The sequence below is a fragment of the Patagioenas fasciata genome, chromosome 6 (genome assembly GCF_037038585.1).
Source record: "Patagioenas fasciata isolate bPatFas1 chromosome 6, bPatFas1.hap1, whole genome shotgun sequence".
In the NCBI taxonomy this organism is placed as follows: domain Eukaryota; kingdom Metazoa; phylum Chordata; class Aves; order Columbiformes; family Columbidae; genus Patagioenas; species Patagioenas fasciata.
The window spans coordinates 7435059-7505707 of NC_092525.1; the positions used below are offsets into that span (position 1 = coordinate 7435059).

At 51.0% G+C, this 70649-nt stretch overlaps 5 long non-coding RNA genes across 8 annotated transcripts; all 5 read right to left on the bottom strand.

The window, feature by feature from the left end:
- Positions 1–5282: 5282 nt before the first annotated feature.
- LOC139828199 (uncharacterized) lies at positions 5283–11176 on the bottom strand. Of its 4 annotated transcripts, XR_011739568.1 has the most exons (5): positions 8999–9098; positions 8420–8531; positions 7318–7402; positions 6977–7075; positions 5283–6429 (listed from the first exon to the last, which is right to left on the bottom strand). It is a non-coding gene; the product is annotated as an uncharacterized lncRNA (long non-coding RNA). The 4 variants fall into 4 exon arrangements; XR_011739567.1 differs by lacking the exons at positions 5283–6429; positions 8999–9098 and adding an exon at positions 10907–11176 and having other exon boundaries at positions 6436–7075; XR_011739566.1 differs by lacking the exons at positions 7318–7402; positions 8420–8531; positions 8999–9098 and having other exon boundaries at positions 5283–6239; positions 6325–6429; positions 6977–7310.
- Positions 11177–13511: 2335 nt separating this feature from the next.
- On the bottom strand, positions 13512–19119 carry LOC139828253 (uncharacterized). Its single transcript, XR_011739648.1, has 2 exons — positions 18978–19119; positions 13512–14868 (listed from the first exon to the last, which is right to left on the bottom strand). It is a non-coding gene; the product is annotated as an uncharacterized lncRNA (long non-coding RNA).
- A 10010-nt stretch (positions 19120–29129) lies between these two features.
- LOC139828200 (uncharacterized) lies at positions 29130–31268 on the bottom strand. The gene is made up of 3 exons (XR_011739569.1): positions 30493–31268; positions 29395–30181; positions 29130–29212 (listed from the first exon to the last, which is right to left on the bottom strand). It is a non-coding gene; the product is annotated as an uncharacterized lncRNA (long non-coding RNA).
- An 8000-nt stretch (positions 31269–39268) lies between these two features.
- On the bottom strand, positions 39269–41139 carry LOC139828201 (uncharacterized). The gene is made up of 3 exons (XR_011739570.1): positions 40628–41139; positions 39530–40316; positions 39269–39347 (listed from the first exon to the last, which is right to left on the bottom strand). It is a non-coding gene; the product is annotated as an uncharacterized lncRNA (long non-coding RNA).
- Positions 41140–60615: 19476 nt separating this feature from the next.
- LOC139828202 (uncharacterized) lies at positions 60616–64820 on the bottom strand. The gene is made up of 3 exons (XR_011739571.1): positions 64590–64820; positions 62645–63070; positions 60616–62097 (listed from the first exon to the last, which is right to left on the bottom strand). It is a non-coding gene; the product is annotated as an uncharacterized lncRNA (long non-coding RNA).
- Positions 64821–70649: the final 5829 nt, after the last annotated feature.

A 70649-nucleotide genomic window follows, 5' to 3' on the forward strand; every position in this document is an offset into this window, starting at 1 on the left:
GTCTCTTAAGGATGTTTTGTTTTGTCCAGATACCTTTAATTTGCTTATATACACAGATTTCATAAGAGGAAGCACTTGATTTCACCGATGACACGATTTCTCCAGTAACGCATCTCACCAAGATTGCCAATTGACAGTCCCCCTTAGGATGAGAGAACGTTCATGTTGAACAAACCATGAACACTTGTAGTGATTGAAACTGGGGGTTTTTCAGACAAGCACCATCTGCCTCCTGCGCCAGAGACTCAACAGAATTATGTCTCAGACATTATGGCAACAACAGCTCATCCCGCAGCAATGGGTCACTCAGAGCGAAAACAATCCCGTATGGACACCGTGTCCAGCAGCAGATGGGGCACTCAGGAGAAGGTGAATCGCGATTTACCTCCCAACACCAGCCGAGGCCCGCAGACAAAGGCCACGGGCTGACAGGGGAGGGGACGGGCCTTTCGTTCTCCTTCTTTGCTTCTCTTTTCCTTTCCTACACCCTTATTTCATCTCCTCTCCCTCTATGAGCAGTATAACCTAAGGCTTAGAGCCACAAAACTCCTTTGTGTAAACCCTTTGGCTGTTAAACTGTTCACCAATTTGGCTTAAGCAGCGTAAATCTTCCTGCTAATTGGGCCAAGCTGCAAAGTAAAAGGTGTTGGGGTTTTTTGTTTATGGTCCTTGAGTACCCCATATACTCTTTTCTAACTAAGGGGACCTGAATCGGAGTCACCTCCCCACACACGGACAGCTGGGGACGTTCTGCAATGAAAACTTGTATGGAGAGGGGAACACACTGAATAGGTCAATCCAGCATTTAATAAAAGCAACGGAGTTAGCTCTTGAATTAACATTGATAACATGCTCTGCTATATTGTGGCCAGTTGCGATTGGAAACAGCGCAGTTACAAGTTCGGTGTGCATGGTCCTCTGTATACACGAAGACATCCAGCCAGCTTTAGTCACACACCTGATCTTTCCTTCGTGTTACAGATCTCTGCAATGAAAGCTGGGAGCAACAAACATTCAGCTTTCTGATGTGTCATTAAAGAGATTTTTCTGCATTTACTACAACCTTGACCGAGCCTGTACCTGATTGCTTTAACTGGCATTAGATAAGTCATTGAGGAAGCAGTCAAGTCAGCCCGCGAGAAGACACGGAGAGGTGACAAAGTTGTAAGTCCCTAGGATGCTGGCACACCAGCACGAACACAGGCAAGCAGAAGCCTCCAACGCATTGGCAGAAATATCCTACTCAGGTACAGCAGACAAATGCAACTTATAATGGAACGGTTACAATATGCTTGGTAGAAAAAAGCTGAGGTTCCGCTGCCTCAGGCGCACAGCGGTTACTGCTGTGTCTGGTCTAACCCAGATCCAGTAGTGAGCTACACGTGTTTATCTTGGTTTGATATTTGTAGTGCACGTGTTAACGTACAGATCAATATACAAGACAAGGTCTGATGAACAAAATCTCTCTCTGAAAGATCCTGAAGTGATCACTGGAGTGATTTTCAAGGCAAAGATTCTGTCTGTCTCCAGCTCCCAGAAGACTTCAGAGGTGAAATTCTCTATAAATCCTGAGGGGGAAAAAGGGGGTTGTAAGGAACATGAACCTGAAGAACATTCAGTAGCTCTCCCGGGCGCTCTGTGACGGAGCCTCCCCTGTTCACCAGCTCCTGAGGCTCCAGGGGCTGCAACACGGGGCACAACGCGCTCACAGACTGAACCTGCGCTGAGCAAGAAAATGCCTTCCTGATGAAGCTTTAACATCAACACACCAACTATTGCTTGTCCTTCAAGGAAACTATCTTGTTATAAGCATTTATAGCTCTATTGTCTATTTATGCTTTTAGCAATAAGCGCTTTTATCCACATTTCATTTTGGTGCACCTGGTAAGACATGTGATTGAAGGTGACAGATAAGAGCAGGGCACTCTTTTAATCCCTAAGACAGGACCCTGGGAAAACTTCACAGGAATCAGTTCTTCACTACATTGCTGCTCCTTGCATTCACAGGCCAGCAGAAAAGCACGGGCCGAGGTGAGAACCGCCCGCAGAAGGGGCTGCCAGACACTGTTCTGGCTGATGCTCTGCCAGGACGTGCTTCGTTTTCTGTCCGGTGCTGTGCGGGGGGAACACGGAACATCTGCACGAAAAACCTGCGCTTGGCTCGTGCAGCGTCTGTGTCACGGGAACCGACAGCCACGTCCCATCGCTGACCTCGCGTGTTCACACAGCTGACTCAGTGATCGATACCGGTTTATCTGCATTACAAGCACAGCCGAGCCAGGTCAAGAGTGCTTCTTAAGAACCATTTTCAAAATGATCTTTCTAGACAATAGAGACTGATTTATCTTAATTTGTCTTACCTAAAAGCTAAGAAAGTATTTAATTTCTAGTAAGAAAGATGCCTAATTTTCTTCTGGCTATTAAAAATTGTATTAACCTCCAAAAATAAGAGAGTAAATGTCTGTTAACACTTTTTCCTTTTATGCTGATGTGAAGAAAATTCCTCTCTCATCCTGGTACTGTCAAACAGGATGAACATTTACAGAGAATGAGAGTGGGGAGTGATGAAAAAGTCAACAGCTTTTGCAGTCAGTTTGTATAAATTAAGATAAACGTGATATTGAAGCAAACCCAAATGTTTCTAACGTTCTCCTATAGAATCTCCTGCTGCTGTACAATAAGATACACTCTCAGACTATGACAACATTAGTCCGTGTCTTTGTAAGGCGCAGTCTTTTTCCTACCATATCATGCATAGGTGCCACACTTCTATATAGCCAGGTAACTGCTCATCTAAGGTGCATTTTGAAACATACCTTATCCTGCTTTGGAACCTGTGCCGAAATGGAAAGCAGTTGCTCTGTATCCAGGAATTTTGAGATAACTGTAAAACAAAAGTAAACAGATCAGAAATTGAATGGAAATCATAACAAAATCTATTTTTTTTTTATGAACACAATTATTTAGTGAAACTTTTGTTAATCTTTTTCTTCCATTCTATCTTCACAAATTATTTACCAGGGAAAAAACAGGTTAAAAATTGCTGCTATCTAAATTATGTTGTCATGACTACACAGACTGTACCGAAGCATGTAGCGATTATTTTACAGGTGGACATATATCAATTTGGTAATATTCTTTTAGTGTGATTGAATCACACGTCTCTTGTGATAAAGATCAAGATGACACGATCCAGCTCTAGGTGCACTGACTCATACTCTGCTGTTGTGTTCTGTTTAGTTTGTCTGGACCACTATGAAGCAACAGGAAAAAACACCCATACACAACAACAGAACATCAGTGATGCCTTTATTTGTTTTTAATGTATACATTATGTACACCCGAATACTTCCAACTAGTCACAGAGGTAGAGACAAACTCACATTCTTTGAAAAAGGTATTGGCTGACTTCTACCCATTTAATCTGAGAAATTCGCTTTTCTTAGCAAAATCCTTGAGAAAAACATCACTATCATAATAAAGATTATTTCCACTACGTGTCACCTGGCCAATAATTACAATTCAAACATATCGAGTCACGTTGCATACTTTCACAGATTAGAAAGAAAGTGTTTTAACATAAATTGAATATGATGCATTAAAACTAAACTACTACTTAGTTGAATACACTCAGAAAACCAAAGACGGTAAATGTCAAATGAGGGTTCCAGGTAAGAGTACCCTACAGATTTGAAGCGCGCTTTGGGGACACCCAGCGCCTCCTGTTCACTGTACATTATGTGAACTGCAGCAGCTGAGACCCTGGGATGTGTGACCTGCAAAAACCATGAACATTAAAGTAACGTTTATAAATCACAAACATGTTATTTGGCTTCCTTATGGACTGAAAGTGACAGGAGTGAAGCATCTAAACGTGATCTGTCCCACATTCATTCTTCACCACTCTGCAGCGGTTCTAGCAGGAGCTTCACACGTTTTCCCCCATTTAAGAGTTTAGATGCCAAAATATCCCAATAAGAACCATAATGCTTGTTTACATCTAGAATTGTCTTAAATATACGTCCTCCTATGCATGTTACAGAACACTGTAACCCTGCTTTGTATATTAACATGTAAAACATGCCACTAAAACCGTATCAATTAACTGACTAGACAAAGTTTTCCTCTGGAATTTAACACGTGCATTAAAACTCCTCCAAACCGAAGCCCAGCTCTACTAGGCCGTCCCACAAGCGCAGGGCTTGAGCTCTGGTTTGAGCCCGATGCCGCACTCCCCGCGCCGGGCTGCAGTACCGCGCTGTGGCCACCGGGCGGCAGCACCAGCGACACCCGGCGGCCGGTGCACCGCGGGAGCACCGGGGCGCCACCGCGCATGCGCGGAACCGGGGCTGAACGTGCGCGTGTGTGCGGGGGTGACCTGCACCGGGGTGACCACCCGGGATCACCCACAGCAAACGAGTCACCCGGGACAACGCGGAACAGAGAATCCGCTCTAGAGAACCACCCCACCCAGAGAACCCTCCTCGGCGGAACCTCCCGGCGGCCCGTTCGAGCTCTCTAGTGCCCTATTTGCGTAGCCACGCCTCTGATTTGCATTTCTCCGCCCCATCCTCACCCCGCCTGTCGTTCCCATGCGCCCCGCCCCTCCTCTTATCTCTCGCAATCTGATTTGCAGGCTTCGAATCTCAATTTGCATTCTCCCCGCCTACTCACCTCCCTGCCCAAGCCCCGAGGAGATTTGCATATCCGGCACGACGCTCTGCTCTGTTCTGTTTCTATTCGACCCCATCTATTTCTATTATTTCTACTTCTATTAATTCTCGTTCTATTTCTTTTCCTGGTTTCTGTTTCTTTCCCTGCGAAGTACAAACCACACCTGATCTCACAGATGTCCAGTGTAACCTGCAGCTGCTTTTGGTAAATATGAGCAGAACCTTACAGCACACGGTTTTCCCAGCAACATGAAGCAGAGAGCGTATTCAAAAAAAAAAAAAAAAACACAACCACAAACACAAAGACGACACACAGCCTTGTAAGTCGGGTGATTAATTCTATTCAGTACGCTTTTACTTCAGTTAGATTACAAGAAAACTAAATTGGGCTCGCCCAGTGCCCTGTGAGTAGTAAAAACCATCACCACACAGTCAGTCACTCAGCAGAGAGCTCGCAGCAGCTCCCCGGCTGCCGCAGTTATGGAACGAAGCGTCTGGCTCGCACACAGAGCCCCCCAGCCCCTGCTCCCACCGCTGACCAGGTGCGGGTGCCGTTCTGCTCCCCGGGGGCAGCTCAGGCCTTTCCCTCAAGTGCACCCGCCAGAGACATTTCCGGGTAAGGATGAGTTTTTTAATCCTTTCTATAAACAGAATTTCTTTGCATTTTAAAAACCTTGTACATCACTGACATTGACACCTATGTCTCTTTTTACACATACGTATGTATTTAGGGAATATATTTGATTCATATATATCATCTATTTCCACTGTAATATATATCTACTTAGACATCTACACACTTGCGTATGCATTTACATGTATATATCTGCTTAAACTTATACAGAATATCTGTTTATGCTTATATATATATCACCACTTATTATCTAGAATATCCATTTATACTTACGCACCTGTTTAGCCTTCTCTTTGGACACAAATATCTTTCTAGACTTGCAGATGTTGGCATATTGTTACAATCATATTATTACATTTCTGTATATTTAGACAGAGCTATCGATTCACACTTGGCGTGTGGCACGATGAGCAGTGACACGTGGCCAGCTGCACGGCTCAAGCACGAGGGACACCCCGACCTGCCAGGGAAAAGCGCCACTGAGAGCCAGACAGAAACAAAGTACGTCAGAGCACGCTGTCAGATATTGGGGAAACACTCATAGCATCCAGTTGCCTCTCTTTTTCAGTTTTTAGAACAAATACCCATCTGCTTAAGTACACCTAATAAATTATATGCTGCACCTACTCAACAATTACTCTTAACTATGGAAGTCAACATGTAAATTAGACCATTTTATTTGCTTTAAGTTTCATTGATAGGAAAATCAGTGAGATAGAAGACATGGGTTTACTTAAAAATAAATAAATATCCCCATTCCTGCAGTGCAGCATAAGGCTACGAAAAAGGAGCGTGAGACTCACGAACACTTTTGGCTGCACTGCAGCACACAGGGGAACACGTTTCTGTGACCGTGACAGCTCGACTGTCGCAACCGGGAACCCAAAGCCCAGCGGTGCCACCAACCTTTGCCAGGCCTGCTGTGCTGGGCTCTGCGGAAGGAAATGGACTTTGGTTGGTTGTTTCAAAGAAAATGAACAGTCCTGTTGTTGATGAGGCCACTGCCCACTACATCACCTGGGAAGATCCACTCGGAGGGCAGGTTCATAAAATGCAGCTTCTTGGAATGAGGAATGCTGCCGTTTTGGAAGATTTCTTACCAACTGAAGTCAGAACTACACACTGTAGGTTAAGAGAAAAAAGTCACTATTGAAACAATAACTCATCCAAACCACACATGGACTCACCGCCACCAGTTACGAGGCTGAAAGTGCTTCTTGGGATCACCTGGCAAACACGCAGAACAAAACCGATTTGCCCAGGTGCCTGTATCTCTGTCAGCTTTTTGAGTACTATTCTAAGATATTTTAAAAACCTATTGAGTGAAAAAGAACAAAGCATTTGTCATTGAATCAGGTTGTTTCTTCTGGACATCTGAACTCTTACAAACACCTCCTTTCCTCTTTTAGTACAAAATCATTTCCATAGTATCATTCAATAGTAAGCCCACAGAAACAGAAGATTACGCTTTCAGGAAGAGAAAATAACCAGAGGGAGGTGAGCTCTGCACAGGTGTACCGTGCTCCAGAACAGACCTTATTTTTAGTACTCCTGGTAAAATATTTCGTATTAAAAATATAGAAGGAGAGTCGGTGCATTCTTAATGTTAACTTTAAAGTCCACTCTACAAGTACCTCAGGAAAAGTGCAGACACGCGTCCCAGCCGTACCTTGTACGGGCAGACCGCTCGGGATTCCTTCTGTCTGTCTGGTACTTCTGTAGCAGAAGACGGGGCAACCGCGGTGAAACGGTGGCAGCAGACATCCAGCTGAAAGAGGAAAAGCCCTTCAGAACAAAGCTGGAGAGGAACCTGACACTTCCTTTTTTCTTGTGAAGGCTACAGCTGAGTGCAGAAAAAAGTATTTTGCACCATCTTCAGTACAGCTGTTGATACGGCCACTGGAGCGTTTGCGTTTTTTGGATAACCAGGCCATTTTTGACTCATTGGCAGTCTGAGTTCCCTAGAACACATTTTCCCAGATACACACAGAACACAGACACAGACATCACCCAAGTATAGCCAAGATTTCCTTCCTCGCCCTGGATGCTGTCATTGAAGAGCCCAGCAGCCCATCCGTCCTCGTGAACCGCCCCACTGGAAAAAAAAAAAATTATCTTTTCCAGGCTGTTTCTTCAAAGGGTAAAGATATTTTAAATTGCAGTTATCTTTTCCAACAAAGTGATTTTGTGATTCCTTTGAAAAGGAGGGTAAGCTTGCCAGAGAAAGATAGCGACAGGGAGCAAGACAAGGTGACACAGAGAGAGGGGCAAAAGGGCCAGGGAGCAGGGCAAAGGGAAGAAGAGGCCAAAATGAGAGACAAGGAGCAGGAGACAGAGACGGTGGGAAAAATCCTAGAATGGGCAGTGGGAGAGACAGACAAAGGAGAAGTGGGCGCCGGGCTGCGGGACAGAGACAGGAAGGAGGAAACGCAGTGACAGGGAGCAGGGCAGAGCGACAGAGAAACAAAAACAAAGAGGGAAGAGGACAGAGAAACCAGGAGTAAGACAAGGAGAAGGGCAGAGAAACAGGAACCGGGGTGGGTAGGGAGCAGGACCAAGAGATGGGGCGAGGATGGAGATGGAGGAAGAAACCTGGGATGGCCAACAGGACAGGGAAGAATATGACTGTGGGTAGGGAGCAGGACACAGGGATACAGCGAGAAACAATGAGACAGGGAGCAGCATTAAAGGTCAGAAAGAATAAGAGATGAACAGGGAGGAGGAATGGAACGCTGAGATGCTGAACAAAAAACACCAGCAACAGTGAGCGAGACAAACAAATAGAGAGAGAAGGGCAAGGCAGGAAGAAGAGAGATAGGAAGGTGGGAGATAAGAGCTGCACGTACAGGTACTGAGAAGAAAAGAACAGCAGGGAACAGGCCAGAGAAACTGTGGGGAAAAAAAGAGACTGATGCAGATCAAGACAAAGATATGGAAAAGGGAAAAACAGCTATAGAAGATGGAGCAGGACACAAAAATAGAGAGAAAAGGAGAGGTATAGGGAAGCAAAATTTTAAAATAATAATAATAAACCAAAACCACCACCAAGGAGGGGCAGGGAGGCACTAGGACGTGCAAGTGGGGGACGAGGCCCCGAGGGCCAGGGACTCACAGCGGCTCTCGCTTTCGGTGGCTGCCAGGAGGCTTCTAACAGCTCACACGCTCCCGTCTCCTTCTCTCCTCCCTTCCTCTCCGGTAACTCGGGGCGCTCGGCCGTCCTCAGCCTAGGAGAACACGGTGGGGTGTCAGGGCTCCACGAGACGAGGCTTCGGGGACATGGAGCCTCGCTGGCTCGCTCGCCAGGCAGCCGTCCCGCTCCAGGATACGCGCACGGACCCTGCCGCGCACGTTGGCCCCCGGCCCGCCGCACGCCGCGCAGAGGGAGCCTTCGCCACCCGGAGAGAGGGGCTCGCTCTCTCGCCCGCCGCAGGAAGCGGACGTTGGGCCGACGGCCCCGCATTGCTTCCTCTTTACCTCTCCCCAACCTCTCTGGCTCCAGCAGCAGCAGCCCCCGCCCACGCACGGGACGTGCTCCCCGTCCCTTCTCCTGCCACGCTGCCAGACGAGCCTCGCCAGCCCGAGGCGGGCGCAGCCAACGGCATCCCCCGGGCTGGGAGCGAACGGCCACATCCTCAGCGCGGCCTCTGGGAGAGGGAGAGAAGAAGCAGCGGCCGTTAGCACCGTAGCTCACCCCTGCCCCAGCCTGCTCCTTCCGCAGGGGCCACCGGAGAGGTGCCGAGGGCCGGCTTGCCGCCTTCACGACGGGGCTTGGGAGCGGCCCAGGAACACGGGACGGGCTCGCAGGAGCTGCCGGAGCTGGGGGCGGCTGCACGGGGCGAGCGGGGCCGCGGGAGGAGGCTCAGCGGGAGCTCTGGCGAGCTGGGGACGCACCCGGTGTCTGCCCCCGGGCGGCTGTCGCCTCCTGCTCCTCTGCCGCACGCTGGGGACGGAGGACGGCGCCGCGTCTCCCACCCGGGCGCTGCTCCCCAGGTTCCATTCCCCGCCTGGGCTGGGGGGTCTGCTGAGCATCGGGCGTTCACAGCTCCCCCTCAGAAACACAGAAATTCCAAATTAGAGTTCAACCTCTGAAAAAAATAGAGCAGGAGAAAGCAGAGGAATTAGTCAGAAGAAGGGACAGGAGAGCAGCTGAGATAACGGAGGATTCGAGGGAAACGGGCCACCTCAACACACAAGGCATCCTCAAAAAACCAGAGCAACTGCAGCAACGCCAGACAGCATTAAGACAAACTGACACCGTTTAGGACACGCTCAGCATAAAAGCAAACACATCCACCGGTGCAGGAAAGCATCTCGCCCCTTCCCCACAGCACCGCCACAGGACACAGCCCTGTGAGGCCACGGGATGGGCTCGTACTGAAACGGAGAAATAAGCTTGACAGCAGAGTCAATTACACCGTTAAGCAGGCAATGTTTCTTTCATCTGCACTGGGGAGCTCTGGGGGTCGTCCTCTGTAAGTGCTCCCACGACTGGATGCTCTTGCATTGCTTATAGTCACACAGCTGCTACACATTAATTACAATTGTTTTAAATTTTAAACATACAATATATCTAGCCTAAGAAATAATTGATGAAGTTAGTTATAAATGTTTAGTTTCTCACTCACAACACATCTATTAGTTAAATATAAACTAAGCTCTCAGCTTCTAAACAATGTGTTATTCAATCTTCTGTCTCCCTCATCGTGCAGGCGGTCAGAAAGCATTTACCTCACGTGAACCGGTTAATGAAGGGTACATCTTCTATAACTTCATCGCAGTATACATTAACTTGGTAGCTTCTCTTGAATTCCCCCCTTTTCAATATACTTGCAAACTCTTTGGCAGTATAAATCTACGAAATATTATCATCTCGCGTTGTGGTACAGCACAATTATTTGTTACCCACTAGCGGTACCAAACAGAACACTGTAGCGTAATGTAAGTAAAAACGACTAGCATCAAAATCAGAGTCCTAAGATCAATGCTGACAGAACTGCGAAGCCGCAGCTCCTGCCGGTTCTGGCGTTGGTTTCTGGCACTTCTGACCGCTTCGGGTCAAACGGCGCCTCTTCCCCCGGCCGTGCGCTGCAGTACCCGAGTTTCGCCACAGGGCGGCAGCACTGAGACCGCCGCGGCAGCCCCGGGCAAGCGGTCGTGCCGCGTTTCGCGGGAACCCCGCAAAATAAACCCCAGAAAACAAACGCGACAAAACAAAAAAGCACACAGAGAGCCGCGGAACGAAAGCCGCGCGTACAGGACACAGAACCCGCCGGGCCTCGTCCCGAGCTCCCGCCGAAGCGGCGCCCGACCCGCCACGCCACCGAGCCTGCCACCGCGCCTTAGCTCTGGTTTGAAACGTCTCCCCCCGACTAACGGGGGCTGCGCCGCTCCCGGAGGGACTGCTGTCCCGGAGGGACACACGGCTCCAGACCGCAAGCCTTCGGCGCACCTGCCCTCGGGGTCACACACCTCCCACCGGCTTCGCCAACTCGGCCGTAAGGGCAGGGGGGAAACTGAACCGAACGCCTCCTCACCGCGCCGGCCCCTCCCGCTCCTCCCGTTCCAACGGCACGGTCACCCTCGCCGCGGCCGCACTCACCTGCCGCCTCTTTCGCCGCTCCGTTCCCCTCGCACTCTCCCACCGTCCCGCCGGGCTCCGCGGGCACCGACACCCGCCGCGCCCCGGAGACCTCCGCGGCGGGAGGCCCCCGGCTGTCGCCTCCTTCCCCTCTGCCTTTCTGCCGCCTCCGGGGACCTCACGAAGGGCTGCCCTGAGCCGCCTACCTCCAGGTCCCCGGGCGCCGGTTGCAGCAACCGCTCCGCAACCGCCCCGACCCCCGTTCCCGTTAATTCCCGGTACCCACCCCGAGACACCACGGACCCGCTCGCCAGGACCCGCGCTGATTGGCTGCTTTCCACCCCCCCACACTGTCCTCCTATTGGATGCTCCGTCCGGTGCCCAGGAGCCAGCAACGCCCGCCCCTCCGGCAAAATGATAGCCTGCCTAGGCACGTCAATCACCATTTTCTCCGCCTATCAGAGCTCGCAGTGAGGGCAGGCGCAGTAGGGAGAGAGCAGCACCCGCCCCTTTCCGCAACACGATTGGCTGCCGAAGACAAGTCAATCATCATTCTCTTGGCCCATCAGTACTCGCAGTTTGCGCATGCGCAGTACGGAGCGTCCGACACCCGCCCCTCCGGCAATCTGATTGGTGGACAGAATGGCAATTGACGTGCCTTGGTAGCCTATCAGCGATCCGCCCCCCCCCAGCCTTCCCGCGCCATCTGATTGGCCCGCTCTGCACCCTCACCCGTCTGCTCTCCGCCCTGCCGGGACCCCCACGCCCTTTGCCCGCGCGGCTTCCAGCAGCCGCGTTTGAAAGGAAACAACAAACCGCGCTCCTTTGCTTTACGCTGACAAGGGGGGCGGGTGGTCACCTACCCTTAAATTCATTGTGAACAGAGAGAGCCCTAAGGAGCTCCGGCCGGCAGGTTTCTCTCCCCTGTGCCCGGGACCGAGGAGACGCCGCCGCCTCCTGCTGCCGCCTCGCCCGTTCCTCTCGCAGCGGGGCCTCCCCGGGAGAGCCGGGCGCCTCTTTTTTTCCCGGCGGCTCGTCCGACCGCTGCCCCCCCCTTTCTGACGGGCACGACCTCGGTCGCAGCGGCAGCGCCCCCCTCTTACCCGCGGCACGGGCACCGGGCGCCGCTCCCCAGCTGCAGTTCCGGGCGGTGGCCACCAGACGGCAGCACCGAGCGCGGTCACGCAGCGCCCCCCGGGCCCCGCAGCGCGGGCGCTTTTTCTTGACCCGTGGGCAGCCTGAGCTCCCCGAACGCGCTTTCCCAGAGCCGCGCACATGGCAGACACACTGATAAAAGATAATAGCCCGACATTGCTAAAATGTGTTTTTTTCCTAAAGATGCCTTCTGTCCTAATAAAATACATTGCCTCTCCCTGTGCCCCGTGTCTTGTCTGCAGCAGTAACTCGGCTCGCCCGCAGCTGTGGCAGCTCTGCTGCTGCTACAGGGTCAGTTCCAGCCCTTACCCTCGGCTGAGCAGCAGCCGGGCAGGCGCTGCTGCTCTGGGCGCTGCGCATCCTTCAGGAACGGTTCTCAAACGATCCTGTGCAACGATGTCCAGAGCCAGGACCCCGCGGCGGGGGACAGGAGCACACGGCCGGGCCCGTCCCGGCTCGGGGCTGTTTCCGCAGTCGCTGTGAGCTGATCCGTGAGCTGGAACCAACCTCCCCATGCCCCGGCCCGGCCCTTTGTCCCCGGCTTTCCCAGGGCAGCGCAGCGGGCTGGGTCACACCAACTGTTCTCTGCTGGCACCACCCAGCCGGGTCACCTGTGTCTGCGGTTGTGGGGACACCCCACGGGCTCCCTGGAAACGGACATCACAGCACTGAGAGGGGGCGTTCAGGAGCCTCTGCGCTTTTGGGTTGGTTTGTTTGGGGTTTTTTCCTTTTGTTGTTTTGATCGTTAGCTTCTTGTTGTCGGTTGGTTTGTTTTTAAGCTGTTACTCTATATAGCTCATCCATGGTGCTTATAGAGCATGGGTAAATCTACCCTGCTTCCTCACAGGAGACAACCATCTCGCTTTACAACAGGTGATTGAATCTGCTATAGAAAAGTTCAACCACCTCCTGTACAGCAAAGGATAAAAGAAAGTATGGATTTTTGTTGCATCTAATCCACAATGCAAGTACCCATTAACAATACATTAGCAGTGGGTTCCTTCAAATATTCACAGTGAAGGTAGTTCCTGGCACGATTGTATTAGCGTTCTTACTATTTTACGGGAGAAACACAGGGCACAGCTGATTTTGCCCACGTGCAGCGCAGTGATCACACGGGTGCGGTGAACCGGGTGGGGGGCCCTAGAAAAGGAAAATCAGCCTCCGTGTGCAGGGCCAAAACAGAAATCCTTTTCAAACTGTGCCATTTTAAAAAGCTACCAGGGGTATAAAGCAGAAAAAAGAGCAGTGAATGTGTATAATGACACAATTAGATGGTTCTCCAGTTCCATGATGTGCTCTTTTACTAACAGTGTCTGCTGGAGTAGATACCCTGGACACGAACAAGCGGGTCCTGGTGCTGTGCCCATGGTGATTCATCCACTGTGGCCGTGGGTGTCAGGCCCTGATACAATAGACACAAAACCTTGGGAGGGAGGTGATCACAGTAGAACGCTTAGAGATAATGGGCTAGCAGACTTGGTTTAATCTTTATTTAAAAATACACATGGCTGCTGTCTTTTCTACAGTTTAGGTAGGACGGGCTCCAATACATGACAAAAATTAAAGGGGGAAAGCTTTATTTTTACAATGGTAAATACAGTCTAAATCGTAATTTGGGAAACAGATAAAGGGGTGTAGCAAATGAGGCACAGACGATCCTGTTTTATCTCAGAAGGCTTTGGCGTATTTACAGCTTTAGGCACAGCGTGTCCAATCCCGTATAAAATGCACTGTCCATACCAATTCAGCCTGTCCCCCGATATAAGGACATTAGGATGCACCCTGCATTCACCAAGGGACAATCCTGATCTAATGTTCTCTGTGTATTGTACACCAATATCTGTTCGTCAACAAACCTTTTACTGGTTTCAATTTCTTTCCCTGATTGTCCTTTTTCAAATACAATGCGTATGTAACATTTTGTATTGTGTAATATGCATTATATAATAGACAATATATGATTTAAAACATATCTCATTATATATTACATGTAGTGCATTACTATACTACACATCTCGGGTATACCCACCCAGACCTGTGCAGCATATTAATATTATTTACAGTGGCCACCATTAATTACAATATTCCCTGGTTGCTGTTCCCCAGGGAGTCAAACGATCCTTTTCCAATGTCACAAAACACAGCCCGGGGGGGGATTTCTTCCGAATCGCTCCTGTCCATTGTCCACTACCTATTTCACAATCACAATAACAGACAATTGGTGAACCATAAGTATTGGACTACAAAATCACCCAAGACACAAGTAACAACAACAACAAATCACTAAAGACACAAACAATCATACAATTGCTAAGGCACAAACAGCAAAATCACTAAAGGTACCTTTACCAAATTACTATTCCCTCGTTTTTCTCTTTTATTTATTGTTTTCTCATTTTCCTCTTTGGTTTTTTATTTCTTTTTAATTTACCCAATTTACCAAAACGCGCAGACCCAACGCGCTGGTGTCGCCCACGTCTCGCGCAGGCAGCCTGCAAACAAACCAGACTATGAAAGTGCCTTATCTCATTGATGGGGTTTTACCCACGTCCCGAGCTGGCCCGAGGATCCGTGATCCCTTCCGGGAATTCCCCGGTGCCGGCACAAGGTCCCAGAGATCCTGGGGTCCACGGGAGGTCAGGCAGATTATCCCATCCTCGTCGCCAGAAAACGATACCGAAAAGTCGGCAAACAGACTCTTTAACACTGTTTTGAAAGTGTTAAAAAGCAGGCACTTTTATTACGGCGCGCTGGGCACTCGGGGGATCGCTCCTCTAATCCAGCGTGCGTTCCGCTTTCCTCTGGTTTTACATATCCTGGAACTCCTGAAACAGCAAAACACGCCAACCACTGTTTACAGACATCCCGTGCTCTTTCACCAGTGCGTGCAGCCGCAACGAGAAATCTGGAATGAGCGTCTACAGAAACACATACGTATTTACCCAATTCAGAACAACGCGTTACATCAGCTGGCCGTACTTGTCAGTAATCCCTCCTGGATTAACACCCTCTTTGGATGGCACGGGTGCCGACTGTTGGCAATCAGGGCAGGACATAAGAACGCTCCTGGCCTGATCCGTTGTAATTTGAAATTGTCGTTTTAACGACTTTGCATTCTGGTGAAAGAGTTTATGTGATAATTTAGCTTGCTCCAAGGCTTTAGACACAGTAAGCGGCACAGCTCGTGCATCGGCCCTCCTATTGCCTTCCACAAGAGGTCCTGGAAGGGCAGCGCGAGAGCGGATGTGCGCTGCATAAAAACCATGACGTCTATGATTTATTAGGAACCATAGCATTCTCAATTCAGCCATCAAAAGAGGATCATCCTCTTCCTTAAGAAAAGAAGCTTCCAGGCGGATAAGTATGCCAGCTGCATAATGAGTCAGTTACAACATTCAAAGGCTCATTACAGAACACTCAAAAGCGATCCTAACAGCTGTCAGCTCAAGAACTTGTTTGACCCCTGGTCTCCTTTTTCTACTTTGTGTTTGCAACACTGGGTATCTGAGTTTAGCCATGTAATTACAACTTTACGTGAGCAACCAGAGGCATCGGTAAATTCAGTCTTGTCGTTGCTGACAGCAGCACTTGCCATACAACGGTAAATTACCAATTTCAGCCCACAGTTTATGTTGAGGGTAATAAACTGATATGTTCCCTGCGTATGTTGCCAATGCAATCTGGAAATTCACATCTTCAGTTAATTACCATTGCAAATTCTCCTTTGTTGTAGGAATAAATATACATTCAAAGTCTGTCCCATACATAGCATACAAACATTCTCTGCCTTTAATTATTGGGTTTGCATACATTTCTTTTATTATCCAAACTGTTTTCATTGGTGTGTGAGCTAGAAAAACCCATTCCACCTCTTAAAGAATCACTTAATGACTTGTCCCATTGAAACGGTACTGCAAACGGTTGGACGGTATTGGCTATGAGTGCCAGCCAAACTGGCAGCTGCAAATTGCGTCCCCATCCCTATTTTTGTTCAACAGCATCGAATACTTTCTATATGGCCTGCTAAGCTTTGTCATCCAATACCTGAGTAGACAATAAATTCAGGTCTCCTTTCAAAAGTGTAAAAAGTAGACACAGTTCCTCTGTGGCAATGCCCAAAATAGGTCGGAGCCAATTTATGGCTCCTAGCAATTTTGTAAGTCATTTAAGGTCATGATATTATGGAATTTAAGAGTTACTGGCTAAGGAATGATTTCTTGTTCTGGTATTTGCCACCCCAAATATTTCCATGGAGCAGTTTTCTGAATTTTTTCTTGTGCAATTTGTAATCTAGCCTTTTGTATAGCGTTACATAGGACTTGCATTACTTGTTGTAGTTCCTGCTCTTATAACATGACAAGCAAGATATCATCCATATAACGACAGATACAAGCTGAGGGGTACAGCTTCCTCACAGGTTGTACAGCTGCTGCAACTACTGTCTTGCAAATGGTTGGACTATTTCTCATCCCTTGTGGTGATACCACCCAATGCTATCTCTTCATAGGCTCCTCTTGATTAAGTGAAGGAACACAAAATGCAAATCTGGGGGCATCCTCAGGATGTAGCAAGGTGGCACAGGTGTCCATGCCATAATTTTGATTTCACCTTGATAATCAGAGTCAATTACTCCAGGTAAAACAAACAAACCCAATTTGGTAGTAGATGATCAACCTATTAACAAAGCATGCACACTAGGCACTAAAGGCCCCCACACTCCTCTGGGAATAAGCAATACCACAGCAGTAATTAATTATCATCACTGACGGGCTGGCAGCCAAGTCCAGCCCTGCACTTCCAGCTGTTCCAGGGAAGAGATCTCGGGTCATGAGTTTAGACTTGAATTTATTTGATGGGGGTGGGGGAAGTCCTGTCCCCCACCTCCTGGGAAGGGTTAATTGGCTCCCCCTTTACATTAACCCTTGAATGATGTTCACTCACACAGTGCTTGCCCTTTCCCCATTTTGGACGATCTCTAGGAGGTACAGCCTTCGAAGTCTGGTGTGCATACTTTGTGTAATCTTTCTTTACACGACCCAGTGTCCCACAACAAAAACAATTCGATTTCAGTTCTGTTCCCAATACTTGTAACTGTGCTGCTAAAGCAGCAGCTAGAGAGCTGGTATAATGTTCAGTTGCATTATGTTTTGACACACTCTCATATCTGCTATAGTACACCTTTCCCTATTCCCCAAATCCTGCAACACACGCTGACAATCAGCATTAGCATTCTCAAAAGCCAATTATTTTAGTAACAACTCATGCGCTGTGTCATTATCAATTTGTCTCTCCAAAGCAGTTTGCAAGCGGTCTAAAAACAGCGCATAAGGTTCCTGTGATCCTTGCAAGATTTTTGAAAAGGACGTATTGGCATCTCTCCCAACCTCCAGTAACTTCCGAACCACTTTCATTGCTAGTTTTGCTATTACACCACATATATATCTCTCTGGGTTACGCAACTTGATTATCTGGCAAAGCACGGGCACATTCCCCAGCTAAAGGACTGCAATCAATCCATCTCATCCGATATGCATTATCAACGGTCTCTATAGTACAGTTCTCCCAAAAATCAGATAACTACTAGTCAATATACTGTATGGTTAAGATCATTTTCAACAAAGAACGCCAGTCATGTGGAGTAAGTTCGTAAGAGGAGCTTAATGCTTCAAAAATGTATAACAAATGATAAAGTAACCCCATTTTCTTTAGCTAATGTTGGTAATTCCTTTACAACATCATATGGTAGCTGCTGAAAGCCTGGAGATTGCTGTTCACAACAGATCACTGGCCATGCCGTAACCACTTTCGAGTCTCCTGTTTTCAAAGCCTCTTCTCTACATTTATCCCACATGGTTTAATTAGTGTGCACTTTCGGTTGCAAAGTAACATCCGGGGGGAATAAATCAGGCTCTTACTCTGGGTCCGTCGGGCCAGGATCAAGGGGCTTGTCAGGCGACTCCCACAAACCATCATTTGCCAAAAGTGTTCACTGTAGGGTACATGCAGGGGCTTTGTTATCAGCCAATCCTTTATCCACTACTACATCTGTGGTCAGTGCATTTTTGCCTAATCTATCTACAGGATCCCCCTCCTTCCCTGGCAAGGGAGGAGCAGAAGGTTCACAATTAGTTGCAACCCGCGCAACTACTTCCTTCTGAGTCGCTATTAAAGCAGACATAATTTTTGCCCAAGTAGATAAATATTCACAAGCAGCTTTATCTCCAGTTGCTGCCTGTTCATATAATTCTCGTTCAACTTTCTGCCATGCCTCCAACTAAAATGTACCAGTTGTAGGAAAGTCCAGCACATGATCAGCAAGCCTTTCTTATAAAGTCATTAATCGGACTACTGGTACATTGTGATTTTGCTTTCTTAATAAAAGTTGAAGGACATCTAGGGTTTGTTTGGTTCAAGGGATAACTTCCCTCCTATGGTTCCAAATTGCTCATCTTTTCTTGCTGATGGGCGCACGCTGTGGTTTCTGTTTCCTGGCTCTGTTTCCCTGTCCTTGTTCAATTGGGCTTTGCCACCAGAACGGCTGCTGCCTTTACAGCCGCACTCAAAGTCCCTGTTCGGGTGCCATTTGTAGTGAATGTGGCACCGACTCTCTTTTAAGGTGAGACAAGAGACATTTGTTACAAACTCAGGTTTGCATTTATATTCGCTATGATGCTTGCTCAAGCATTTGCTGATTTGGTAAGTTCGTCATAACATAAGTGATATATTGTTACTGCCATAAAAGCATCGTTGTCTATACCACAAGCTACCCCCGTCATCCCCCTTGATGTATCATTCCTGTACCAATCCCTCTGTCCTCGATGTATCACGTAGCATACAGTACTTGCTTCTTGTGTTATTCCACTAATGATTGTTCTCACGCTGTCAACTCTCACAGTTTCTCATAGGCCCAATGTCAGAATACTGCCACAATCACCTTTCTCCTTCCTTGAGCTCTCCTGACCTGCGGTTCCACCACCGTTGTCTTCTTTCTTGATCCCTCTTGACTCACAGGTGCCCTCCAATCCTCTTTCTCGATCACTCTTCCTCACAGGTTCGCCTCCTTCCTTGCTTTTCCTTTGCACACGGCTCCACCTGAAGAGAAACACACAGAGGACTGAGCTACATCAGCCCCAGGGCACTACAGTCAGACGGGGGCTGAATCTAGGGGCTGACACCTCCCCACACCCCACAGCGTGCCCGCCTTGCCTTGGCCCCGGCCCCTCACACAGCCCTTCCCCTCAGCTCTGCCCCTCCGCTGCAGCACAGCTTCCGCACATGCCCTGCTCAGGCTGGACCCCAGTTTCATGGGTTAGAGATATCATAGCTCAGTACAAATCCCCACAGTCCTCACCTGCTGTTTGGTGCTTGCGGAGGGTCACACTCACTGTGCCCCAGGGCACTGGCCCTGCCCGGCCCTGCGGGAGTGTCTGGAGCTGCCGGCTGGTTCTCCAGCTTTAGGGTCACCCGCAGAAGCCCGCTCTCCTCAGCTCTGCACACCCATCCAGTTGCGCCGCCCAGGCAAAGTCAGCTTCACCCTCTGCTCTACACCTCACCTGCAAACAACCAACTCTTCAACTGACAACTGTCCAAAACCCACCGACAAACTCTCCACACCTCAGCCTTTCGTTTGCAACTGCTGCCTCTAGTGCATCTCACAGACAAGCCTTCAAAATCCCCTCATCCTGCAATAACACTCCAGCACTGATCACCTGTGGGAACAACTACCACAATACCAGGCAAACACCAACCAGTTCTGGCACGGAAATATCACTTTCTCCTCAAGATTCCACCCTACACCAACTGCTGACAAACACACGCTGTCCTCACCAAAGCCAAACGCTGCAACAACCAGCGACAACTCAAATTTGCGTGGGCGGTGCAAAATTGCAGGGGTGAGCTAACGCAGAGCTGGGCTTGAAAGCTGCGGAGTGTGCACCCTGTGGTATAACGTGGCGAGCTACTGCCATTCTGCCTTCTCCCTGGGAGAAGCGCGTGAGCAGAGGCTGCTTCAAGGCACGATGGGAACGGTTTGGTTCTCCGGGTCTCTCAGGGCGAGAGCGATAAATGTGATCTGTGTCATGGCGCAGGAACTTCCCGTACCCTTCCTCCATTCGGTCTCGGGTGCTGCAAGAGAGGGAGCGAGAGATTCAGGACAAGATTGACAACCTCGGCGTCCCCGTCCCAGCCACGGGTCACCCAAACCTGCAGACATCCCGGGAGGCCCCCTAAGATTTACACTCCCCTATGCCCCACCCTTGAAGCCTGGACATCGCCAGAACCATAGAGCAAGTATTTCTTGAGGAGGCACCCAAAGGGTCTGTGTTCTCTTTCAGGCAGGTGCTAGCGCAAGATTGCAAATCATCTCACAGCTACCAGGAAGGTAAAAAATAACGTCTTGAAATGGGAAAGGAACAGGTATTGTTCCTCTTCATCACCTCCCTCATTGCCACGTTATCAAGGTCTCCCGCAATGTTCCACAGGAAACTTGAAGCTTGGAATTCCTGGTATTCTGAACCTGGGCAAGAAAGGAAGAAAAGCATGAGACTGATCATAAAGAGGGTGGCTGCTCGTAACATGGAAAGAGCAGTAACAAGGTAAAAAGATATCACTTTTCCTTAGAGAGCTCTCAAAGCTGCCTGTTAAGGACAAGAAAAACAAACTTGTGACGGACCATTACTTAAAATCCAAGGCCCAGGAAGCGATCTAATGTACATTGAAACGCGGGCCACGAGACAGTGGAAGTGCCACGAGCTGAGACTGAAGGGACAGAGGATGAATTTCCAAAGAAGTTTAGGTTTCGATGTCAAAACGGAAAATTCTACGTCATTAAAATATAATGCAAAAGTCAGTGTAAAATCAAGTAAGGCAACGACTCCAAATGAACTCCCAGGCGCTTCAGTCACTCAGGAGATCAAAAATGCGGATCATTTCTCACCTGCCCACCTCCCAAACCCCAGCCTATGTCCCCTGCTTCCAGCTTACCTGAGCCCAGATTAAAGGAGGATTTCAGAGGCCATGCCAAGTTCTGCTGCTCCTCGTTCGGGTTGCCAGTCTTCCTCCTCGCTCTGGAATTGCAGGTCAACCGCCTTCCTGTTCTTCTTTGATTGACGCTGAGCTGCCGCGTTACCCGCTGCCGTCTGAGCGGATCTCGGGGAGCCTCTGGAACCGCCAGAGCGCTCCCCCCACCAACATTCTCTTGCCTTGTTTTCGGGGTTCCTCTTCACCAGCTGAGGCGCCCTCCCACCCCCCGCCGCCCTCTTACCTTTTTCTAGAGGTCTCTTGAGCCACCAGCAAGCTCCCCCGCACCTTCCCTCAGCGATCTTGGCCCGCCAGAGGCCTGCCCCTCGTCAGCCTCCTCCCCTTTTCCTGGGTGCTGCTTGAACCACTGGTGGGCTCCCCTCCACCATCCTCTCGTCCTTTGTAGGGGAGTCTCGTGACTCACCAGAGCGCTCTCCGCCGTTGCCTTGCTGGGGTTATTGACACCGCTTGACTTGCCAGAGCGCTCCCCCTCGCAGTTCTCTTGTTGGATTTCTTGGGACCTTTTGAACCATTGGAACAACGGGAATGCTCCCCCCCACTGTGACCTTGCCTTTCTTCAGTGCGATCTTGACGTGCTGGAGCACTTCCCCGCGCCGTCCTCTTGCCTTTTACTGGGGAGTCTCTTGAATATCCACAGCACTCCCCCCTGCCATCCTTTACCAGATTTTTTGACACTTCTTGACATCTCGGAGTGCTCTCACTCACCCTTGTCTTGCCTATTTTCAGGGCGCTCCTGTCCCGCTGGATGCTCCTCCCTGCTGTCCTATTGCCAGATTGAGAATTCTCGACCTGTCCCAGCGCTACCCCACCGTCCTTCTGCCTTCTACCTGGGAAGTCACTTGAAGAACTGGAGCGCTCCCCCCTGCTGTCCTCTTGCCTTTCTTCACTGAGATTTTGGCCTGCCAGAGCACTGCTCCCTGTTGTCCTCTTACTGGATTTCTTGGGACCTCTTGACCCACTGGGTTTCTCCTCCTGCTGTCCTTTTGCCTTTCTTTAGTACAATCTCAGCCTACTGGAGCGCTCCCCCTCGCCGTCCTGCTGCTGGATTTCTTGGAACCTCTTGACCCCTTAGGGCGTTCCCCCTGCCACCCTCTTGTGGTTTTTGGGGGAGTCTTGTGACCAACCAGGCCGTTTCCCCCCACCATCCTCTTCCCCTTTTCCTGGGTGCTTCTTGATCCACCAGAGTGCTCCCCTGCACCATTCTCTTGCCTTTTTTTGGGGGAATCTTGTGACTCACCGGAGCGTTTTCCACCATTGTCTTGCTGGATTTCTTGACACCGCTTGACCTGTTGGAGCGCTCCCCCTCACAGTTCTCTTGCTGGATATCTTGGGACCTCTTGAACCACTGGGGAGCTCCCACCTGCCACCTTCTTACCGCATTTATTGAGACTTCCTGATCTGCTGGATTGCTCTCCCCACCGGCCTTCCTCTTGCACTTTTTGGGGGAGTCTTCTTGACACGTCCGAGTGCTCTCCCTCACCCTTGTCTTGCCTCTAGTCAGGGCGCTCTTCTCCCGCTGGAACGCTCCTCCCCGCCATCCTATTGCCAGACTGAGAATTCTTGACCTGCCGCAGTCCTGCCCCGCCATGCTCCTGCCTTCTGCCTGGGAAGTCACTTGAAGAACTGGAGCGCTCTCCCCCGCTGTCCTCTTGCCTTTCCTCAGTGGGATTTTGGCCTGCTAAAGAGCTCCTCCCTGTCGTCCTCTTGCTGGATTTCTTGGGACTTCTTGACCCATTAGGGCGTTCCCCCTGCCACCCTCTTGTGGTTTTTGGGGGAGTCTTGTGACCAACCAGGCCGTTTCCCCCCACCATCCTCTTCCCCTTTTCCTGGGTGCTTCTTGATCCACCAGAGTGCTCCCCTGCACCATTCTTTTGCCTTTTTTGGGAGAGTCTTGTGACTCGCCGGAGAGTTCTCCACCATTGTCTTGCTGGATTTCTTGACATCGCTTGACCTGCCGGAGCGCTCCCCCTCGCAGTTCTCTTGCTGGATTTCTTGGGACGTCTTAAACAACTGAGGGGCTCACACCCACCATCCTCTAACTGCATTTATCGAGATTTCCTGATCTGCCGGAGCGCTCGCCCCTGCTGTCCTCTTGCTGGGTTTCTTGGGACCTCTTGACCCACACGAGCTCTCCTCCCCACCGTCTTCTTGCCGGACTTATCGAGACTTCTTGACCCGCCAGAGTGTTCCCCCTCATCATCCTCCTGCCTTTTTCTGGGAATTCTCTTCAACAACTGAAGAGCTCCCCCGCACTGTCCTCTTCCCTTTTTTCTGGGTGATTCGTGAATCACCGGTGAGCTTCTCCTTACCACCCTCTTGGGCTTTTTTCAGAGCAACCTTGACCCATCAGAGCACCCCCTCACCGTCCTCTTGCCAGATGTACTGAGGGTTCTTCATCTGCCACAGCGCTCCCCCACGCCGTCCTCTTGCTGGATTTCCTGGAACCTTGGGAACCACTGAGGGGCTCCCACCCACCATCCTTTTACCGCATTTATTGAGACGTCCTGATCTGCCAGAGCGCTCCCCCTCGCCGTCCTCTTGCTGGATTTCTTGGGACCTCTTGGACCACTGGGGGGGCTCCCACCCGCCATCCTCTTACCGCATTTATCGAGACTTCCTGATCTGCTGGAGCGCTCCCCTTCGCCGTCCTCTTGCTGGATTTCTTGGGTCCTCTTGACCCATTAGGGCGTTCCCCCTGCCACCCTCTTGTGTTTTCTGGGGGAGTCTTGTGACCAACCAGAGTGCTCCCCCCCACCATCTTCTTCCCCTTTTCCTGGGTGCTTCTTGATCCACCAGAGTGCTCCCCTGCACCATTCTCTTGCCTTTTTTTGGGGGAATCTTGTGACTCACCGGAGCGTTTTCCACCATTGTCTTGCTGGATTTCTTGACACCGCTTGACCTGTTGGAGCGCTCCCCCTCACAGTTCTCTTGCTGGATATCTTGGGACCTCTTGAACCACTGGGGAGCTCCCACCTGCCACCTTCTTACCGCATTTATTGAGACTTCCTGATCTGCTGGATTGCTCTCCCCACCGGCCTTCCTCTTGCACTTTTTGGGGGAGTCTTCTTGACACGTCCGAGTGCTCTCCCTCACCCTTGTCTTGCCTCTAGTCAGGGCGCTCTTCTCCCGCTGGAACGCTCCTCCCCGCCATCCTATTGCCAGACTGAGAATTCTTGACCTGCCGCAGTCCTGCCCCGCCATGCTCCTGCCTTCTGCCTGGGAAGTCACTTGAAGAACTGGAGCGCTCTCCCCCGCTGTCCTCTTGCCTTTCCTCAGTGGGATTTTGGCCTGCTAAAGAGCTCCTCCCTGTCGTCCTCTTGCTGGATTTCTTGGGACTTCTTGACCCATTAGGGCGTTCCCCCTGCCACCCTCTTGTGGTTTTTGGGGGAGTCTTGTGACCAACCAGGCCGTTTCCCCCCACCATCCTCTTCCCCTTTTCCTGGGTGCTTCTTGATCCACCAGAGTGCTCCCCTGCACCATTCTTTTGCCTTTTTTGGGAGAGTCTTGTGACTCGCCGGAGAGTTCTCCACCATTGTCTTGCTGGATTTCTTGACATCGCTTGACCTGCCGGAGCGCTCCCCCTCGCAGTTCTCTTGCTGGATTTCTTGGGACGTCTTAAACAACTGAGGGGCTCACACCCACCATCCTCTAACTGCATTTATCGAGATTTCCTGATCTGCCGGAGCGCTCGCCCCTGCTGTCCTCTTGCTGGGTTTCTTGGGACCTCTTGACCCACACGAGCTCTCCTCCCCACCGTCTTCTTGCCGGACTTATCGAGACTTCTTGACCCGCCAGAGTGTTCCCCCTCATCATCCTCCTGCCTTTTTCTGGGAATTCTCTTCAACAACTGAAGAGCTCCCCCGCACTGTCCTCTTCCCTTTTTTCTGGGTGATTCGTGAATCACCGGTGAGCTTCTCCTTACCACCCTCTTGGGCTTTTTTCAGAGCAACCTTGACCCATCAGAGCACCCCCTCACCGTCCTCTTGCCAGATGTACTGAGGGTTCTTCATCTGCCACAGCGCTCCCCCACGCCGTCCTCTTGCTGGATTTCCTGGAACCTTGGGAACCACTGAGGGGCTCCCACCCACCATCCTTTTACCGCATTTATTGAGACGTCCTGATCTGCCAGAGCGCTCCCCCTCGCCGTCCTCTTGCTGGATTTCTTGGGACCTCTTGGACCACTGGGGGGGCTCCCACCCGCCATCCTCTTACCGCATTTATCGAGACTTCCTGATCTGCTGGAGCGCTCCCCTTCGCCGTCCTCTTGCTGGATTTCTTGGGTCCTCTTGACCCATTAGGGCGTTCCCCCTGCCACCCTCTTGTGTTTTCTGGGGGAGTCTTGTGACCAACCAGAGTGCTCCCCCCCACCATCTTCTTCCCCTTTTCCTGGGTGCTTCTTGATCCACCAGAGTGCTCCCCTGCACCATTCTCTTGCCTTTTTTTGGGGGAATCTTGTGACTCACCGGAGCGTTTTCCACCATTGTCTTGCTGGATTTCTTGACACCGCTTGACCTGTTGGAGCGCTCCCCCTCACAGTTCTCTTGCTGGATATCTTGGGACCTCTTGAACCACTGGGGAGCTCCCACCTGCCACCTTCTTACCGCATTTATTGAGACTTCCTGATCTGCTGGATTGCTCTCCCCACCGGCCTTCCTCTTGCACTTTTTGGGGGAGTCTTCTTGACACGTCCGAGTGCTCTCCCTCACCCTTGTCTTGCCTCTAGTCAGGGCGCTCTTCTCCCGCTGGAACGCTCCTCCCCGCCATCCTATTGCCAGACTGAGAATTCTTGACCTGCCGCAGTCCTGCCCCGCCATGCTCCTGCCTTCTGCCTGGGAAGTCACTTGAAGAACTGGAGCGCTCTCCCCCGCTGTCCTCTTGCCTTTCCTCAGTGGGATTTTGGCCTGCTAAAGAGCTCCTCCCTGTCGTCCTCTTGCTGGATTTCTCGGTACCTCTTGACCCACTGGGTCTCTCCTCCTGCCGTCCTTTTGCCTTTCCTTAGTACATTCTTGGTCTGCTGGAGTGCTCCCCCCCACCATCCTCTTGCTGGATTTCTCGGGACCCCTTGTCCCATATAGGACATTCCCCCCCACCACCATCCTGTTGTGTTTTTTAGGAGAGTCTTGTGATCGACCAGAGCGCTCCCCCCTTGACATCCTCTTCCCCTTTTTCTGGGTGACTTTTGAACCACTGGTGAACTCTCCCCCATCATCCTCTTGCCACATATATTGAGACTTGTTGATCCGCCAGAGCGCTTCCCCCACTGTCCTCTTGCCAGATTTACTGATACCTCTTGTCCTGTCAGAGCGCTCCCTCTCGCAGTCCTCTTTGTTCAGTTTGTAGGGTAGGAGGGGGGATCTCTGATTACAGAAAGGTCCCTTTGTTCTAGGAGACATTCCCTTGCTCCATGCTTCAGGTTGCCCATCTTCCCTCTCATTTTCAATATGCACGTCCATCACCTTCCTCCTCTTCTTTCTTGATCCCTCGACTCCCGGATGAACTCAAATCCTCTTTCTTGATCACTCTTTCTCGTAAGTTCACAACCTTACTTTCCTTTCTTGCTTTCGCCTTTGTGAGCTGCTCCACCCAAACTGAAATGCCCTGAAGACAGAAATACACCCACCCCAAGCCCGTACAGTCACATAGGCGGTGAGTCCGGTCGCTGACGCATCCCCACATCCCACAGCAAGCCCACCTTGCCTTGGCCCCGGCCCCCCGCACAGGCCTTCCCACCAACCCAGCCCCTCCGTAGCAGCACAGTTTCCCAGCATGCACCCCACAAAGACTTTCTTTGCCAGTCACCCCTGGCACTTACAGCAACACACCACATCAGCATCAAGAGCCCTGGGAGTGGAGAGCTGGCCAGGCCCTCACCCCGGCAGGATCCTCTTCCCCCTCCTTTAGCTGATGGCAGACAGACAAGACACCTCCCAAGAGGTGTCCAGCCCTCTCTCTCAACCACTCATGAGTACAAAAGCCCAGCCTCTACTCACCCACCCCGCCTCCCAAAACCCCACCAGCAGCCCCTGGTCCCAGCTGAACAGCAGCCAGTGCTGAAGATCTGGCTCGTGTTGTCGGACACAACCTTCCCATGGATGTCTGGGCCCCTGAGCAGTTTCCAGGGGTGGGAGGGCGCAGTCCTGATTACAGGGAGGTCCCTGTCCCAAGGGGGACATTTTCTTCCTCCTCACTCCTGACTCGCAGTTCCATCACCTTCCTCCTCTTCTTTCTTGATCCCTCCTGACTCGCAGGTCTACCACCGTCATCTTCTTTCTTGATCCCTGTTGACTTGCAGATGCACTCCAATCCTCTTTCTTGATCGCTCTTCCTCGTAGGTTCACCACCTTCCTCTTCTTTCTTGCTTTCACCTTTGCGAGCTGCTCCACCCGAACAGAGATGCACAGAAAACAAAAATATACCCACCCCAGGCCCGTACAGTCACACGAGGGGGCGAGTCCGGTCGCTGACGCATCCCCACATCCCACCACAAGGCCACCTTGCCTTGGCCCCGGCCCCCCGCACAGGCCTTCCCACCAACCCAGCCCCTCCGTAGCAGCACAGTTTCCCAGCATGCACCCCACAAAGACTTTCTTTGCCAGTCACCCCTGGCACTTACAGCAACACACCACACCAGCATCAAGAGCCCTGGGAGTGGAGAGCTGGCCAGGCCCTCACCCCGGCAGGATCCTCTTCCCCCTCCTTTAGCTGATGGCAGACAGACACCTCCCAAGGGATGACCACCCTGCTCCCTTAACTGCTCCCAAGTCCAAGAGCCCAGCCCCTGCTCACCACCCCCACCTCCCAAAACACAGCCAACAGCCCCTGCTCCCATTTTACCACTTTACCCCCGAGCACGGTTTCTAGGGGTGGGAGGGGGACGCACTAATCACAGATCGTTCCCTGTGCTTAAGGATACATTCTCCTTCTCGCTGGCTCAGGCTGCCCATCTTCCTCCTCACTCTTGACTCGTAGCTCCATCACCTTTCTCCTCTTTTGTCCCCTCCTGACTCACAGGTCCACCACTGTCATCTTCTTTCTTGACTCTGCTTGACTCACAGGTGCGCTCCAATCCTCTTTCGTGATCGCTCTTCTGTGTCAGTACACGGAAGACCGGGCACATGAGAAACTGCAAGAGTCAACAGCATGAGAACAAGCATTAGTGGAAAAATACAAGAACAAAGGACTGTATGCTATGTGATACATCAAGGACAGAGGAGTTGATACAGGATTGATGCATCAAGGACAGAGGGACAGCTTGTGATAGACAAAAAAGGTGTTTATGGCAGTGACTTTGGTGGGAACACAAAACACATCACTCATGTAATGACTAACTTAGCTAATCAACAAATGCTTGAGCAAGTATCATAGCGAGTATAAACACAAGCCTGAATTTGTAATAAACATCTCTCATTGCACCTTAAAAGAGAGTTCGTACCGCATTCGCTACAAATGGCGCCCTGGAACAGGGACTTTCAGCGTGCCTATAAAGGCAGTAGCCGCTCTGGTAGCGAAGCCCAATCGAACCAGGAAACAGGACCGGGAACCAGGACAGTGCGCGCCCACCACCAACGAAAGGTGAGCGATTGGGAACCATGGGAGGGAAGTTATCCCTTAAGCAAAGACAAACCCTGGATGTCCTTCAACATGCGCTACAAACGCAAAATCAGGATGTATCGGGGTCTGATTGGTGAGTTTATTAGAATGGATTGCTAATCATGTGCTAGACTTTCCTACAACTGGTACATTTCAGTTGGAGACATGGCACAAAGATGAATGAGAATTATATGAACAGGTAACGACTGGAGATAAAGCTGCTTGCAAATATTCATCTACTTGGGGAAAAATTGTGACTACTAAGATACAGGATACAGGACTGATACATCAGGGACAGAGGGACAGCTTACTATAGAAAAAAATGCGTATATGGCAGTTACATCGCTCATGTAATGTCTAACTTAGCTAAAGAGCAAATGCTTGAGCAAGCATCATAGCGAGTATAAATGCAAACCTGAGTTTGTAATAAATGTCTCTCATGGCACCTTACCGTGAGTCCACGCCAGATTCGCTACACTCTTCCTCATAGGTTCACCACCTTCCTCTCCTTCCTTGCTTTTCCTTTGCACGCTGCTCCACCTGAAGAGAAACACACAGAGGACTGAGCTACACCAGCCCAAGGGCACTACAATCAGACAGGGGCTGAGTCCGGGGGCTGACACCTCCCCACACCCCACAACGAGCCCACCTTGCCTTGGCCCCGGCCCCTCGCACATGCCTTAGAGATATCATAGCTCAGTACAAATCCCCACAGTCCTCACCTGCTGTTTGGTGCTTGCGGAGGGTCACACTCCCTGTGCCCCAGGGCACTGGCCCTACACGGCCAAGCTCGGCAGCGGGACTGTCTGGAGCTGCCGCTGGCTGGTTCTCCAGCTTTAGGGTCACCCGCAGAAGCCCGCTCTCCTCAGCTCTGCACACCCATCCAGTTGCGCCGCCCAGGCAAAGTCAGCTTCACCCTCTGCTCTACACCTCACCTGCAAACAACCAACTCTTCAACTGACAACTGTCCAAAACCCACCGACAAACTCTCCACACCTCAGCCTTTCGTTTGCAACTGCTGCCTCTAGTGCATCTCACAGACAAGCCTTCAAAATCCCCTCATCCTGCAATAACACTCCAGCACTGATCACCTGTGGGAACAACTACCACAATACCATGCAAACACCAACCAGTTCTGGCACGGAAATATCACTTTCTCCTCAAGATTCCACCCTACACCAACTGCTGACAAACACACGCTGTCCTCACCAAAGCCAAACGCTGCAACAACCAGCGACAACTCAAATTTGCGTGGGCGGTGCAAAATTGCAGGGGTGAGCTAACGCAGAGCTGGGCTTGAAAGCTGCAGAGTGTGCACCCTGTGGTATAACGTGGCGAGCTACTGCCATTCTGCCTTCTCCCTGGGAGAAGCGCGTGAGCAGAGGCTGCTTCAAGGCACGATGGGAACGGTTTGGTTCTCCGGGTCTCTCAGGGCGAGAGCGATAAATGTGATCTGTGTCGTGGCGCAGGAACTTCCCGTACACTTGCTCCTCCATTCGGTCTCGGGTGCTGCAAGAGAGGGAGCGAGAGATTCAGGGCAAGATTGACAACCTCGGCGTCCCCGTCCCAGCCACGGGTCACCCAAACCTGCAGACATCCCGGGAGGCCCCCTAAGATTTACACTCCCCTATGCCCCACCCTTGAAGCCTGGACATCGCCAGAACCATAGAGCAAGTATTTCTTGAGGAGGCACCCAAAGGGTCCGTGTTCTCTTTCAGGCAGATGCTAGCGCAAGATTGCAAATCATCTCACAGCTACCAGGAAGGTAAAAAATAATGTCTTGAAATGGGAAAGGAACAGGTATTGTTCCTCTTCATCACCTCCCTCATTGCCACGTTATCAAGGTCTCCCGCAATGTTCCACAGGAAACTTGAAGCTTGGAATTCCCGGTCTTCTGAACCTGGGCAAGAAAGGAAGAAAAGCATGAGACTGATCATAAAGAGGGTGGCTGCTCGTAACATGGAAAGAGCAGTAACAAGGTAAAAAGATATCACTTTTCCTTAGAGAGCTCTCAAAGCTGCCCGTTAAGGACAAGAAAAACAAACTTGTGACGGACCATTACTTAAAATCCAAGGCCCAGGAAGCGATCTAATGTACATTGAAACGCGGGCCACGAGACAGTGGAAGTGCCACGAGCTGAGACTGAAGGGACAGAGGATGAATTTCCAAAGAAGTTTAGGTTTCGATGTCAAAACGGAAAATTCTACGTCATTAAAATATAATGCAAAAGTCAGTGTAAAATCAAGTAAGCCAACGACTCCAAATGAACTCCCAGGCGCTTCAGGCACTCAGGAGATCAAAAATGCGGATCATTTCTCACCTGCCCACCTCCCAAACCCCAGCCTATGTCCCCTGCTTCCAGCTTACCTGAGCCCAGATTAAAGGAGGATTTCAGAGGCCATGCCAAGTTCTGCTGCTCCTCGTTCGGGTTGCCAGTCTTCCTCCTCGCTCTGGAATTGCAGGTCAACCGCCTTCCTGTTCTTCTTTGATTGACGCTGAGCTGCCGCGTTACCCGCTGCCGTCTGAGCGGATCTCGGGGAGCCTCTGGAACCGCCAGAGCGCTCCCCCCACCAACATTCTCTTGCCTTGTTTTCGGGGTTCCTCTTCACCAGCTGAGGCGCCCTCCCACCCCCCGCCGCCCTCTTACCTTTTTCTAGAGGTCTCTTGAGCCACCAGCAAGCTCCCCCGCACCTTCCCTCAGCGATCTTGGCCCGCCAGAGGCCTGCCCCTCGTCAGCCTCCTCCCCTTTTCCTGGGTGCTGCTTGAACCACTGGTGGGCTCCCCTCCACCATCCTCTCGTCCTTTGTAGGGGAGTCTCGTGACTCACCAGAGCGCTCTCCGCCGTTGCCTTGCTGGGGTTATTGACACCGCTTGACTTGCCAGAGCGCTCCCCCTCGCAGTTCTCTTGTTGGATTTCTTGGGACCTTTTGAACCATTGGAACAACGGGAATGCTCCCCCCCACTGTGACCTTGCCTTTCTTCAGTGCGATCTTGACGTGCTGGAGCACTTCCCCGCGCCGTCCTCTTGCCTTTTACTGGGGAGTCTCTTGAATATCCACAGCACTCCCCCCTGCCATCCTTTACCAGATTTTTTGACACTTCTTGACATCTCGGAGTGCTCTCACTCACCCTTGTCTTGCCTATTTTCAGGGCGCTCCTGTCCCGCTGGATGCTCCTCCCTGCTGTCCTATTGCCAGATTGAGAATTCTCGACCTGTCCCAGCGCTACCCCACCGTCCTTCTGCCTTCTACCTGGGAAGTCACTTGAAGAACTGGAGCACTCCCCCCTGCTGTCCTCTTGCCTTTCTTCACTGAGATTTTGGCCTGCCAGAGCACTGCTCCCTGTTGTCCTCTTACTGGATTTCTTGGGACCTCTTGACCCACTGGGTCTCTCCTCCTGCTGTCCTTTTGCCTTTCTTTAGTACAATCTCAGCCTGCTGGAGCGCTCCCCCTCGCCGTCCTGCTGCTGGATTTCTTGGAACCTCTTGACCCCTTAGGGCGTTCCCCCTGCCACCCTCTTGTGGTTTTTGGGGGAGTCTTGTGATCAACCAGGCCGTTTCCCCCCACCATCCTCTTCCCCTTTTCCTGGGTGCTTCTTGATCCACCAGAGTGCTCTCAAAGCTGCCTGTTACCATCCTCTAACCATTCTCTTGCCTTTTTTGGTGGAGTCTTGTGACTCACCGGAGCGTTCTCCACCATTGTCTTGCTGGATTTGTTGACATCGCTTGTCCTGCCAGAGCGCTCCCCCTCACAGTTCTCTTCCTGGATATCTTGGGACATTTTGAACCACTGGGGGGCTCCCACCCGCCATCCTCTTACCGCATTTATTGAGACGTCCTGATCTGCCAGAGCGCTCCCCCTCGCCGTCCTTTTGCTGGATTTCTTGGGATGCCTTAAACAACTGTGGGGCTCCCACCCACCATCCTCTAACCGCATTTATCGAGATTTCCTGATCTGCTGGAGCGCTCCCCCTTGCCGTCCTCTTGCTGGATTTCTTGGGATCTCTTGGACCACTGGGGGGCTCCCACCCGCCATCCTCTTACCGCATTTATTGAGACTTCCTGATCTGCTGGATTGCTCTCCCCCTGGCCTTCCTCTTGCACTTTTTTGGGGGAGTCTTCTTCACACATCCGAGCGCTCTCCCTCACCCTTGTCTTGCCTCTAGTCAGGGCGCTCTTCTCCCGCTGGAACGCTCCTCCCCGCCATCCTATTGCCAGACTGAGAATTCTTGACCTGCCGCAGTCCTGCCCCGCCATGCTCCTGCCTTCTGCCTGGGAAGTCACTTGAAGAACTGGAGCGCTCTCCCCCGCTGTCCTCTTGCCTTTCCTCAGTGGGATTTTGGCCTGCTAAAGAGCTCCTCCCTGTCGTCCTCTTGCTGGATTTCTTGGGACTTCTTGACCCATTAGGGCGTTCCCCCTCTTGTGGTTTTTGGGGGAGTCTTGTGACCAACCAGGCCGTTTCCCCCCACCATCCTCTTCCCCTTTTCCTGGGTGCTTCTTGATCCACCAGAGTGCTCCCCTGCACCATTCTTTTGCCTTTTTTGGGAGAGTCTTGTGACTCGCCGGAGAGTTCTCCACCATTGTCTTGCTGGATTTCTTGACATCGCTTGACCTGCCGGAGCGCTCCCCCTCGCAGTTCTCTTGCTGGATTTCTTGGGACGTCTTAAACAACTGAGGGGCTCACACCCACCATCCTCTAACTGCATTTATCGAGATTTCCTGATCTGCCGGAGCGCTCGCCCCTGCTGTCCTCTTGCTGGGTTTCTTGGGACCTCTTGACCCACACGAGCTCTCCTCCCCACCGTCTTCTTGCCGGACTTATCGAGACTTCTTGACCCGCCAGAGTGTTCCCCCTCATCATCCTCCTGCCTTTTTCTGGGGATTATCTTCAACAAGTGAAGAGCTCCCCCGCACTGTCCTCTTCCCTTTTTTCTGGGTGATTCGTGAATCACCGGTGAGCTTCTCCTTACCACCCTCTTGGGCTTTTTTCAGAGCAACCTTGACCCATCAGAGCACCCCCTCACCGTCCTCTTGCCAGATGTACTGAGGGTTCTTCATCTGCCACAGCGCTCCCCCACGCCGTCCTCTTGCTGGATTTCCTGGAACCTTGGGAACCACTGAGGGGCTCCCACCCACCATCCTTTTACCGCATTTATTGAGACGTCCTGATCTGCCAGAGCGCTCCCCCTCGCCGCCCTCTTGCTGGATTTCTTGGGACCTCTTGAACCACTGGGGGCCTCCCACCCACCATGCTCTTACCGCATTTATCGAGACTTCCTGACCTGCTGGAGCGCTCCCCCTCGCTGTCCTCTTGCTGGATTTCTTGGGTCCTCTCGACCCATTAGGGCGTTCCCCCTGCCACCCTCTTGTGTTTTCTGGGGGAGTCTTGTGACCAACCAGAGTGCTCCCCCCCACCATCTTCTTCCCCTTTTCCTGGGTGCTTCTTGATCCACCAGAGTGCTCCCCTGCACCATTCTCTTGCCTTTTTTTGGGGGAATCTTGTGACTCACCGGAGCGTTTTCCACCATTGTCTTGCTGGATTTCTTGACACCGCTTGACCTGTTGGAGCGCTCCCCCTCACAGTTCTCTTGCTGGATATCTTGGGACCTCTTGAACCACTGGGGAGCTCCCACCTGCCACCTTCTTACCGCATTTATTGAGACTTCCTGATCTGCTGGATTGCTCTCCCCACCGGCCTTCCTCTTGCACTTTTTGGGGGAGTCTTCTTGACACGTCCGAGTGCTCTCCCTCACCCTTGTCTTGCCTCTAGTCAGGGCGCTCTTCTCCCGCTGGAACGCTCCTCCCCGCCATCCTATTGCCAGACTGAGAATTCTTGACCTGCCGCAGTCCTGCCCCGCCATGCTCCTGCCTTCTGCCTGGGAAGTCACTTGAAGAACTGGAGCGCTCTCCCCCGCTGTCCTCTTGCCTTTCCTCAGTGGGATTTTGGCCTGCTAAAGAGCTCCTCCCTGTCGTCCTCTTGCTGGATTTCTTGGGACTTCTTGACCCATTAGGGCGTTCCCCCTGCCACCCTCTTGTGGTTTTTGGGGGAGTCTTGTGACCAACCAGGCCGTTTCCCCCCACCATCCTCTTCCCCTTTTCCTGGGTGCTTCTTGATCCACCAGAGTGCTCCCCTGCACCATTCTTTTGCCTTTTTTGGGAGAGTCTTGTGACTCGCCGGAGAGTTCTCCACCATTGTCTTGCTGGATTTCTTGACATCGCTTGACCTGCCGGAGCGCTCCCCCTCGCAGTTCTCTTGCTGGATTTCTTGGGACGTCTTAAACAACTGAGGGGCTCACACCCACCATCCTCTAACTGCATTTATCGAGATTTCCTGATCTGCCGGAGCGCTCGCCCCTGCTGTCCTCTTGCTGGGTTTCTTGGGACCTCTTGACCCACACGAGCTCTCCTCCCCACCGTCTTCTTGCCGGACTTATCGAGACTTCTTGACCCGCCAGAGTGTTCCCCCTCATCATCCTCCTGCCTTTTTCTGGGGATTATCTTCAACAAGTGAAGAGCTCCCCCGCACTGTCCTCTTCCCTTTTTTCTGGGTGATTCGTGAATCACCGGTGAGCTTCTCCTTACCACCCTCTTGGGCTTTTTTCAGAGCAACCTTGACCCATCAGAGCACCCCCTCACCGTCCTCTTGCCAGATGTACTGAGGGTTCTTCATCTGCCACAGCGCTCCCCCACGCCGTCCTCTTGCTGGATTTCCTGGAACCTTGGGAACCACTGAGGGGCTCCCACCCACCATCCTTTTACCGCATTTATCGAGACTTCCTGACCTGCTGGAGCGCTCCCCCTCGCCGTCCTCTTGCTGGATTTCTTGGGTCCTCTTGACCCATTAGGGCGTTCTCCCTGCCACCCTCTTGTGTTTTCTGGGGGAGTCTTGTGACCAACCAGAGTGCTCCCCCCCACCATCTTCTTCCCCTTTTCCTGGGTGCTTCTTGATCCACCAGAGTGCTCCCCTGCACCATTCTCTTGCCTTTTTTTGGGGGAATCTTGTGACTCACCGGAGCGTTTTCCACCATTGTCTTGCTGGATTTCTTGACACCGCTTGACCTGTTGGAGCGCTCCCCCTCACAGTTCTCTTGCTGGATATCTTGGGACCTCTTGAACCACTGGGGAGCTCCCACCTGCCACCTTCTTACCGCATTTATTGAGACTTCCTGATCTGCTGGATTGCTCTCCCCACCGGCCTTCCTCTTGCACTTTTTGGGGGAGTCTTCTTGACACGTCCGAGTGCTCTCCCTCACCCTTGTCTTGCCTCTAGTCAGGGCGCTCTTCTCCCGCTGGAACGCTCCTCCCCGCCATCCTATTGCCAGACTGAGAATTCTTGACCTGCCGCAGTCCTGCCCCGCCATGCTCCTGCCTTCTGCCTGGGAAGTCACTTGAAGAACTGGAGCGCTCTCCCCCGCTGTCCTCTTGCCTTTCCTCAGTGGGATTTTGGCCTGCTAAAGAGCTCCTCCCTGTCGTCCTCTTGCTGGATTTCTCGGTACCTCTTGACCCACTGGGTCTCTCCTCCTGCCGTCCTTTTGCCTTTCCTTAGTACATTCTTGGTCTGCTGGAGTGCTCCCCCCCACCATCCTCTTGCTGGATTTCTCGGGACCCCTTGTCCCATATAGGACATTCCCCCCCACCACCATCCTGTTGTGTTTTTTAGGAGAGTCTTGTGATCGACCAGAGCGCTCCCCCCTTGACATCCTCTTCCCCTTTTTCTGGGTGACTTTTGAACCACTGGTGAACTCTCCCCCATCATCCTCTTGCCACATATATTGAGACTTGTTGATCCGCCAGAGCGCTTCCCCCACTGTCCTCTTGCCAGATTTACTGATACCTCTTGTCCTGTCAGAGCGCTCCCTCTCGCAGTCCTCTTTGTTCAGTTTGTAGGGTAGGAGGGGGGATCTCTGATTACAGAAAGGTCCCTTTGTTCTAGGAGACATTCCCTTGCTCCATGCTTCAGGTTGCCCATCTTCCCTCTCATTTTCAATATGCACGTCCATCACCTTCCTCCTCTTCTTTCTTGATCCCTCGACTCCCGGATGAACTCAAATCCTCTTTCTTGATCACTCTTTCTCGTAAGTTCACAACCTTACTTTCCTTTCTTGCTTTCGCCTTTGTGAGCTGCTCCACCCAAACTGAAATGCCCTGAAGACAGAAATACACCCACCCCAAGCCCGTACAGTCACATAGGCGGTGAGTCCGGTCGCTGACGCATCCCCACATCCCACAGCAAGCCCACCTTGCCTTGGCCCCGGCCCCCCGCACAGGCCTTCCCACCAACCCAGCCCCTCCGTAGCAGCACAGTTTCCCAGCATGCACCCCACAAAGACTTTCTTTGCCAGTCACCCCTGGCACTTACAGCAACACACCACATCAGCATCAAGAGCCCTGGGAGTGGAGAGCTGGCCAGGCCCTCACCCCGGCAGGATCCTCTTCCCCCTCCTTTAGCTGATGGCAGACAGACAAGACACCTCCCAAGAGGTGTCCAGCCCTCTCTCTCAACCACTCATGAGTACAAAAGCCCAGCCTCTACTCACCCACCCCGCCTCCCAAAACCCCACCAGCAGCCCCTGGTCCCAGCTGAACAGCAGCCAGTGCTGAAGATCTGGCTCGTGTTGTCGGACACAACCTTCCCATGGATGTCTGGGCCCCTGAGCAGTTTCCAGGGGTGGGAGGGCGCAGTCCTGATTACAGGGAGGTCCCTGTCCCAAGGGGGACATTTTCTTCCTCCTCACTCCTGACTCGCAGTTCCATCACCTTCCTCCTCTTCTTTCTTGATCCCTCCTGACTCGCAGGTCTACCACCGTCATCTTCTTTCTTGATCCCTGTTGACTTGCAGATGCACTCCAATCCTCTTTCTTGATCGCTCTTCCTCGTAGGTTCACCACCTTCCTCTTCTTTCTTGCTTTCACCTTTGCGAGCTGCTCCACCCGAACAGAGATGCACAGAAAACAAAAATATACCCACCCCAGGCCCGTACAGTCACACGAGGGGGCGAGTCCGGTCGCTGACGCATCCCCACATCCCACCACAAGGCCACCTTGCCTTGGCCCCGGCCCCCCGCACAGGCCTTCCCACCAACCCAGCCCCTCCGTAGCAGCACAGTTTCCCAGCATGCACCCCACAAAGACTTTCTTTGCCAGTCACCCCTGGCACTTACAGCAACACACCACACCAGCATCAAGAGCCCTGGGAGTGGAGAGCTGGCCAGGCCCTCACCCCGGCAGGATCCTCTTCCCCCTCCTTTACCTGCTGGCAGACAGACACCTCCCAAGGGATGACCACCCTGCTCCCTTAACTGCTCCCAAGTCCAAGAGCCCAGCCCCTGCTCACCACCCCCACCTCCCAAAACACAGCCAACAGCCCCTGCTCCCATTTTACCACTTTACCCCCGAGCACGGTTTCTAGGGGTGGGAGGGGGACGCACTAATCACAGATCGTTCCCTGTGCTTAAGGATACATTCTCCTTCTCGCTGGCTCAGGCTGCCCATCTTCCTCCTCACTCTTGACTCGTAGCTCCATCACCTTTCTCCTCTTTTGTCCCCTCCTGACTCACAGGTCCACCACTGTCATCTTCTTTCTTGACTCTGCTTGACTCACAGGTGCGCTCCAATCCTCTTTCGTGATCGCTCTTCTGTGTCAGTACGCGGAAGACCGGGCACATGAGAAACTGCAAGAGTCAACAGCATGAGAACAAGCATTAGTGGAAAAATACAAGAACAAAGGACTGTATGCTATGTGATACATCAAGGACAGAGGAGTTGATACAGGATTGATGCATCAAGGACAGAGGGACAGCTTGTGATAGACAAAAAAGGTGTTTATGGCAGTGACTTTGGTGGGAACACAAAACACATCACTCATGTAATGACTAACTTAGCTAATCAACAAATGCTTGAGCAAGTATCATAGCGAGTATAAACACAAGCCTGAATTTGTAATAAACATCTCTCATTGCACCTTAAAAGAGAGTCCGTACCGCATTCGCTACAAATGGCGCCCTGGAACAGGGACTTTCAGCGTGCCTATAAAGGCAGTAGCCGCTCTGGTAGCGAAGCCCAATCGAACCAGGAAACAGGACCGGGAACCAGGACAGTGCGCGCCCACCACCAACGAAAGGTGAGCGATTGGGAACCATGGGAGGGAAGTTATCCCTTAAGCAAAGACAAACCCTGGATGTCCTTCAACATGCGCTACAAACGCAAAATCAGGATGTATCGGGGTCTGATTGGTGAGTTTATTAGAATGGACTGCTAATCATGTGCTAGACTTTCCTACAACTGGTACATTTCAGTTGGAGACATGGCACAAAGATGAATGAGAATTATATGAACAGGTAACGACTGGAGATAAAGCTGCTTGCAAATATTCATCTACTTGGGGAAAAATTGTGACTACTAAGATACAGGATACAGGACTGATACATCAGGGACAGAGGGACAGCTTACTATAGAAAAAAATGCGTATATGGCAGTTACATCGCTCATGTAATGTCTAACTTAGCTAAAGAGCAAATGCTTGAGCAAGCATCATAGCGAGTATAAATGCAAACCTGAGTTTGTAATAAATGTCTCTCATGGCACCTTACCGTGAGTCCACGCCAGATTCGCTACACTCTTCCTCATAGGTTCACCACCTTCCTCTCCTTCCTTGCTTTTCCTTTGCACGCTGCTCCACCTGAAGAGAAACACACAGAGGACTGAGCTACACCAGCCCAAGGGCACTACAATCAGACAGGGGCTGAGTCCGGGGGCTGACACCTCCCCACACCCCACAACGAGCCCACCTTGCCTTGGCCCCGGCCCCTCGCACATGCCTTAGAGATATCATAGCTCAGTACAAATCCCCACAGTCCTCACCTGCTGTTTGGTGCTTGCGGAGGGTCACACTCCCTGTGCCCCAGGGCACTGGCCCTACACGGCCAAGCTCGGCAGCGGGACTGTCTGGAGCTGCCGCTGGCTGGTTCTCCAGCTTTAGGGTCACCCGCAGAAGCCCGCTCTCCTCAGCTCTGCACACCCATCCAGTTGCGCCGCCCAGGCAAAGTCAGCTTCACCCTCTGCTCTACACCTCACCTGCAAACAACCAACTCTTCAACTGACAACTGTCCAAAACCCACCGACAAACTCTCCACACCTCAGCCTTTCGTTTGCAACTGCTGCCTCTAGTGCATCTCACAGACAAGCCTTCAAAATCCCCTCATCCTGCAATAACACTCCAGCACTGATCACCTGTGGGAACAACTACCACAATACCATGCAAACACCAACCAGTTCTGGCACGGAAATATCACTTTCTCCTCAAGATTCCACCCTACACCAACTGCTGACAAACACACGCTGTCCTCACCAAAGCCAAACGCTGCAACAACCAGCGACAACTCAAATTTGCGTGGGCGGTGCAAAATTGCAGGGGTGAGCTAACGCAGAGCTGGGCTTGAAAGCTGCGGAGTGTGCACCCTGTGGTATAACGTGGCGAGCTACTGCCATTCTGCCTTCTCCCTGGGAGAAGCGCGTGAGCAGAGGCTGCTTCAAGGCACGATGGGAACGGTTTGGTTCTCCGGGTCTCTCAGGGCGAGAGCGATAAATGTGATCTGTGTCGTGGCGCAGGAACTTCCCGTACACTTGCTCCTCCATTCGGTCTCGGGTGCTGCAAGAGAGGGAGCGAGAGATTCAGGGCAAGATTGACAACCTCGGCGTCCCCGTCCCAGCCACGGGTCACCCAAACCTGCAGACATCCCGGGAGGCCCCCTAAGATTTACACTCCCCTATGCCCCACCCTTGAAGCCTGGACATCGCCAGAACCATAGAGCAAGTATTTCTTGAGGAGGCACCCAAAGGGTCCGTGTTCTCTTTCAGGCAGATGCTAGCGCAAGATTGCAAATCATCTCACAGCTACCAGGAAGGTAAAAAATAATGTCTTGAAATGGGAAAGGAACAGGTATTGTTCCTCTTCATCACCTCCCTCATTGCCACGTTATCAAGGTCTCCCGCAATGTTCCACAGGAAACTTGAAGCTTGGAATTCCCGGTCTTCTGAACCTGGGCAAGAAAGGAAGAAAAGCATGAGACTGATCATAAAGAGGGTGGCTGCTCGTAACATGGAAAGAGCAGTAACAAGGTAAAAAGATATCACTTTTCCTTAGAGAGCTCTCAAAGCTGCCCGTTAAGGACAAGAAAAACAAACTTGTGACGGACCATTACTTAAAATCCAAGGCCCAGGAAGCGATCTAATGTACATTGAAACGCGGGCCACGAGACAGTGGAAGTGCCACGAGCTGAGACTGAAGGGACAGAGGATGAATTTCCAAAGAAGTTTAGGTTTCGATGTCAAAACGGAAAATTCTACGTCATTAAAATATAATGCAAAAGTCAGTGTAAAATCAAGTAAGCCAACGACTCCAAATGAACTCCCAGGCGCTTCAGGCACTCAGGAGATCAAAAATGCGGATCATTTCTCACCTGCCCACCTCCCAAACCCCAGCCTATGTCCCCTGCTTCCAGCTTACCTGAGCCCAGATTAAAGGAGAATTTCAGAGGCCATGCCAAGTTCTGCTGCTCCTCGTTCGGGTTGCCAGTCTTCCTCCTCGCTCTGGAATTGCAGGTCAACCGCCTTCCTGTTCTTCTTTGATTGACGCTGAGCTGCCGCGTTACCCGCTGCCGTCTGAGCGGATCTCGGGGAGCCTCTGGAACCGCGAGAGCGCTCCCCCCACCAACATTCTCTTGCCTTGTTTTCGGGGTTCCTCTTCACCAGCTGAGGCGCCCTCCCACCCCCCGCCGCCCTCTTACCTTTTTCTAGAGGTCTCTTGAGCCACCAGCAAGCTCCCCCGCACCTTCCCTCAGCGATCTTGGCCCGCCAGAGGCCTGCCCCTCGTCAGCCTCCTCCCCTTTTCCTGGGTGCTGCTTGAACCACTGGTGGGCTCCCCTCCACCATCCTCTCGTCCTTTGTAGGGGAGTCTCGTGACTCACCAGAGCGCTCTCCGCCGTTGCCTTGCTGGGGTTATTGACACCGCTTGACTTGCCAGAGCGCTCCCCCTCGCAGTTCTCTTGTTGGATTTCTTGGGACCTTTTGAACCATTGGAACAACGGGAATGCTCCCCCCCACTGTGACCTTGCCTTTCTTCAGTGCGATCTTGACGTGCTGGAGCACTTCCCCGCGCCGTCCTCTTGCCTTTTACTGGGGAGTCTCTTGAATATCCACAGCACTCCCCCCTGCCATCCTTTACCAGATTTTTTGACACTTCTTGACATCTCGGAGTGCTCTCACTCACCCTTGTCTTGCCTATTTTCAGGGCGCTCCTGTCCCGCTGGATGCTCCTCCCTGCTGTCCTATTGCCAGATTGAGAATTCTCGACCTGTCCCAGCGCTACCCCACTGTCCTTCTGCCTTCTACCTGGGAAGTCACTTGAAGAACTGGAGCACTCCCCCCTGCTGTCCTCTTGCCTTTCTTCACTGAGATTTTGGCCTGCCAGAGCACTGCTCCCTGTTGTCCTCTTACTGGATTTCTTGGGACCTCTTGACCCACTGGGTCTCTCCTCCTGCTGTCCTTTTGCCTTTCTTTAGTACAATCTCAGCCTGCTGGAGCGCTCCCCCTCGCCGTCCTGCTGCTGGATTTCTTGGAACCTCTTGACCCCTTAGGGCGTTCCCCCTGCCACCCTCTTGTGGTTTTTGGGGGAGTCTTGTGACCAACCAGGCCGTTTCCCCCCACCATCCTCTTCCCCTTTTCCTGGGTGCTTCTTGATCCACCAGAGTGCTCTCAAAGCTGCCTGTTACCATCCTCTAACCATTCTCTTGCCTTTTTTGGTGGAGTCTTGTGACTCACCGGAGCGTTCTCCACCATTGTCTTGCTGGATTTGTTGACATCGCTTGTCCTGCCAGAGCGCTCCCCCTCACAGTTCTCTTCCTGGATATCTTGGGACATTTTGAACCACTGGGGGGCTCCCACCCGCCATCCTCTTACCGCATTTATTGAGACGTCCTGATCTGCCAGAGCGCTCCCCCTCGCCGTCCTTTTGCTGGATTTCTTGGGATGCCTTAAACAACTGTGGGGCTCCCACCCACCATCCTCTAACCGCATTTATCGAGATTTCCTGATCTGCTGGAGCGCTCCCCCTTGCCGTCCTCTTGCTGGATTTCTTGGGATCTCTTGGACCACTGGGGGGCTCCCACCCGCCATCCTCTTACCGCATTTATTGAGACTTCCTGATCTGCTGGATTGCTCTCCCCCTGGCCTTCCTCTTGCACTTTTTTGGGGGAGTCTTCTTCACACATCCGAGCGCTCTCCCTCACCCTTGTCTTGCCTCTAGTCAGGGCGCTCTTCTCCCGCTGGAACGCTCCTCCCCGCCATCCTATTGCCAGACTGAGAATTCTTGACCTGCCGCAGTCCTGCCCCGCCATGCTCCTGCCTTCTGCCTGGGAAGTCACTTGAAGAACTGGAGCGCTCTCCCCCGCTGTCCTCTTGCCTTTCCTCAGTGGGATTTTGGCCTGCTAAAGAGCTCCTCCCTGTCGTCCTCTTGCTGGATTTCTTGGGACTTCTTGACCCATTAGGGCGTTCCCCCTCTTGTGGTTTTTGGGGGAGTCTTGTGACCAACCAGGCCGTTTCCCCCCACCATCCTCTTCCCCTTTTCCTGGGTGCTTCTTGATCCACCAGAGTGCTCCCCTGCACCATTCTTTTGCCTTTTTTGGGAGAGTCTTGTGACTCGCCGGAGAGTTCTCCACCATTGTCTTGCTGGATTTCTTGACATCGCTTGACCTGCCGGAGCGCTCCCCCTCGCAGTTCTCTTGCTGGATTTCTTGGGACGTCTTAAACAACTGAGGGGCTCACACCCACCATCCTCTAACTGCATTTATCGAGATTTCCTGATCTGCCGGAGCGCTCGCCCCTGCTGTCCTCTTGCTGGGTTTCTTGGGACCTCTTGACCCACACGAGCTCTCCTCCCCACCGTCTTCTTGCCGGACTTATCGAGACTTCTTGACCCGCCAGAGTGTTCCCCCTCATCATCCTCCTGCCTTTTTCTGGGGATTATCTTCAACAAGTGAAGAGCTCCCCCGCACTGTCCTCTTCCCTTTTTTCTGGGTGATTCGTGAATCACCGGTGAGCTTCTCCTTACCACCCTCTTGGGCTTTTTTCAGAGCAACCTTGACCCATCAGAGCACCCCCTCACCGTCCTCTTGCCAGATGTACTGAGGGTTCTTCATCTGCCACAGCGCTCCCCCACGCCGTCCTCTTGCTGGATTTCCTGGAACCTTGGGAACCACTGAGGGGCTCCCACCCACCATCCTTTTACCGCATTTATTGAGACGTCCTGATCTGCCAGAGCGCTCCCCCTCGCCGCCCTCTTGCTGGATTTCTTGGGACCTCTTGAACCACTGGGGGCCTCCCACCCACCATGCTCTTACCGCATTTATCGAGACTTCCTGACCTGCTGGAGCGCTCCCCCTCGCTGTCCTCTTGCTGGATTTCTTGGGTCCTCTCGACCCATTAGGGCGTTCCCCCTGCCACCCTCTTGTGTTTTCTGGGGGAGTCTTGTGACCAACCAGAGTGCTCCCCCCCACCATCTTCTTCCCCTTTTCCTGGGTGCTTCTTGATCCACCAGAGTGCTCCCCTGCACCATTCTCTTGCCTTTTTTTGGGGGAATCTTGTGACTCACCGGAGCGTTTTCCACCATTGTCTTGCTGGATTTCTTGACACCGCTTGACCTGTTGGAGCGCTCTCCCTCACAGTTCTCTTGCTGGATATCTTGGGACCTCTTGAACCACTGGGGAGCTCCCACCTGCCACCTTCTTACCGCATTTATTGAGACTTCCTGATCTGCTGGATTGCTCTCCCCACCGGCCTTCCTCTTGCACTTTTTGGGGGAGTCTTCTTGACACGTCCGAGTGCTCTCCCTCACCCTTGTCTTGCCTCTAGTCAGGGCGCTCTTCTCCCGCTGGAACGCTCCTCCCCGCCATCCTATTGCCAGACTGAGAATTCTTGACCTGCCGCAGTCCTGCCCCGCCATGCTCCTGCCTTCTGCCTGGGAAGTCACTTGAAGAACTGGAGCGCTCTCCCCCGCTGTCCTCTTGCCTTTCCTCAGTGGGATTTTGGCCTGCTAAAGAGCTCCTCCCTGTCGTCCTCTTGCTGGATTTCTTGGGACTTCTTGACCCATTAGGGCGTTCCCCCTGCCACCCTCTTGTGGTTTTTGGGGGAGTCTTGTGACCAACCAGGCCGTTTCCCCCCACCATCCTCTTCCCCTTTTCCTGGGTGCTTCTTGATCCACCAGAGTGCTCCCCTGCACCATTCTTTTGCCTTTTTTGGGAGAGTCTTGTGACTCGCCGGAGAGTTCTCCACCATTGTCTTGCTGGATTTCTTGACATCGCTTGACCTGCCGGAGCGCTCCCCCTCGCAGTTCTCTTGCTGGATTTCTTGGGACGTCTTAAACAACTGAGGGGCTCACACCCACCATCCTCTAACTGCATTTATTGAGATTTCCTGATCTGCCGGAGCGCTCGCCCCTGCTGTCCTCTTGCTGGGTTTCTTGGGACCTCTTGACCCACACGAGCTCTCCTCCCCACCGTCTTCTTGCCGGACTTATCGAGACTTCTTGACCCGCCAGAGTGTTCCCCCTCATCATCCTCCTGCCTTTTTCTGGGGATTATCTTCAACAACTGAAGAGCTCCCCCGCACTGTCCTCTTCCCTTTTTTCTGGGTGATTCGTGAATCACCGGTGAGCTTCTCCTTACCACCCTCTTGGGCTTTTTTCAGAGCAACCTTGACCCATCAGAGCACCCCCTCACCGTCCTCTTGCCAGATGTACTGAGGGTTCTTCATCTGCCACAGCGCTCCCCCACGCCGTCCTCTTGCTGGATTTCCTGGAACCTTGGGAACCACTGAGGGGCTCCCACCCACCATCCTTTTACCGCATTTATCGAGACTTCCTGACCTGCTGGAGCGCTCCCCCTCGCCGTCCTCTTGCTGGATTTCTTGGGTCCTCTTGACCCATTAGGGCGTTCCCCCTGCCACCCTCTTGTGTTTTCTGGGGGAGTCTTGTGACCAACCAGAGTGCTCCCCCCCACCATCTTCTTCCCCTTTTCCTGGGTGCTTCTTGATCCACCAGAGTGCTCCCCTGCACCATTCTCTTGCCTTTTTTTGGGGGAATCTTGTGACTCACCGGAGCGTTTTCCACCATTGTCTTGCTGGATTTCTTGACACCGCTTGACCTGTTGGAGCGCTCCCCCTCACAGTTCTCTTGCTGGATATCTTGGGACCTCTTGAACCACTGGGGAGCTCCCACCTGCCACCTTCTTACCGCATTTATTGAGACTTCCTGATCTGCTGGATTGCTCTCCCCACCGGCCTTCCTCTTGCACTTTTTGGGGGAGTCTTCTTGACACGTCCGAGTGCTCTCCCTCACCCTTGTCTTGCCTCTAGTCAGGGCGCTCTTCTCCCGCTGGAACGCTCCTCCCCGCCATCCTATTGCCAGACTGAGAATTCTTGACCTGCCGCAGTCCTGCCCCGCCATGCTCCTGCCTTCTGCCTGGGAAGTCACTTGAAGAACTGGAGCGCTCTCCCCCGCTGTCCTCTTGCCTTTCCTCAGTGGGATTTTGGCCTGCTAAAGAGCTCCTCCCTGTCGTCCTCTTGCTGGATTTCTTGGGACTTCTTGACCCATTAGGGCGTTCCCCCTGCCACCCTCTTGTGGTTTTTGGGGGAGTCTTGTGACCAACCAGGCCGTTTCCCCCCACCATCCTCTTCCCCTTTTCCTGGGTGCTTCTTGATCCACCAGAGTGCTCCCCTGCACCATTCTTTTGCCTTTTTTGGGAGAGTCTTGTGACTCGCCGGAGAGTTCTCCACCATTGTCTTGCTGGATTTCTTGACATCGCTTGACCTGCCGGAGCGCTCCCCCTCGCAGTTCTCTTGCTGGATTTCTTGGGACGTCTTAAACAACTGAGGGGCTCACACCCACCATCCTCTAACTGCATTTATCGAGATTTCCTGATCTGCCGGAGCGCTCGCCCCTGCTGTCCTCTTGCTGGGTTTCTTGGGACCTCTTGACCCACACGAGCTCTCCTCCCCACCGTCTTCTTGCCGGACTTATCGAGACTTCTTGACCCGCCAGAGTGTTCCCCCTCATCATCCTCCTGCCTTTTTCTGGGGATTCTCTTCAACAACTGAAGAGCTCCCCCGCACTGTCCTCTTCCCTTTTTTCTGGGTGATTCGTGAATCACCGGTGAGCTTCTCCTTACCACCCTCTTGGGATTTTTTCAGAGCAACCTTGACCCATCAGAGCACCCCCTCACCATCCTCTTGCCAGATGTACTGAGGGTTCTTCATCTGCCACAGCGCTCCCCCACGCCGTCCTCTTGCTGGATTTCCTGGAACCTTGGGAACCACTGAGGGGCTCCCACCCACCATCCTTTTACCGCATTTATTGAGACGTCCTGATCTGCCAGAGCGCTCCCCCTCGCCGTCCTCTTGCTGGATTTCTTGGGACCTCTTGGACCACTGGGGGGGCTCCCACCCGCCATCCTCTTACCGCATTTATCGAGACTTCCTGACCTGCTGGAGCGCTCCCCCTCGCCGTCCTCTTGCTGGATTTCTTGGGTCCTCTTGACCCATTAGGGCGTTCTCCCTGCCACCCTCTTGTGTTTTCTGGGGGAGTCTTGTGACCAACCAGAGTGCTCCCCCCCACCATCTTCTTCCCCTTTTCCTGGGTGCTTCTTGATCCACCAGAGTGCTCCCCTGCACCATTCTCTTGCCTTTTTTTGGGGGAATCTTGTGACTCACCGGAGCGTTTTCCACCATTGTCTTGCTGGATTTCTTGACACCGCTTGACCTGTTGGAGCGCTCCCCCTCACAGTTCTCTTGCTGGATATCTTGGGACCTCTTGAACCACTGGGGAGCTCCCACCTGCCACCTTCTTACCGCATTTATTGAGACTTCCTGATCTGCTGGATTGCTCTCCCCACCGGCCTTCCTCTTGCACTTTTTGGGGGAGTCTTCTTGACACGTCCGAGTGCTCTCCCTCACCCTTGTCTTGCCTCTAGTCAGGGCGCTCTTCTCCCGCTGGAACGCTCCTCCCCGCCATCCTATTGCCAGACTGAGAATTCTTGACCTGCCGCAGTCCTGCCCCGCCATGCTCCTGCCTTCTGCCTGGGAAGTCACTTGAAGAACTGGAGCGCTCTCCCCCGCTGTCCTCTTGCCTCTCCTCAGTGGGATTTTGGCCTGCTAAAGAGCTCCTCCCTGTCGTCCTCTTGCTGGATTTCTTGGGACTTCTTGACCCATTAGGGCGTTCCCCCTGCCACCCTCTTGTGGTTTTTGGGGGAGTCTTGTGACCAACCAGGCCGTTTCCCCCCACCATCCTCTTCCCCTTTTCCTGGGTGCTTCTTGATCCACCAGAGTGCTCCCCTGCACCATTCTTTTGCCTTTTTTGGGAGAGTCTTGTGACTCGCCGGAGAGTTCTCCACCATTGTCTTGCTGGATTTCTTGACATCGCTTGACCTGCCGGAGCGCTCCCCCTCGCAGTTCTCTTGCTGGATTTCTTGGGACGTCTTAAACAACTGAGGGGCTCACACCCACCATCCTCTAACTGCATTTATCGAGATTTCCTGATCTGCCGGAGCGCTCGCCCCTGCTGTCCTCTTGCTGGGTTTCTTGGGACCTCTTGACCCACACGAGCTCTCCTCCCCACCGTCTTCTTGCCGGACTTATCGAGACTTCTTGACCCGCCAGAGTGTTCCCCCTCATCATCCTCCTGCCTTTTTCTGGGGATTCTCTTCAACAACTGAAGAGCTCCCCCGCACTGTCCTCTTCCCTTTTTTCTGGGTGATTCGTGAATCACCGGTGAGCTTCTCCTTACCACCCTCTTGGGCTTTTTTCAGAGCAACCTTGACCCATCAGAGCACCCCCTCACCGTCCTCTTGCCAGATGTACTGAGGGTTCTTCATCTGCCACAGCGCTCCCCCACGCCGTCCTCTTGCTGGATTTCCTGGAACCTTGCGAACCACTGAGGGGCTCCCACCCACCATCCTTTTACCGCATTTATTGAGACGTCCTGATCTGCCAGAGCGCTCCCCCTCGCCGTCCTCTTGCTGGATTTCTTGGGACCTCTTGGACCACTGGGGGGGCTCCCACCCGCCATCCTCTTACCGCATTTATCGAGACTTCCTGATCTGCTGGAGCGCTCCCCCTCGCCGTCCTCTTGCTGGATTTCTTGGGTCCTCTTGACCCATTAGGGCGTTCCCCCTGCCACCCTCTTGTGTTTTCTGGGGGAGTCTTGTGACCAACCAGAGTGCTCCCCCCCACCATCTTCTTCCCCTTTTCCTGGGTGCTTCTTGATCCACCAGAGTGCTCCCCTGCACCATTCTCTTGCCTTTTTTTGGGGGAATCTTGTGACTCACCGGAGCGTTTTCCACCATTGTCTTGCTGGATTTCTTGACACCGCTTGACCTGTTGGAGCGCTCCCCCTCACAGTTCTCTTGCTGGATATCTTGGGACCTCTTGAACCACTGGGGAGCTCCCACCTGCCACCTTCTTACCGCATTTATTGAGACTTCCTGATCTGCTGGATTGCTCTCCCCACCGGCCTTCCTCTTGCACTTTTTGGGGGAGTCTTCTTGACACGTCCGAGTGCTCTCCCTCACCCTTGTCTTGCCTCTAGTCAGGGCGCTCTTCTCCCGCTGGAACGCTCCTCCCCGCCATCCTATTGCCAGACTGAGAATTCTTGACCTGCCGCAGTCCTGCCCCGCCATGCTCCTGCCTTCTGCCTGGGAAGTCACTTGAAGAACTGGAGCGCTCTCCCCCGCTGTCCTCTTGCCTTTCCTCAGTGGGATTTTGGCCTGCTAAAGAGCTCCTCCCTGTCGTCCTCTTGCTGGATTTCTCGGTACCTCTTGACCCACTGGGTCTCTCCTCCTGCCGTCCTTTTGCCTTTCCTTAGTACATTCTTGGTCTGCTGGAGTGCTCCCCCCCACCATCCTCTTGCTGGATTTCTCGGGACCCCTTGTCCCATATAGGACATTCCCCCCCACCACCATCCTGTTGTGTTTTTTAGGAGAGTCTTGTGATCGACCAGAGCGCTCCCCCCTTGACATCCTCTTCCCCTTTTTCTGGGTGACTTTTGAACCACTGGTGAACTCTCCCCCATCATCCTCTTGCCACATATATTGAGACTTGTTGATCCGCCAGAGCGCTTCCCCCACTGTCCTCTTGCCAGATTTACTGATACCTCTTGTCCTGTCAGAGCGCTCCCTCTCACAGTCCTCTTTGTTCAGTTTGTAGGGTAGGAGGGGGGATCTCTGATTACAGAAAGGTCCCTTTGTTCTAGGAGACATTCCCTTGCTCCATGCTTCAGGTTGCCCATCTTCCCTCTCATTTTCAATGTGCACGTCCATCACCTTCCTCCTCTTCTTTCTTGATCCCTCGACTCCCGGATGAACTCAAATCCTCTTTCTTGATCACTCTTTCTCGTAAGTTCACAACCTTACTTTCCTTTCTTGCTTTCGCCTTTGTGAGCTGCTCCACCCAAACCGAAATGCCCTGAAGACAGAAATACACCCACCCCAAGCCCGTACAGTCACATAGGGGGTGAGTCCGGTCGCTGACGCATCCCCACATCCCACAGCAAGCCCACCTTGCCTTGGCCCCGGCCCCCCGCACAGGCCTTCCCACCAACCCAGCCCCTCCGTAGCAGCACAGTTTCCCAGCATGCACCCCACAAAGACTTTCTTTGCCAGTCACCCCTGGCACTTACAGCAACACACCACATCAGCATCAAGAGCCCTGGGAGTGGAGAGCTGGCCAGGCCCTCACCCCGGCAGGATCCTCTTCCCCCTCCTTTAGCTGATGGCAGACAGACAAGACACCTCCCAAGAGGTGTCCAGCCCTCTCTCTCAACCACTCATGAGTACAAAAGCCCAGCCTCTACTCACCCACCCCGCCTCCCAAAACCCCACCAGCAGCCCCTGGTCCCAGCTGAACAGCAGCCAGTGCTGAAGATCTGGCTCGTGTTGTCGGACACAACCTTCCCATGGATGTCTGAGCCCCTGAGCAGTTTCCAGGGGTGGGAGGGCGCAGTCCTGATTACAGGGAGGTCCCTGTCCCAAGGGGGACATTTTCTTCCTCCTCACTCCTGACTCGCAGCTCCATCACCTTCCTCCTCTTCTTTCTTGATCCCTCCTGACTCGCAGGTCTACCACCGTCATCTTCTTTCTTGATCCCTGTTGACTTGCAGATGCACTCCAATCCTCTTTCTTGATCGCTCTTCCTCGTAGGTTCACCACCTTCCTCTTCTTTCTTGCTTTCACCTTTGCGAGCTGCTCCACCCGAACAGAGATGCACAGAAAACAAAAATATACCCACCCCAGGCCCGTACAGTCACACGAGGGGGCGAGTCCGGTCGCTGACGCATCCCCACACCCCACCACAAGGCCACCTTGCCTTGGCCCCGGCCCCCCGCACAGGCCTTCCCACCAACCCAGCCCCTCCGTAGCAGCACAGTTTCCCAGCATGCACCCCACAAAGACTTTCTTTGCCAGTCACCCCTGGCACTTACAGCAACACACCACACCAGCATCAAGAGCCCTGGGAGTGGAGAGCTGGCCAGGCCCTCACCCCGGCAGGATCCTCTTGCCCCTCCTTTACCTGCTGGCAGACAGACACCTCCCAAGGGATGACCACCCTGCTCCCTTAACTGCTCCCAAGTCCAAGAGCCCAGCCCCTGCTCACCACCCCCACCTCCCAAAACACAGCCAACAGCCCCTGCTCCCATTTTACCACTTTACCCCCGAGCACGGTTTCTAGGGGTGGGAGGGGGACGCACTAATCACAGATCGTTCCCTGTGCTTAAGGATACATTCTCCTTCTCGCTGGCTCAGGCTGCCCATCTTCCTCCTCACTCTTGACTCGTAGCTCCATCACCTTTCTCCTCTTTTGTCCCCTCCTGACTCACAGGTCCACCACTGTCATCTTCTTTCTTGACTCTGCTTGACTCACAGGTGCGCTCCAATCCTCTTTCGTGATCGCTCTTCTGTGTCAGTACGCGGAAGACCGGGCACATGAGAAACTGCAAGAGTCAACAGCATGAGAACAAGCATTAGTGGAAAAATACAAGAACAAAGGACTGTATGCTATGTGATACATCAAGGACAGAGGAGTTGATACAGGATTGATGCATCAAGGACAGAGGGACAGCTTGTGATAGACAAAAAAGGTGTTTATGGCAGTGACTTTGGTGGGAACACAAAACACATCACTCATGTAATGACTAACTTAGCTAATCAACAAATGCTTGAGCAAGTATCATAGCGAGTATAAACACAAGCCTGAATTTGTAATAAACATCTCTCATTGCACCTTAAAAGAGAGTCCGTACCGCATTCGCTACAAATGGCGCCCTGGAACAGGGACTTTCAGCGTGCCTATAAAGGCAGTAGCCGCTCTGGTAGCGAAGCCCAATCGAACCAGGAAACAGGACCGGGAACCAGGACAGTGCGCGCCCACCACCAACGAAAGGTGAGCGATTGGGAACCATGGGAGGGAAGTTATCCCTTAAGCAAAGACAAACCCTGGATGTCCTTCAACATGCGCTACAAACGCAAAATCAGGATGTATCAGGGGTCTGATTGGTGAGTTTATTAGAATGGATTGCTAATCATGTGCTAGACTTTCCTACAACTGGTACATTTCAGTTGGAGACATGGCACAAAGATGAATGAGAATTATATGAACAGGTAACGACTGGAGATAAAGCTGCTTGCAAATATTCATCTACTTGGGGAAAAATTGTGACTACTAAGATACAGGATACAGGACTGATACATCAGGGACAGAGGGACAGCTTACTATAGAAAAAAATGCGTATATGGCAGTTACATCGCTCATGTAATGTCTAACTTAGCTAAAGAGCAAATGCTTGAGCAAGCATCATAGCGAGTATAAATGCAAACCTGAGTTTGTAATAAATGTCTCTCATGGCACCTTACCGTGAGTCCACGCCAGATTCGCTACACTCTTCCTCATAGGTTCACCACCTTCCTCTCCTTCCTTGCTTTTCCTTTGCACGCTGCTCCACCTGAAGAGAAACACACAGAGGACTGAGCTACACCAGCCCAAGGGCACTACAATCAGACAGGGGCTGAGTCCGGGGGCTGACACCTCCCCACACCCCACAACGAGCCCACCTTGCCTTGGCCCCGGCCCCTCGCACATGCCTTAGAGATATCATAGCTCAGTACAAATCCCCACAGTCCTCACCTGCTGTTTGGTGCTTGCGGAGGGTCACACTCCCTGTGCCCCAGGGCACTGGCCCTACACGGCCAAGCTCGGCAGCGGGACTGTCTGGAGCTGCCGCTGGCTGGTTCTCCAGCTTTAGGGTCACCCGCAGAAGCCCGCTCTCCTCAGCTCTGCACACCCATCCAGTTGCGCCGCCCAGGCAAAGTCAGCTTCACCCTCTGCTCTACACCTCACCTGCAAACAACCAACTCTTCAACTGACAACTGTCCAAAACCCACCGACAAACTCTCCACACCTCAGCCTTTCGTTTGCAACTGCTGCCTCTAGTGCATCTCACAGACAAGCCTTCAAAATCCCCTCATCCTGCAATAACACTCCAGCACTGATCACCTGTGGGAACAACTACCACAATACCATGCAAACACCAACCAGTTCTGGCACGGAAATATCACTTTCTCCTCAAGATTCCACCCTACACCAACTGCTGACAAACACACGCTGTCCTCACCAAAGCCAAACGCTGCAACAACCAGCGACAACTCAAATTTGCGTGGGCGGTGCAAAATTGCAGGGGTGAGCTAACGCAGAGCTGGGCTTGAAAGCTGCAGAGTGTACACCCTGTTGTTTAACGTGGCGAGGCACTCCCATTCTGCCTTCTCCCTGGGAGAAGCGCATGAGCAGAGGTTGCTTCAAGGCACGATGAGAACGGTTCGGTTCTCCGGGTCTCGGAGGGCGAGAGTAATAAATGTGGTCTGTGTCGTGGCGCAGGAACTTCCCATCCACTTGCTTCTCCATTCAGTCTGGTGCTGCAAGAGAGGGAGAGAAAGAAAAAGTTAGGACCGAGTTAACAACCTCATCATCCCTGACCCCTAACCTGCAGGAATCCTAGGAGGCCTGATATAAGTTTTGCTCATCTCCCTGTCTTTGCTGGAATACTTTACTGTAGAAATTTCTGTCATCAACATTCTCTTAACCGATCTGATGTGTTCATAGTTCCTAGCCCAGCATCCTTTCCTCAAAGTACCTCAGCATTTCCCTTTGAAACCACACCTTAGTGCCATCCCGTCCCAGAGCTACCTCAGCATTTCCCACTGCAGCCTCTGCGATGCCATCTCCTCCCTGAGGTACCTCAGCCTTTACCACCAAAACCTCTCTCCCTTCCGTCCTCTCCTTTAAGTCCCTCACCCTTTCCCGCCAAAGTCTCCCCCGATGTCATCACCTCCCTGAGGTACCTCAGCCTTTCCCGTCAAAGCCTCCCCCAATATCATCCCCTCCCTGCGGTACCTCAGCCTTTCCCATCAAAGCCTCCCCCGATATCATCCCCTCCCTGAGGTACCTCAGCCATTCCCGTCAAAGCCTCCCCCGATATCATCCCCTCCCTGAGCTACCTCAGCCTTTCCTGTCAAAGCCTCCCCCGATATCATCCCCTCCCCGAGGTAGCTCAGCCTTTCCTGTCAAAGCCTCCCCCGATATCATCCCCTCCCCGAGGTACCTCAGCCTTTCCTGTCAAAGCCTCCCCCGATATCATCCCCTCCCCGAGGTACCTCAGCCTTTCCTGTCAAAGCCTCCCCCGATATCATCCCCTCCCTGAGGTACCTCAGCCTTTCCTGTCAAAGCTTCCCCCGATATCATCCCCTCCCCGAGGTACCTCAGCCTTTCCTGTCAAAGCCTCCCCCGATATCATCCCCTCCCTGAGGTACCTCAGCCTTTCCCGTCAAAGCCTCCCCCGATATCATCCCCTCCCCGAGGTACCTCAGCCTTTCCCGTCAAAGCCTCCCCCGATATCATCCCCTCCCTGAGGTACCTCAGCCTTTCCCGCCAAAGCCTCCCCCGATATCATCCCCTCCCCGAGGTACCTCAGCCTTTCCCGTCAAAGCCTCCCCCGATATCATCCCCTCCCCGAGGTACCTCAGCCTTTCCTGTCAAAGCCTCCCCCGATATCATCCCCTCCCTGAGGTACCTCAGCCTTTCCCGTCAAAGCCTCCCCCGATATCATCCCCTCCCCGAGGTACCTCAGCCTTTCCCGTCAAAGCCTCCCCCGATATCATCCCCTCCCCGAGGTACCTCAGCCTTTCCTGTCAAAGCCTCCCCCGATATCATCCCCTCCCCGAGGTACCTCAGCTTTTCCCGCCTAAGCTCCTCCCGCGCCGTCCCGCCCTCAGGTTCCTCCGCCGCTCCCTCCGTTCCCGGCCCCCCCCGCCCCTCGCGCCCCCCCTTGGCGCTCCCGACCCGCCGCTGCCCCCTCCCGCTCGCTTTCCTCCCTCTGTCCTGTGTCACTACGGGGGCTCCCCCTCCGTAAGTAACATATTAATGCAACAAATCTGGTGGCATAAAGCTACGGGGGAAAAAAATCCAGCGGAGAATCAGATAAATTCACGTGTTCTTTAAAGACAGCTCATGCATTCAACCAACTCCCAGGTGGGCCTGGCTGTGGAAAGGAAAGTTTGCTTGAGCACTTAGCACCAGTGTCTGATGAGCAGACAAAACACCAACTGCAGACCGGGGACCCCCGGTTCTCAACCAGTTCATGGCTCTGAGCATCTTCTTTCCACACACTGCGGGTAACGCTTTACATCTGCAGTCCCCTCCCTAAACCCATCTTGTTCCTGGCTGAGAAGATACCAGATGTGGGAACTATTGCATGATAGAAGAATTTGTGCTGTTAAATCACAGGATTCTGAGCACTGCAGATGATCACAGTGCGGTGCTGTCCTGAGAAGAAAGGATGAGTGACTCTTGGTGTTCCCTGCTGCTCACTGCCCTGATCCTGCCCACCCTCATGTTCCAGCCACTCAGACCCCAGCCAGAATGACTGAGACAGGAGGGTCTCTTAAGGATGTTTTGTTTTGTCCAGATACCTTTAATTTGCTTATATACACAGATTTCATAAGAGGAAGCACTTGATTTCACCGATGACACGATTTCTCCAGTAACGCATCTCACCAAGATTGCCAATTGACAGTCCCCCTTAGGATGAGAGAACGTTCATGTTGAACAAACCATGAACACTTGTAGTGATTGAAACTGGGGGTTTTTCAGACAAGCACCATCTGCCTCCTGCGCCAGAGACTCAACAGAATTATGTCTCAGACATTATGGCAACAACAGCTCATCCCGCAGCAATGGGTCACTCAGAGCGAAAACAATCCCGTATGGACACCGTGTCCAGCAGCAGATGGGGCACTCAGGAGAAGGTGAATCGCGATTTACCTCCCAACACCAGCCGAGGCCCACAGACAAAGGCCGCGGGCTGACATGGGAGGGGACGGGCCTTTCGTTCTCCTTCTTTGCTTCTCTTTTCCTTTCCTACACCCTTATTTCATCTCCTCTCCCTCTATGAGCAGTATAACCTAAGGCTTAGAGACATAAAACTCCTTTGTGTAAACCCTTTGGCTGTTAAACTGTTCACCAATTTGGCTTAAGCAGCGTAAATCTTCCTGCTACTTGGGCCAAGCTGCAAAATAAAAGGTGTTGGGGTTTTTTTGTTTATGGTCCTTGAGTACCCCATCTACTCTTTTCTAACTAAGGGGACCTGAATCGGAGTCACCTCCCCACACACGGACAGCTGGGGACCTTCTGCAATGAAAACTTGTATGGAGAGGGGAACACACTGAATAGGTCAATCCAGCATTTAACAAAAGCAATGGAGTTAGCTCTTGAATTAACATTGATAACATGCTCTGCTATATTGTGGCCAGTTGCGATTGGAAACAGCGCAGTTACAAGTTCGGTGTGCATGGTCCTCTGTATACACGAAGACATCCAGCCAGCTTTAGTCACACACCTGATCTTTCCTTCGTGTTACAGATCTCTGCAATGAAAGCTGGGAGCAACAAACATTCAGCTTTCTGATGTGTCATTAAAGAGATTTTTCTGTATTTACTACAACCTTGACCGAGCCTGTACCTGATTGCTTTAACTGGCATTAGATAAGTCATTGAGTAAGCAGTCAAGTCAGCCCGCGAGAAGACACGGAGAGGTGACAAAGTTGTAAGTCCCTAGGATGCTGGCACACCAGCACGAACACAGGCAAGCAGAAGCCTCCAACGCATTGGCAGAAATATCCTACTCAGGTACAGCAGGCAAATGCAACTTATAATGGAACGGTTACAATATGCTTGGTAGAAAAAAGCTGAGGTTCCGCTGCCTCAGGCGCACAGCAGTTACTGCTGTGTCTGGTCTAACCCAGATCCAGTAGTGAGCTACACGTGTTTATCTTGGTTTGATATTTGTAGTGCACGTGTTAACGTACAGATCAATATACAAGACAAGGTCTGATGAACAAAATCTCTCTCTGAAAGATCCTGAAGTGATCACTGGAGTGATTTTCAAGGCAAAGATTCTGTCTGTCTCCAGCTCCCAGAAGACTTCAGAGGTGAAATTCTCTATAAATCCTGAGGGGGAAAGAGGGGGTTGTAAGGAACATGAACCTGAAGAACATTCAGTAGCTCTCCCGGGCGCTCTGTGACGGAGCCTCCCCTGTTCACCAGCTCCTGAGGCTCCAGGGGCTGCAACACGGGGCACAACGCGCTCACAGACTGAACCTGCGCTGAGCAAGAAAATGCCTTCCTGATGAAGCTTTAACATCAACACACCAACTATTGCTTGTCCTTCAAGGAAACTATCTTGTTATAAGCATTTATAGCTCTATTGTCTATTTATGCTTTTAGCAATAAGCGCTTTTATCCACATTTCATTTTGGTGCACCTGGTAAGACATGTGATTGAAGGTGACAGATAAGAGCAGGGCACTCTTTTAATCCCTAAGACAGGACCCTGGGAAAACTTCACAGGAATCAGTTCTTCACTACATTGCTGCTCCTTGCATTCACAGCCCAGCAGAAAAGCACGGGCCGAGGCGAGAACCGCCCGCAGAAGGGGCTGCCAGACACTGTTCTGGCTGATGCTCTGCCAGGACGTGCTTCGTTTTCTGTCCGGTGCTGTGCGGGGGGAACACGGAACATCTGCACAAAAAACCTGCGCTTGGCTCGTGCAGCGTCTGTGTCACGGGAACCGACAGCCACGTCCCATCGCTGACCTCGCGTGTTCACACAGCTGACTCAGTGATCGATACAGGTTTATCTGCATTACAAGCACAGCCGAGCCAGGTCAAGAGTGCTTCTTAAGAACCATTTTCAAAATGATCTTTCTAGACAATAAAGACTGATTTATCTTAATTTGTCTTACCTAAAAGCTAAGAAAGTATTTAATTTCTAGTAAGAAAGATGCCTAATTTTCTTTTGGCTATTAAAAATTGTATTAACCTCCAAAAATAAGAGAGTAAATGTCTGTTAACACTTTTTCTTTTTATGCTGATGTGAAGAAAATTCCTCTCTCATCCTGGTACTGTCAAACAGGATGAACATTTACAGAGAATGAGAGTGGGGAGTGATGAAAAAGTCAACAGCTTTTGCAGTCAGTTTGTATAAATTAAGATAAACATGATATTGAAGCAAACCCAAATGTTTCTAATGTTTTCCTATAGAATCTCCTGCTGCTGTACAATAAGATACACTCTCAGACTATGACAACATTAGTCCGTGTCTTTGTAAGGCGCAGTCTTTTTCCTACCATATCATGCATAGGTGCCACACTTATATATAGCCAGGTAACTGCTCATCTAAGGTGCATTTTGAAACATACCTTATCCTGCTTTGGAACCTGTGCCGAAATGGAAAGTAGTTGCTCTGTATCCAGGAATTTTGAGATAACTGTAAAACAAAAGTAAACAGATCAGAAATTGAATGGAAATCATAACAAAATCTATTTTTTTTTAATGAACTTTTGTTAATCTTTTTCTTCCATTCTATCTTCACAAATTATTTACCAGGGAAAAAACAGGTTAAAAATTGCTGCTATCTAAATTATGTTGTCATAACTATACAGACTGTACCGAAGCGTGTAGCGATTATTTTACAGGTGGACATATATCAATTTGGTAATATTCTTTTAGTGTGATTGAATCACACGTCTCTTGTGATAAAGATCAAGATGACACGATCCAGCTCCAGGTGCACTGACTCATACTCTGCTGTTGTGTTCTGTTTAGTTTGTCTGGACCACTATGAAGCAACAGGAAAAAACACCCATACACAACAACAGAACATCAGTGATGCCTTTATTTGTTTTTAATGTATACATTATGTACACCTGAATACTTCCAACTAGTCACAGAGGTAGAGACAAACTCACATTCCTTGAAAAAGGTATTGGCTGACTTCTACCCATTTAATCTGAGAAATTCGCTTTTCTTAGCAAAATCCTTGACAAAAACATCACTATCATAATAAAGATTATTTCCTCTACGTGTCACCTGGCAAATAATTACAATTCAAACATATTGAGTCACGTTGCATACTTTCACAGATTAGAAAGAAAGTGTTTTAACATAAATTGAATATGATGCATTAAAAATAAACTACTACTTAGTTGAATACACTCAGAAAACCAAAGATGGTAAATGTCAAATGAGGGTTCCAGGTAAGAGTACCCTACAGATTTGAAGCGCGCTTTGGGGACACCCAGCGCCTCCTGTTCACTGTACATTATGTGAACTGCAGCAGCTGAGACCCTGGGATGTGTGACCTGCAAAAACCATGAACATTAAAGTAACGTTTATAAATCACAAACATGTTATTTGGCTTCTTTATGGACTGAAAGTGACAGGAGTGAAGCATCTAAACGTGATCTGTCCCACATTCATTCTTCACCACTCTGCAGTGGTTCTAGCAGGAGCTTCACACGTTTTCCCCCATTTAAGAGTTTAGATGCCAAAATATCCCAATAAGAACCATAATGCTTGTTTACATCTAGAATTGTCTTAAATATACGTCCTCCTATGCATGTTACAGAACACTGTAACCCTGCTTTGTATATTAACATGTAAAACATGCCACTAAAACCGTATCAATTAACTGACTAGACAAAGTTTTCCTCTGGAATTTAACACGTGCATTAAAACTCCTCCAAACCGAAGCCCAGCTCTACTAGGCCGTCCCACAAGCGCAGGGCTTGAGCTCTGGTTTGAGCCCGATGCCGCACTCCCCGCGCCGGGCTGCAGTACCGCGCTGTGGCCACCGGGCGGCAGCACCAGCGACACCCGGCGGCCGGTGCACCGCGGGAGCACCGGGGCGCCACCGCGCATGCGCGGAACCGGGGCTGAACGTGCGCGTGTGTGCGGGGGTGACCTGCACCGGGGTGACCACCCGGGATCACCCACAGCAAACGAGTCACCCGGGACAACGCGGAACAGAAAATCCGCTCTAGAGAACCAGCCCACCCAGAGAACCCTCCTCGGCGGAACCTCCCGGCGGCCCGTTCGAGCTCTCTAGTGCCCTATTTGCGTAGCCACGCCTCTGATTTGCATTTCTCCGCCCCATCCTCGCCCCGCCTGTCGTTCCCACGCGCCCCGCCCCTCCTCTTATCTCTCGCAATCTGATTTGCAGGCTTCGAATCTCAATTTGCATTCTCCCCGCCTACTCACCTCCCTGCCCAAGCCCCGAGGAGATTTGCATATCCGGCACGACGCTCTGCTCTGTTCTGTTTCTATTCGACCCCATCTATTTCTATTATTTCTACTTCTATTAATTCTCGTTCTATTTCTTTTCCTGTTTTCTGTTTCTTTCCCTGCGAAGTACAAACCACACCTGATCTCACAGATGTCCAGTGTAACCTGCAGCTGCTTTTGGTAAATATGAGCAGAACTTTACAGCACACGGTTTTCCCAGCAACATGAAGCAGAGAGCGTATTCAAAAAAAAAAAAAAAACCCACAAACACAAAGACGACACACAGCCTTGTAAGTCGGGTGATTAATTCTATTCAGTACGCTTTTACTTAAGTTAGATTACAAGAAAACTAAACTGGGCTTGCCCAGTGCCCTGTGAGTAGTAAAAACCATCACCACACAGTCAGTCACTCAGCAGAGAGCTCGCAGCAGCTCCCCGGCTGCCGCAGTTATGGAACGAAGCGTCTGGCTCGCACACAGAGCCCCCCAGCCCCTGCTCCCACCGCTGACCAGGTGCGGGTGCCGTTCTGCTCCCTGGGGGCAGCTCAGGCCTTTCCCTCAAGTGCACCCGCCAGAGACATTTCCGGGTAAGGATGAGTTTTTTAATCCTTTCTATAAACAGAATTTCTTTGCATTTTAAAAACCTTGTACATCACTGACATTGACTCCTATGTCTCTTTTTACACATACGTATGTATTTAGGGAATATATTTGATTCATATATATCATCTATTTCCACTGTAATGTATATCTACTTAGACATCTACACACTTGCGTATGCATTTACATGTATATATCTGCTTAAACTTATACAGAATATCTGTTTATGCTTATATATATCACCACTTATTATCTAGAATATCCATTTATACTTACGCACCTGTTTAGCCTTCTCTTTGGACACAAATATCTTTCTAGACTTGCAGATGTTGGCATATTGTTACAATCATATTATTACATTTATGTATATTTAGACAGAGCTATCGATTCACACTTGGCGTGTGGCACGATGAGCAGTGACACGTGGCCAGCTGCACGGCTCAAGCACGAGGGACACCCCGACCTGCCAGGGAAAAGCGCCACTGAGAGCCAGACAGAAACAAAGTACGTCAGAGCACGCTGTCAGATATTGGGGAAACACTCATCGCATCCAGTTGCCTCTCTTTTTCAGTTTTTAGAACAAATACCCATCTGCTTAAGTACACCTAATAAATTATATGCTGCACCTACTTAACAATTACTCTTAACTATGGAAGTCAACATGTAAATTAGACCATTTGCTTTAAGTTTCATTGATAGGAAAATCAGTGAGATAGAAGACATGGGTTTACTTTAAAAAATAAATAAATATCCCCATTCCTGCAGTGCAGCATAAGGCTACGAAAAAGGAGCGTGAGACTCACGAACACTTTTGGCTGCACTGCAGCACACAGGGGAACACGTTTCTGTGACCGTGACAGCTCGACTGTCGCAACCGGGAACCCAAAGCCCAGCGGTGCCACCAACCTTTGCCAGGCCTGCTGTGCTGGGCTCTGCGGAAGGAAATGGACTTTGGTTGGTTGTTTCAAAGAAAATGAACAGTCCTGTTGTTGATGAGGCCACTGCCCACTACATCACCTGGGAAGATCCATTCGGAGGGCAGGTTCATAAAATGCAGCTTCTTGGAACGAGGAATGCTGCCGTTTTGGAAGATTTCTTATCAACTGAAGTCAGAACTACACACTGTAGGTTAAGAGAAAAAAGTCACTATTGAAACAATAACTCATCCAAACCACACATGGACTCACCGCCACCAGTTACGAGGCTGAAAGTGCTTCTTGGGAACACTTGGCAAACGCGCAGAACAAAACCGATTTGCCCAGGTGCCTGTATCTCTGTCAGCTTTTTGAGTACTATTCTAAGATATTTTAAAAACCTATTGAGTGAAAAAGAACAAAGCATTTGTCATTGAATCAGGCTGTTTCTTCTGGACATCTGAACTCTTACAAACACTTCCTTTCCTCTTTTAGTACAAAATCATTTCCACTGTATCATTCAATAGTAAGCCCACAGAAACAGAAGATTACGCTTTCAGGAAGAGAAAATAACCAGAAGGAGGTGAGCTCTGCACAGGTGTACCGTGCTCCGGAACAGACCTTATTTTTAGTACTCCTGGTAACATATTTCATATTAAAAATATAGAAGGAGAGTCGGTGCATTCTTAATGTTAACTTTAAAGTCCACTCTACAAGTACCTTAGGAAAAAGGCAGACACGCGTCCCAGCCGTACCTTGTACGGGCAGACCGCTCTGGATTCCTTCTGTCTGTCTGGTACTTCTGTAGCAGAAGACGGGGCAACCGCGGTGAAACGGTGGCAGCAGACATCCAGCTGAAAGAGGAAAAGCCCTTCAGAACAAGGCTGGATAGGAATCTGACACTTCCTTTTTTCTTGCGAAGGCTACAGCTGAGTGCAGAAAAAAGTATTTTGCACCATCTTCAGTACAGCTGTTGATACGGCCACTGGAGCGTTTGCGTTTTTTGGATAACCAGGCCATTTTTGACTCATTGGCAGTCTGAGTTCCCTAGAACACATTTTCCCAGATACACACAGAACACAGACACAGATATCACCCAAGTATAGCCAAGATTTCCTTCCTCGCCCTGGATGCTGTCATTGAAGAGCCCAGCAGCCCATCCGTCCTCGTGAACCGCCCCACTGGAAAAAAAAAAAAAATTATCTTTTCCAGGCTGTTTCTTCAAAGGGTAAAGATATTTTAAATTGCAGTTATCTTTTCCAACAAAATGATTTTGTGATTCCTTTGAAAAGGAGGGTAAGGAGCAGATCAGCTTGCCAGAGAAAGATAGGGACAGGGAGCAAGACAAGGTGACACAGAGAGAGAGGCAAAAGGGCCAGGGAGCAGGGCAAAGGGAAGAAGAGGCCAAAATGAGAGACAAGGAGCAGGAGACAGAGATGGTGGGAAAAAACCTAGAACGGGCAGCGGGAGAGACAGACAAAGGAGAAGTGGGCGCCGGGCTGCGGGACAGAGACAGGAAGGAGGAGACGCAGTGACAGGGAGCAGGGCAGAGCGACAGAGAAACAAAAACTAAGAGGGAACAGGACAGAGAAATGAGGAGAAAGACAAGGAGAAGGGCAGAGAAACAGGAACAGGGGTGGGTAGGGAGCAGGACCGAGAGATGGAGGGAGGATGGAGATGGAGGAAGAAACCTGGGATGGCCAACAGGACAGGGAAGAATATGACTGTGGGTAGGGAGCAGGACACAGGGATACAGCGAGAAACAATGGGACAGGGAGCAGCATTAATGGTCAGAAAGAATAAGAGTTGAACAGGAAGGAGGAATGGAATGCTGAGATGCTTAAAACTTAAAAAATTTCAGGTATTAAGAGACATACAAATCCAAATAGCATCCATGTAGATTTTTGAATGAGTTAATTCAAAGTTTGGCAATAGAAACTTTGCCATTATCTTAGAGTGTACTGAATCTGGTTTAACATGGGGAAAAACATAATTTAAAGACCATATAAACCAAACCACCTGCAGGTATTTTTTAAAACCAACATTTAACACATAAATAATGCCATACTCATATTAGCAATCTAAGAGGTTTGTTGCCTTTTTTGTTGTTTTTTTTTTTTTTTAGAACTTGTGACTGATAATGCACATTACCTGAGAACATGTTACCTGTTCCAAACTTATGCCTAATGGACATGTATGTACCTCAGAATACATTTCAACAAGCATTAGAAGAATTTCTAATTCTTTTTATAGTTGCTCCATTGAAAAAAAAATATAATTTGAACGATTTTTTCCTGTCTGACAAGCCAGGCTTCGCGAGCAGGCCCAGGTTTGCTGAGCGGGCTGAAGCCCCCACTCGGGGCACAGGAGCCGTTGAGGGGTCTCGAACTCGCGGACCAGCTGCACGCACGGGGCGGCACCTGCAGCTGCGGGATCACAACATCTCAACACGTCCCGGGTAACGGCCTTTAAAGCCATTGCAAAGGGCAAGCCAAGAAAACCGAACACCTCCAGAAGAAGCCAGCCAAAAAACAATCATAAAACCAAAACTCCATAACCAGCTGAACGTGGTTCACATCTCCAGTAAAGCAAATATCGTACTGCAATTCAGACCAGTTTGTTGACCCCAGCAGGCAACTCGGATACTGCGATACTTAGTAAAGAAAAATAATTAGTTAAATATTTGCAAGAAACGACTACCATTGTTACAACAGAGGAGCTGTGCCGGTGCTTGGAACCGACAAGCTGAGAGGCAGCTGGGTAAAAAAGGGACAGAGCCCCGGAGGGAGATGGCAGAGCCGCCGCCCCGTCTCCTCAGCCGGGAACCGGCGGCTTCGCCCCGGCAGCCCCGCCGGCAGCGAGGGCTCCACTGCAGGAGCCGCCCGGCCCGGCCCGGCCCGGCCCCGCCGCTGGAGCAGCTGGAGCAGCTGGAGCAGCTGGAGCAGCTGGAGCAGCCGCCGCTGCAGCCGCCGGTGCTGCCCCCCGTCTGCAACAGCGCCGGGGTGTAGCTGGGCATCTGCTCCCCGCTCACGCGGCGCGGAGCAGCCCCGAACCATGCGCGGCTGCGCCACGGCCGCCCCGCCCAGCGCAAGAACAGCGGCTGCTCCGCGCGCGGCCGAGGCCCCGCCCCGTGAGGGCTTTGAAGAGAAAACCCCGCACAGGGGTTGCGGGAGTGGCCGTGACCGGAACAGCGGAACAGGGATGTGCAGCGACGGGTTCTGCACAAACACGCCATTGCAGACGGTGAAAGGCAGAGAAATGTTCTGCTGTGCTCTCTGAATCAGGAGTAAAGCGTCTGAACGTGATCTGTCCCACATTCATGCTTCAACACTCAGACTTTTTTAGCAGGAACTTCACAGATGTTTTCCCCTGCCCTGCTCAAAGGTTTAGATACCAAAAGATCCCAATTGATACCAAAAACTCGGCAAAAAGACTCTTTAAGGCAGTTTTTAAAGTGTTAATAAGCAGAACTTTCATTACAGCGCGCCAGATGCTCAGAGGATCGCTCCTCTAATCAAGTATGCGTGTGATTCGCACTTCTTGGTATTTACCACATACACCTATTGCACATTCATTCGTTTCTGCTGTTTAGTCAACGCATTAAACATTAATTATTTTCACAACCCCACCCTTTGCTGGCAGAACATCTTTGGTATTTCAGAGTCTCCACCAAGGGTCTCTCGCGGTCCCCAGGGTCTTTGCAACCTGGTGCCCCCAGTGTCAGTTTCTTGACCTGATTTCTTGAGCATGCACATTGCCATTCTGTGCTGCTGCTCAGCAAAAGACAAGCAGCTCAAGTAGTTCCATTTAGCGGATCATTCCGCTTTCCCAGCTTGCCAGCCAAGGACATCCCGCTTTGCTTCATGTCCAGTGGCCACAGAGCTGTTGTTTCTCTGTCAGGTTTCTGTTACATTAGGCCCAGTCTTGCTACATTTGACTTAGGGGTTTCTAAAATATTTTTGTCCTTCTTATCAAATCCCCTCTTTTCTTGAGACTTGTTCTTATAATACATGCCTTGTAATTATTAGATTCTATAATTTCTGCAGTGGAGTTGGAAACAGATATCACTGCACCACTAAAACAGTGAATTGAAAGGCAGGCTAGAATGCAAATTACAAAAATGTGTATCGCGATTGCAAATAGATTTTATAGCAATTTAAGTTTGGTAGCCATGAAGTTGTCTTCCAAATTGTTTCAGAAATCACAACTCCTAAAAATGTGTCGACTATACAGGTAAAATACAGTAGCTGCACTGCAAAAAATGTGTCAACTATACAGGTAAAATATGGTATGTGAACCACTAAAACTGTGGCGAATATACAGGTAAAATACGGTAGCTGCACCACTAAAAAAGTGCCAAATACTCAGGTAAAACACAGTAGCTGCACCGCTAAAAATGTAGTGAATATACAGGTAAAATACAATACTTAAACCACTAATAATGTGGCGAATATAGAGGTAAAATACAGTATGTGCACCACAAAAAATGTGATGAATATACAGGTAAAAAATGGTAGCTGCACCGCTAATAATGTGGCAAATATACATATAAAATACGACAGCTGCACCGCTAATAATGTGGCGGATATACAGGTAAAATACGACAGCTGCACCGCTAAAAAGGTGGCGAATATACAGACCTGCGAGTCTGTTCCCTTGGGTTTCATTCTTTGATCGCGAAATAGTAATTTTTTTTGGGGGGGGGCAAGATTTTGTGTGCTCGTGCATATGGTTCATTTTGTTCTGTAAAACTCAGAATTTTTTAATCCTTCTGACATTTAAGTCCTTAATTCTGTACCTGTGGTACTGGAGCTACTAATCTGCTTTGTGCTGCATTTCCAGAAAGCTGAGTACATCATTTCTTGTCCAGGTATGCAGGAGGCAGGAGTGAGTCATTCCTCTAGTCATCCTCCCACGTGTTTGTGGATTATAACAATACGTTTCCTAGAACGAGCAGAACAAGTCATACTAAATGCCTGTGTGTTGTTTTGGAAAAAAAAAATAATGGGCTTCCTGTGTGCTGATGCATGATGTAAACAAAGCTATAATAAAGGAAGCGATGGACACTTAAGATGTTATTTCCAGGGAGACCACGGGATATGATTAAAATGTTATTAGCTTTACGAAGACAGATATTTGGCGGTCATAAGACATATCAAACACAGAGGTCCTTAGTGGCTGACTCTGACTTGTGTAAGGCCTTTCTACGTTCTCTTGCTGTAGCACAGGTTTCAAATTCAAGTCAACTATACTAGAACAAATCACTTTATAGGCTTATGCAGTATCTTACAATGGCACCAAAACGGTAATGTTGTGGCTTTTGTAGCTGCACCGGTGCAAGCCCCGTTCTTCACAAGCCATTTGGCTGGTTTTGATTTATTGGTAGTCACTTGTTTGTCCAGTGTAGACTTAACTTTGTGCATTGTACTTTTGAAGAAACAATAAAGAACATAGATATGGTACCCATTTGCCAAAATGTCAGTACTTAGAATCATAGAAAATCCTATTATACTTACAAATAATAGCAGGCTAATACTGTTCTCTGTGTCCTTTTGGTATTAAAAGTGTCCCATACTAGAGAATCTCATGACAAACAGATCAACATATATCAGTTATGACAGAGCAGATTACAGAAAAACAGGTTTCCTGCAGGAGAATTCATGTTGACTGTGAGAAGATATAAAATGAAACCGCTAAATTAAGTTTTTACCTAGTTTGTTGACCTTTTGACTTTCTTATGTTCTTAAGCTTTCCCAAAAACCCAGCACATAATCCCACCACCTCTTCGAGAGCTACACAATTGTCAGTGCAGCAGGTACTGCAAAGGGCCCAAGAATTCAGCAAAGGGAGAGACAAAAACACAGAGTTTCCACTGAGAAGCCGATCAAGGGAGAGGCACATTTACTAACCTCTCCGTTTCCAGATTTCAGGAGCTCTTCCACCTCAGCCAAGCCCCAGTGAGCTGCTTGCGGCAACCCAAGAAGTCAGGTGGAGGCCACTGTTTTGCAGGCCCGCTAACGGTTTTGGGTAGATTTAGTAGCCTTAATTTTTCTCTTGACAGAAAATAAGTATGAAGTCCAGTTTTATGACCCCACGTCAGGTCATGACACTTCAATTCCAACTTAGAAGCAGACAGCTGTTTCCTTTTGGGAGCTGTCATTCCAGGTTCATAGAGATCTGCTGTACCACAGGTTGTAATTATTGCTGTTGTGATTATTACAGAGATGTTGGAGGCCGCGACATAGTTGTTTTATCTCAGATGGTTGGAGGGATCCAGGATAATGTTTGCCTGTAGGAGAATGCTCAACAATAGCAAAGATCTACATGACCGCACCAATCCAGTGTTCATGGATGGAACTCGTTATAATTTACAGAGGCCACAGTGATTACCTTGGAGTGATTCTTGCACTCTGACTCTGGGCAGAGTGGTCATGTATGATGACCACATGTTTTGAACACCTGTCCACCTCTCTGAGAAGCCAAATGCACCATAAGCGTGGCCGGGGTGTGAAGGTACGTAACCACGTATCTGGCACTGCCCACTAGTTCCCAAACAGCAGGTACAACTCATAGTCTGCTCCTGCTGCTCAGGAGAGCTCAACAGCAGCATGAAGATGCTCTCTGCAGCAGCAGTCTCTTGTGCACATCACAGTTCAAGGGACCAAAATGGTGCATTTTTTGTGTTTCTTTTCCAGCCCAGAGGCTCCAGGAAGGTCAGGCCCGCAGGGGCAGTCATTGGGCCAGAGCAGGCGTACCTTCTGGACAGCACATTCTGCCCAGAGGGGACATGGGACAGTTAATTGTGCTCTGCATGAGGCTGCCCTGCATGAAGGACTCTTGGGAGAGACAAGGGCCTTTACAAGTTCCCGGTGTTCCTTCACATCCTTATTTCAGTAGCTTTGCTGCAGCTGTGGGTCTAGTCCTGGACCAGATGGGAAACACTTGATGCAATACCCAGCAGAGAGAGAGGGACCAGCAGCAAGAACACATCTGCTGAGTCAGCCTGCTCACAAAATCCTGCTTGCAGCAGCTCTTGGCATCAAGCCTCTAACTCCAGAGCCAGGTCCCATTACCCTGTTCTGCATTTTCGTTCTATTTGCGATGAGAACACATCAGCCTGGGCGTAACCTCTCTCCTGAGGGGCCACCAGCCTGCCAAGCTCCAGCTGTTCTCCTCAGCCAGGGAGAGGACACCGAGAGAAGAGAAAAAACAACGGACAGAGGAAGGGGCATCCACACAGGATCATGGCAACAAATAAAAACCTGGGCGCTCCAAATCTCTACTTGGGCGGGCCCTCCCAGACACTGACAGGCTCAAATACTGGTGTCCTCGGGAGAACCAGCTGTAGTTTTACAATCTTCTGGTTTAATTCCCGGGTATTGTTGTGGGATATTACTCCTATTTTAATCAAAGGAGAAAAAAAATCAACCTAGAAGTATAATAGTCTGTGTTTTTTCCAGGGATTTCACTTAGGAAGAAACGAGCATGAGGTGGAGCCTGTGAACAGTGTGAATATTTTTATATCTATTCTGTTTGGCTTTTATATTATTTTTGTCCTCCATATCTTCTTTTTCTTGCTGAAACAATGACTGAGAAAAGGGTCAGTGAAGCAGAGCTTCTATAAAACCTCTATGAGAAAATGGGTGGGAAGGAGGGATCCCACCTGCTTCCTGAGAGATGACGAGAAATAGCAGCTCAGAGTGACTGCCAGCGGAGGGACAGGAGGATACAGAGGTGGGGGTGTGAGCATTAGCACAAGCACGAAACTGAGCTGGAGGAGAAAAAAAATGCCAAGTGGGGGAGAATTGAAAGAAAAAAAGGCAGACAAATTTTGAAACCTTTCTAATAATCAAGTATTACTCCAGGTAATTTCGTTTTGTTAGCACAAATGTGTATTTCAAGTTTAAATTTGTGCCCGAGCCGTCTTAGGGTAAAGTAAAAAAACAGGACTGTTTTCTCCCCACCCTCAGTGACTGATGTGTGATGTGGTTGTGTAAAGAGCTCAAAATAGTAGTTGCAATATCCAGTGGTGCGAGTGCGCAGGTACAGGAGTTAGTGCTTTCTTGTTCCCTGGCTCTGTTGCGACAGAGGAAGGTTTTCCTGGGTGAAGCTGGAGCCCTGAACCTGCGAAAGAGCAGGAAAATAGGTGGTGACATGAACATTACTTTCAGCCAGTCTGTACACAATTGTTTCTCATGCCTTAGGAGAATGGGTGCGGTTGGCTTCCCATTCCAGCTTGCTACTCTTTCTCTCATCGCCTGCGTTTGTTGTCTCCTGGTTCTTCCTGTCCGAAGGGTTGCTTGTCCCCTTTCTGCTTTTCCCCCACTATAGGACCCACTGTTCCCCATGCTGGTGAACAAACAGGCTGATGGGGAGGTGGATGTATACAACCAGCAGTTGTCTGGGTGGGCATATAATTTCTGTGAGCAGTGAGATCTGGGGGAAAGAGGCCGGAGGCCACAATAATCAGTACATCCTGCTGGCCTCACTGAATTGTGTTGCAACTGAACCCAGACCTGATGCACCTCCTGTTCTGGGACTTCCCCTACCTGTGTCATGACTAAACTAGGAGACTGCAACCGTTCAAAATGCTTGAAGCATTTGCAGCAGAAGCAGGGCCAACGAAGAAGGTAAGGAAAAGGTTTGCAGCTGGGAGCAGAGACGTTGGCCGCCATGTCAGGCCAAAAACTCCGTCTCCGCGTTTTTGTTGCAGCTGTCTTTAGTGAGCTCCGACGAGCGCGCTCCGGCGCCTGGTTTTGT